Source organism: Schistocerca nitens, chromosome 11 (genome assembly GCF_023898315.1).
Source record: "Schistocerca nitens isolate TAMUIC-IGC-003100 chromosome 11, iqSchNite1.1, whole genome shotgun sequence".
NCBI classification, from domain to species: domain Eukaryota; kingdom Metazoa; phylum Arthropoda; class Insecta; order Orthoptera; family Acrididae; genus Schistocerca; species Schistocerca nitens.
Window position 1 is genome coordinate 62,728,133 of NC_064624.1, and position 72,089 is coordinate 62,800,221.

Genomic DNA, 72,089 nt, shown 5'->3' on the forward strand with positions numbered 1-72,089 from the left:
TTACTTTGGTCCAAACAGTGGTTCTTCATCCGGATCTTCACCTTACAAAATTCGAATCATCACCAGGACTGTATTATGACAACAAGGGGGTCAGTCTTTACAGTGTGACATGGAGAATTGTAAGTTATTTTAACTTGCTAGAGTTACAAAAGAAATTTGAAAACACCGAAGTATTAGCTACCAGAGCTGTGACATTCTGTCAGAATAGATTCGCTTTACTTAATATGAGTGCCTTAGCATGTGCTGTGCGAAACATGAGTTAGAATGGCACATCGGAAAAATAGAATAATCTCAAAGTCTAATTGGACAGTTAGCTCGCCATGAAGTAAGAATACGAAAACGGGAAATACTACATTTTTTTGGAGAAATAAGTAAAGTTTTATTTGGAACTCTAGATGAAGATGACGCATCATATTTCAAGTCAAAAATTGATGTGTTAGAGGAAGAACACAAACAGCTATTAACATTAAGCCGAGAACAAGTCACAATAGTAAAGGCCACTTTACCGAGTTTTAATCAAACTGTCAGCTCAATAGCCAGAAACTCAAGGAATGAAAAAGCTCAGTCAGAACATTATAAAGTTCAAAAACAGCACTGATAAGCGGCTACAGAGAGCAGTTATTTTGATAACCATTAATGAGCAGCTAATTCAGCTATTGTCTATTTCCAACAAGCTAGAACGCGAATATGATTTGTTAATCACAGCAATTGTAAACGCACAGAAAGTTATTTTAGAACTGCATTTAATGAATCCTTTGCAAGTAGTTAGATATTTGAAATTAATATAGGATGATATAAAAGACAAAAGATTCCTAATTGCACTTACAGGGAACAATGGTTATCAATTACTTAAGGTAATTGACCTTGATGTTTTTGAAGCTGGTAACATATTAAGTTATGTATTATTCCCCTGGTAGATAGCAGTGTATTTGATGTGTATAAAATGTGGCCCCTACCAATTGAAGTAGACGCTAAGAAACAGCTGTTTACATATATATCTCCAGAGAAAGAGATATTATAGATGATGCGAAAAGACAATATGTGAAGTTAAACTATGAACAATTGTTATGTAAAAAATTAGACCAAGGTCGCAGAATATGTAAGCAAACATTTGTTCTTTTGTCTACTTACGATCATGAGATGTGTGAGGCTAGAATGCTACAACCAGTTATCAAGATACCGAAAGATTGTAACCAGAGGTATATAGTATTAAATGAAAGCGTATAGACGCAAATCAGAGGTAACGAATGGTTATTTGTAGCACCTAAAGATGAAGGTCTTACAGAGTTATGTAGTGCTAATGGGCTCTGGGATGTAGTTGTTTATGGTAACAGCAAGTTAAAATTTCTTGGAAAATGTAAAGGTTATGGTGCTCAAATATTAATACAATCTGAGCAAATAATTAGAACAAATGTAACAAATGTTGATATTCTTCCAAATCTGGATATGGAGGTAATATAAAATATAACAGAGCTTACCTTAAACTTGCCAGTCGAACATGTTGTAAGATAGTTAGATGACTTAAATACAGCTGGACATAAGTAAGATGAATTGGAGAATGAAATTTTATACCAGCAAAGGACCACCTTTTGCGGATTTTCACTAAACTGTATGTCCATCTGGAGTTACATGGGCTCAAGTATTGTAACTGTAGTAATCCTTTTATGTATTTGCAGATTCTGTAAATGTTGTAGAGAATGCTACAAATTTATGTTTAAGAGTATGAGAGATGATTGTTGCAAAAAAATCTGTCTAAGAATTAAAATTATAAATCAGTATCCAAGTAGAGAAATGGTTAGGTACCAACCTGCTCGCAGGGAATTTGGAGAAAATGAGCAAATTATTTTAGAAAGAATGCCTATCAGATATGACGCCAGAGATAGCGGCCATGTGAGTTACGAAAGAAGAGTAGCACCAACAAGATATTTGGAAGAGATCGAAGGACGATTACCGGTAATATTAATGTCAAGATCAGACAAGAGATAAGAGAATAAGACTGTATTAATGTAATAATGGAGATGATATTATGTGTGTGCCTCAAGATGTACTTATTTGTGTGCCCTTGAAGGGAGAGAAATTATGATGTTCCCATGATTTGTATAGATACAAATGTATACAGAAAGTAAATTTTTCTGTTCTGATAAGAACAGATATTATGTGTGCCCTTGACAAAATATTGTTTGTTCGCCCATTGAAAACAAAGAAACTACAATGTGCCCATAATTATACAGATAGTAGAAATTTCTAGTGTATTAAGAATAGATAATGTGTATGTCCTTGTGCTGTGTTCCTTGAAAATAAAAAAAAGTTGTGCTTATGAATTGTATACAAAGAGAGTAAATAGTTACAATATGGAGGATGAATAACTATGTGTAGAGTTGAAGACGATTTTTAAATGCTATTGAAAACGAAGGGATAATTCTATTAATGAATTTGTATATTCATAATAGGATTTTGTAAAATACCATTGAAACATAAAAGTATCAAGTGCCTTATGCTAAACAAACGGTTTTAAAAGATGTTAATTAACTTTATAGAAAAAGAGTAAATGTATAAAGAAAATTTAAATTTACAATTTAATAAAAAGTCGAATGCTAGAGGCATAAGCTAACACATTGATAGCAAAATTTTGCAATCTCTGAGGACAGTACAAAATTTTCCCTCGGGGAGCGAGGTGTCGCGAATGGGTCGCGGATGTGAGTAGAAATGCATAAGATTTCATAAGGTGAACCTGTAGGAAAGCTACCTAACGTCACCCATGGCGCTGGGAAGCAGGAGAGGCAGCGCTTTTGTGGTAAGGGACGCTGGAGCTACGTGGCCAGCTACGACAGAATGTCCTAGAAGGACGACCGGACACGGGAGGCGCACGTGATCGCGGGGGATGGCATCAGACGAGCCTATATAAGCAGGGCCGCTGCTGCTGCTGGCGGACTCCTTCGACAGTTGCCTCAAACGCTGGACCTGTGTTGCTCTGCCCTCGGGACGGGACTTGGTTTCTTCTGGCACTTGGCTGCACAGGGTACATGCAGGACTGCGCAACTTACATTCAGTGTGTTTGTGCCTCTTAGGGTTCGACAGTAGTCTTATCCTACCTCGTGTTTCGTCTCAGTTATTGCATCAGGAGTATACGTTATTTATCTCACCGAGTTCCCTTATCTGCACAGAATTTCCAGCTTGTTTTGCAGCACCAGGACTTCGAGTTCGACGAGCCACCTCATTACTGGATTTAGCGTCTAGCTCCCATCCTGCTCTGCTCGCAGCAAACTACAGACGCGAGAGTAAGCACAACTTTTTCATTAAGTTTCGAAGCTAATTCTTACCAACACTGTAATCTCTCCCTTATCCGCAGCCCGGTGCACATGAATGCAGAACTTCTGTCGTCAAAATGACGTCACGTTTGTAGAAACTGTCTACTGTAGGTTACCCTTAACACTGTTGCCAAGTCAGACCACAGTGCTAACTCTACGAAAGACGAAATGTTAATATTAATAGAAACCTTAGGGTATTTTTTTCAGACGATCCAGTTATCTATGCTGTACTGTCTGAAAGATACTGCATAAATATTCAGTCACATCTTGATGCCAGCCGGAGTGGACGCTTGGTTCTAGGTGCTACAGTCTGGAAAGCGCGACCGTTACGGTCGCAGGTTCGAATCTTGCCTCGGGCATGGACGCGTGTGATGACCTTACGTTAGTTAGGTTTATGAATTTCTAAGTTCTAGGGGACTCATGACCTCAGAAGTTAAGTCCCATAGTGCTCAGAGCCATCTGAACCATATCTTGATAGGATTTCAAAGTGGTGGAAAGAAGGCAACTTCATTTAAATGCTCATAAAGCTAAAACTGTGCACTTCTACATGTACATCTGCATCTACATGATTACTCTGCAATTCACATTTAAGTGCTTGGCAGAGGGTTCATCGAACCACAATCATCTCCCTACCATTCCACTCCCAAACAGCGCGCGGGAAAAACGAACACCTAAACCTTTCTGTTCGAGCTCTGATTTCTCTTATTTTATTTTGATGATCATTCCTACCTATGTAGGTTGGGCTCAACAAAATATTTTCGCATTTGGAAGAGACAGTTGGTGACTGAAATTTCGTAAATAGATCTCGCCGCGATGAAAAACGTCTTTGCCTTAATGACTTCCATCCCAACTCGCGTATCATATCTGCCACACTCTCTCCCCTATTACGTGATAATACAAAACGAGCTGCCCTTTTTTGCACCCTTTTGATGTCCTCCGTCAATCCCACCTGGTAAGGATCCCACACCGTGCAGCAATATTCTAACAGAGGACGAACGAGTTTAGTGTAAGCTGTCTCTTCAGTGGAATTGTTGCATCTTCTAAGTTTCCTGCCAATGAAACGCAACCTCTGGCTCGCCTTCCCCACGACATTAGCTATGTGGTCTTTCCAACTGAAGTTGTTCGTAATTTTTACATCCAGGTACTTAGTTGAATTGACAGCCTTGAGAATTGTACTATTTATCGAGTAATCGAATTCCAACGGATTTCTTTTGGAACTCATATGGATCACCTCACACTTTTCGTTATTTAGCGTCAACTGCCACCTGCCACACCATACAGCAATCTTTTCTAAATTGCTTTGCAACTGATACTGGTCTTAGGATGACCTTACTAGACGGTAAATTACAGCATGATCTGCGAACAACCTAAGAGAACTGCTCAGATTGTCACCCAGGTCATTTATATAGACCAGGAACAGCAGAGGTCCCAGGACGCTTCCCTGGGGAACACCTGATATCACTTCAGTTTTACTCGATGATTTGCCGTCTATTACTACGAACTGCGACCTTCCTGACAGGAAATCACGAATCCAGTCGCACAACTGAGACGATATCCCATAGGCCCACAGCTTGATTAGAAGTCGCTTGTGAGGAACGGTGTCAAAAGCTTTCCGGAAATCTAGAAATAAGGAATCAACTTGAGATCCCCTATCGATAGCGGCCATTACTTCGTGCGAATAAAGAGCTAGCTGCGTTGCGCAAGAACGATGTTTTCTGAAACCATGCTGATTACGTATCAATAGATCGTTCCCTTCGAGGTGATTCATAATGTTTGAATACAGTATATGCTCCAAAACCCTACTGTAAACCGACGTCAATGATATAGGTCTGTAGTTCGATGGATTACTCCTACTACCCTTCTTAAACACTGGTGCGACCTGCGCAATTTTCCAATCTGCAGGTGAGCGGTTGTACATGATTGCTAAGTAGGGAGCTATTGTATCAGCGTAATCTGAAAGGAACCTAATCGGTATACAGTCTGGACCTGAAGACTTGCCCATACCAAGCGATTTGAGTTGCTTCGCAACCCCTAAGGTATCTACTTCACAAAACGAAAAAAAAAACATAGTATTCTATTACTGTTATATCCATGAGTCACTGTTGGAATCGGCCAACACAAAAAAGTAGCTGGTATGAAATGGAATGAAATACGCTTAGTTGTAGGTAAAGCAGGTGACAGACTTCAGTTTATCGGCAGAGTACTGGAGAAGGGCAGTCAGCTTACAGACGAGATTGCTTACAAACCACTAGTGCCACCGGTTCTAGAATATTGCTCAAGTGTGTGGGACCCGCACCGAATGGGAGTAACACGGGATACTGAACGTATACACAAAGGGCAGCACGAATGGTCACACATTTGTTTGACCCGTGGGAGTGTAACAGAGATACGCGAGGAACTAAACTTCCAGACTCTCAAAGACAGACGTAAACTATCCCGAGAAAGTCTGTTAACAAAGTTTAAAGAACCGGCTTTAGATGGTTATGTTAGGAATATACTACAAACCCCTACGTATCGCTCACACAGAAATGGTGAAGATAAGGTTACAATAATTATTACACGCAGAGACGCATTCAAACAGTCATTCTTCCCGCGCTCCATACGTGAATGGAACAGGAAGAAGCATTAATAACTCGTACAGTGGGACGTACTCTGTGCCACGGTCGTCTGCAGTGAATGTAGATGTAGATGCGGATGTAGAAGATGCTGTTTAGCATCGTATTGTCATAGCGTCTTTCGTAGTTTCTCGCCATTCTCGCCCTCATTTCCTTTTCTTTTTTTGGTCGCAGTGCATCTTCATTTTCCTTTCATCACATACGCAGGAATTCTGCTGTAGATTTCTTCTGCACTTTCTTGAGCTGGCTATTCATCCACAGTTGTTCCTACGTGTACTTCGGTCGATTCCAAGTTGAGCTCCCATTTTCTCTGTCACAATTATCTAATGTTGTTTCTCGTGTCAACTCGCAAGTACTTTGGATTCCTATAAAATTTTAATTATTCCAGTTTAATTGGACTGCCTCTAGGTATTTTTTATGATTCGCCTATGGCTTCTGTGCAGTTACTATATCTGGAACATGGAGCGTTTGCTTAACTGGACTTTCCAGTTCCTATACTCGTGTTTTTTCGCTCCCAAGTGTCTCGCTAATGTCCGTACTTGGCTTACATATGTTTTCAATTAACACTGGCATTTGCACTCATAGCGTCCACCGGAAGATAATGACGTATTTACAGCTACACGTGCAAACTCAAGTAGTCTGTTACCGGTAGATGAGTGAAACTCGGACACTTGACAATAGTGAAATCACATTCGTTGAAGTGGAGACATTGAATTTTGACGTCAGAACACAGCTGAATCCTCTTTTTCACAAGTATTAGGAGATTCTTAAAGTAGTTAGAATAGTTACTGGGAGTTCTTTCAGAAGCAAACGAGTGTGTTGTATCGGCGATAATCCTTCTAGACTTGATAACCTTTTTCTGAACTGCCGTTTTTTACAGAAAGAATCATCAGGAAAAGAAGGGTCAAGTACCTCCCTTAAGTTGTTCACACCCTTCGTGCGTCATGGTGTTAACTCACTCCTCTCGAATCTTACAGTTTTTATTCCACTCAAGCATTTTGTGGTGTTTGTCTGCTGAGTAAACTAGTCATCAACTGCACAGCTAATCTCGTATGTTGAACCGACGTCTGAAGGAAGAGAGTCGGGAGTTAATTTGAGGCAAATTTTCAATACAGCCAAATCTTTGGAATCATCATGTGGATAACCCAATCGATCATCATTGTAATACATCACCTCATCGCTTACAAGTGCATCAGTTTCATGACAAAAATTATGTTTCACGGATTTTGTTCAACGAATGGCGTCTGAAAAATCATTTGCCCCTGATATGATCAATGTCATTCGATCTGGAACAACTAACTTTACTACCTATTGTCGATATTCACAGAAATTTCCAGATCGCTTCATCCGACTGACTGCCCTCTGGAGTAATCACAGTAATACTTGTTCCGGCTCCCTCAAACTGGGTAGGCCGGTCAGTCAGCATCTGTGAGATGAGGTAACCAGGAAACCAGGACTTTACGTCACCACTCGCATTCATTATGACACGTTTTTAATGCAACACAGGAACAACCATTAAGAGCAGAAAAATATTCTTCAGTTTATTGATAGTAATCTCTACTGTATTTCCGTAAGTTAAGGAAACCGTTCACTCTCAGACAAGTGTTCAACCGGCTCTGAGCACTATAAGACCTAACAGCTGAGGTCATCAGTCCCCTAGATCTTAGAACTACTCAAATCCAACTTACCTTAGGACATCACACACACATCCATGCCCGGGGCAGTATTTGAACCTGCGGCCGTAGTCAGACAAGTGTTAGTTAATTGTAATTTTTCTTCGCTTCTGGACGAAAATCGGAACACCGAACCGCTTTTTATCTAGTATCCAAAAATTGTTACTGATCGCTTCCACGGCATGTGTACTAAATGGTATTGGCGTCTGAGACCCTGTACTAAATTTCGAACCTGTATTGTTTAAGGGCAGTTGCAAGAAATCGTGCTTCAATGTCCACATACTTTTGGGTTACTTACTTCGTTAAACGAACACCGTCCAGAAGAAGATAGTTATTAAAGCGCATTTCCGTATATCGCTGTTGGAATTTTACATAGTGTCCACCAATATTTTTCGTTTCTTAGCGGATTCACAATGTTCACAGAGAAGTGCTAGGGCTTTCTTGCGGTTTCCATTTGCGATGCGTTTCTGCAGTCGATTCTTCCGGCTCTGGCTCTTCTCAGTGTATTTCGTAGTCGCACAACTTCTGGTTCCTTACGCTTCAGATTTTCATGAATTTGTTGCTGCGTCTGGGAGCAATTCATTCCTCGCATTTTCGTGGGCGGAAGACACTTCATGTTTGCACATCTTCTCTGTGGCAACTTTTTTTTTTCTAAGGCAGCCAACTTTATGAAAAGTAAATAGGGGACAATCTCGTCGACGTCTGTGGGTATGGAGGATAAGCGATTGAGGGTGTCGGATGTGCTGAACGTAGGCAAGGAATATACGCTACTGAAGCAGTAATTTGTTTAAATACACATTTCCGACATAGGTGAAATTTTATTAACTCTGGGTTTTGGTTTAGAATTTCACTGCATTATTCATAGCTCCCCACATTGTTTTACTGTAAACACTGGACGTAGCGTTCCAGCTTCGAGTTGCTTATTTGCTGATCAGCGAAGATACCCGCCAGCAGGTGGGTCGCTGGCAGACAAGAGAAGGCGGTGGGTGCTGACCAGGCCGGCTGCCTCTGGCGTCTGCTGGGCGTTCAGTTTTCGGAACACTTCTCACCACTGCTGCTCCGTAGCGGTCTCCATCTCGGCCTCTCTCTTCAGAACACCGTGGTCCGCGTGATTTGTGGCGTAACTTACTTCGTCGAATAAGTTTCGTTTGACTATAGTACGGCCCACGAACGATGGCGGGTCACGCAGGTCGAGAAACTGACTGCAGCTGCTCTGCTGGCGGTCCCAGGCGGCGGCTGCAGGGCGGGCTCTGCGCTCCACGTGAGCGCCGTGAGTCTCGAAAACCGCTTCTCTCTGTTACAACTTGCCACGCTTGATGGTGGTGTTAGGCGACGCATCCTACGCAGTCAAGTGAGAGAAGCGGTTTTCGAGACTCAACAAGTTCATTAAGTAACTCGCTAGGCTCACACTGGGTACCGTATTCAGAGGAGAGCGTCCAGAACACCGCAGAACGCTCATTGGCTGTCGGTAAGTGCGTCGCGCAGGCGCGCAGAACGAGCGTGAGGTCGACTGCCGTCGTATATGACTCCAGCTGCAACACACGCAGCTGTCGCACCTCAGACTGCTGGTAAGTCTGCTCATTTGGCTGGTTATCGTATTTTCTACAGTGTAATGTACGAAAACAGCTGCAGTGTTCTCTAACCAATGTGGGTGCAACATGGCGCTGTTTTAGTTGACACAGACCTACGGCTGGAGGCTGCTGTGGATGTACACGTCTTCCCAGCGCAGTCCGAATATGCTCTGTGGGGGACAAAACAGTGGACTGCCCAGTTCTCTCATCGGATCTCGGAATTTTACTTCACAATAGCTAGGTTGCAGCGGGGCTATTGCTAATTACAGGCAGTTTATTCCTTTCTCGCAGGTTAAAGCGAGGTTGGTGTCCCTTACGTCAGACTGAATTAACACATGTTGCCCAGTAGGAAATTCATGTGGTCCTCCAGTAAACGTTGCCACGTCACGTGTCTGGCGGCAGTAGTGTGGAGTCTGGCTGCTTCCACGAGTGGAGCTGGGGGAGGGGGTGGGGGAGGGTCTGCAGAGACTGGCAGGGAGGGGCGAGGAGGGGAGGGGAGGGGAGGGGAGGGCCTCCTCGGCAGTGGGGATCGTCTCTGGTGTCAGCGTCTCTCTGCAATTAGACGTGTGGGCGAGTAAACTGCACCTGGTAGTACCCACCTCGTGACGTACCAAGATGGCGAGTCATGCTGCAGTCTCCAGTTCTGCTGTGTCCTAAGTGGCAACTCTTCCTTCCCAACATTCACTGTTAACATTATGGATGGTCGGTACGTGAGTGATTATCGCTGTAATTTGTTTCTGACAATTACATCTATATAGTACCAGGTCTTCAGTTGGGCAGCATATTAAATTCACACAGGTAGCAGTTTCATTTCTACTTGTCGCTCACTCGTTTTTTACTTAAACAAATGGCCGTTCTTTCATCGATACCACATCACAATAAACAGTACATAATATGCTGTTACACTTACGGAAAAACGTGTGTCCTTTCTGTTCAAGTTCTGGCACATGTCTTTCCTACCACAATACTATCTGCGTAAATCCTTTTTTAAATAATGTTCTTCCTAGTTTAAGACTACAACACCGGGTACACATTACTTTTTAACGTCCTGTATATCACTTTTGTGTACCTCTACATCAGCAACTCAACATCCCATCTCACAAAAGCACATTAGTCCAGTCCTATGTAAAACTCTTATTTAACTTCTTTGTGTTCACTTGAGATTACGTAGCGCACCTATAACCAATTATTACAGTCTTCTATGCAACCACATGCAAATAAGTAATTAACTGTAAATAAAGAATTATTTATAAATCTGAGGCACTGTTTTGTGAAATCAGTCGCAGTTAATTTTGTCTCATCTCTCAGGTTCTGTCTGTATGACTAATCACATGCTTCAGAACTGTCTATAGTGAAAGACAATCCTTTGAGAAGGAAGCTTACAGAGGTTACAATGAGGATTCTGCAACGGCCGCATGTTCTTTTTTCCTCCTCGCTACATTTCTCTCAGCCGCTGAGCACAGCTCTTGCTCCGGGATGGTGATGTCTGGGTTGAAACACGCCAGTATCCTCTTCTTGAGTATGGGGAGCGTCGTTTCATTACAAATGAAAAAAAAACATACAGCAGTGGTCCCTGCACCATTGTAGCTATATGTACGCAGTACACAAGCTGTGCCACGTCCTGTACCTGGTGAAACCCAATTCTAATAATAATCCCAATTCCACTTAACATTACAGTTTTAACTGACATAAAAACAAGTTCTTTCTTTGAGGCAATTTTACCCTTCCTACAAATTTTGAGTTGCTGCATTGTTCCGAGTTCGTAGGTACATGATTCCCACCAGTCCGAGACAAACCAAGTTGAAAGATATCGATAGTGAAATCGCCCCAAGGAATATTATCCGACTGTAGATCACGTAATACTTGCTCGTGCATTCCAAAGTGATACACGTTGTGCATACTATACTCCAGGGTATTAGCACACACAGCACCTGGCGACGGAATATCCGGCTTGCTTCCGTAGGTGCTAGCTCGTTAGGAAGCCTCAGATGACGAAGACATGCGTACATGTGGTAGCAGAATGAGTTTAGCCAGGTACAGCTGAGAAATGTGAGGGCGCTATCGATCAGTACCATTACAGATAAGTCGGGGACGCCTGCCATACGATAAACGACCTCAGAACACAGTACCTGGACTATACCCATGATCTGGAAGGACAAGAATATCTTTCCAGGCAGATTACGTAAATGGGGAAGGCGCATGTATAGTCCGGCAGTCAAAAAGCGGAAAAGAATATTTACCACTACAAACGATATTTCTAAAGGTTTCAACCTGTCGATTTTAAAATTCTTGTATTTCAAAGTGGCACTATGTAAACTCTCTTTGTAACTCAATGTTCTTTCTGTTGGCTTTACATAACCTCTGAGGGGATTTCTCCACGTTGCTTCGAAGTCACTTGGGTACAGTCCAGCTCCGTAATATCTGACGGCACACAGCTCAGGAGATTTATGGAAAGAGAACTCGCGACCCTTCAGCAACAGAATAGCTCTGGAGACAGAGCAGATGGCGTCTGTGGTGTTCGATTCCAGACACGACTGGTCGTCGGGACTGTCAAAGTAGCAGCGAGCATCGTGCACGGACTGCACGATACTGAATGGGACGTCGTGGCAAATGCCAAACGAGTTGACAGCCATCCAGGCCAGCAGGCAGAGGTTGATGTTCGCCCTCTCCGTGTAGGCCAGGTAGCTAGCTGGTGACGGGTATGTGGGACGACCTCTGCAGCATGTCGTCCCACAGCTGCTCGCAGCACTGTAAGTGCTGTTGGATGGTCTCTGGTGGAAGGTCATCCAGTGGACAAGTGGGGTGGTCCAGGACATCAGCCAACAGCTACAGGCAGTCAGTGTCCGCGTTGAGCTCGGCGTTGCTTTTGTCCTCCAGCTACCACTTCTCATCTGGAAAAAACGACAGCAAGAAGTTGGTGCTCAAACGCTACAGTTGGCTTTGGAAGATATGACTGGGAGTCGTTCAAATAAATCATCGATCATCAGTAGTTATGGTAGATGATAAACAACAAAAAACCAGGGGTATTTATCCAGAATGATGTAGGGCAGAAAGTGAGCATAACAATAAGTGTTCACAAGGAAAGATAACGTAGGTTCATTGAACGAATACTATGCAAGCTCATTTCATCTAAAGAGTGTCCAAGTAGACCCCCATATCCCCTCCGAATTTGTATAATTGAGATAATAAGTAGGTTTTATTAATGTCTCTGTTTCGATGTAGATACACTATGTGATCAAAAGTATCCGAACACCTCCAAAAACATACGTTTTTCATAATAGGTGCATTGTGCTGACGTCTGCTGCCAGGTAATCCGTATCAGAGACCTCAGTAGTCATCAGTCATCGTAAGAGAGCAGAATGAGGCGCTCTGCGGAAGTCACAGAACATGGTCATGCGATTGGGTGTCACTTGTGTCATATGTCTGCACGCGAGATTTACACTCCTGAAAACCCCTAGGTCCACTGTTTCCGGTGTGATAGTGAAGTGGAAACGTGAAGGGGCACGTACAACACAAAAGTGTGCAGGCCGACCTCGTCTCTTGACTGACAGAGACCTCCCACAGTTCAAGAGGATCGTAATGCGTAATAGGCAGACAGCTGTCCAGACCATCACATAGGAATTCCAAACTGCATCAGGATCCACTGCAAGTACTATGACAGGCGGGAGGTGAGAAGACTTGGATTTCATGGTCGATCGATTGCTCGGAAGTCACAAATTATGCTGGTAAACGCCAAACGATGCCTCGCTTGGTGTCAGGAGCGTGATGTTTGCACAATAGAACAGTGGAGAAACGTTGTGTGGACTGACGAATCACGATACACAGTGTGGCGATCGGATGGCAGGGTGTGGTTATGGCGAATGCCTGGTGTGTGTAGTGCCAACAGTAAAATTCGGTGCCGGCCGCGGTGGTCTCGCGGTTCTAGGCGCGCAGTCCGGAACCGTGAGACTGCTACGGTCGCAGGTTCGAATCCTGCCTCGGGCATGGATGTTTGTGATGTCCTTAGGTTAGTTAGGTTTAAGTAGTTCTAAGTTCTAGGGGACTAATGACCACAGCAGTTGAGTCCCATAGTGCTCAGAGCCACTTTTTTTTTAAATTTGGTGGCGGTGTTATTATTGTGTGGTCGTGTTTTTCATGGAGGGATCTTGCACCCCTTGTTGTTTTGCGTGGCACTATCACAGCACATGCCTACATTGAAGGCTAAGTGTGTAGTATCGCCTAATTTATGGAGGATCAGCTTATCTCAATGTGAACATTCTGTTTCCAGTCGTTTTATAATATTATCTAATACATCAAAGGATACCTACCTATATTTTGAGAACTGTGGATCATCAATGCATTCATCTGTCATTTCAGCTCTACTCATGGAATTTTCAGGCTGCGTCTTAATCGAGCTTTTCGTGAAATTTAGAAAGTCGACCAGTTTACCTTCATTTTTTGTTTTTCATTTGAGCAATACATTCTGAGGTAGCATTGTTTTTTCTGAAGAATGTTGAACACCATTTCAGTTTTTAGACGTATGCTTTGAGAAACAGAGAGAAGAAAAACAATCTCAGCCTCTCTGAGGCTTTCTTTGAAAACGCATGCTTATCTTCCATTAGTTGCACTAGAGTTTGTACTGTCAATTACTTCATTTTTCAACCTCAATTAGCCAGGAACAGTTTCGGAGGATGGTAGATATTTTTCTGGCTTTACAATTCCATCTCGTTTCATTGTTCGAACGAGCGCGTTTATCAGTAATAGTGTCGAGACTTTCTGTGCGTCTGAAAGACGGGTAGAAGGGAGCCGGTGTACCCTGAAGCTTGAAGAGGAAAGATCCCTGCTGGTTTCCCCCCAAGGACAGCTCTGCAGGGAAAGTAAATTCAAGCGATGTTCAGAACAGTGAGTGAAAACAGCTCGGGAGGCAATTTCACGGATCTTAGCCTGCAGGCCATTTAAGTCTCCTGCCAGAAGAGAACCATCATGGTAGGTTTAGGTCGCCAGTGTTGTGAGAAAGCAAGCTGGGATATTTTCACTGCCCAAATTGTTTTGCCATCTGCCCCCTTAGATTCGTGTTTTCACTTTCAACTAATTACCATTAACATACGTTAGTATAATCTGTATTTTCATAGAAGAAAAAGGTTGTCACTCAGTTTTAAAGAATATAACACCAGATCTAATTTTTTGCTTAATTTTATGTATGTAATTGATTTTCTAATTTATGTCGTCTATTCCTAGTTAATACTTTCATTATTGGGTGAAATCAGTGATTGTTTCGTAACATAAATTCTGTTGTTGACATACAAACAAATATAAATTCTGTAATAATGATAAACATTTGGAGGAACAACTAATAGTATTCTTAAAGGATCTATTTGGCTCTATTCCAAAACATGTTAGCAAAGCGAACCCTCAATTAATTCCTAAGCGGTTACCAGTTTCTTCAAATGTATTGTTTACTTAACTACATCTCTTAATTTCATCACTTAAACAAATAATTCGGCCTAACTCTTGTAGTAGAAGAAACTGTTAAAAAGACGGAATTTTTCGATGTATTCCGTTAATTTAATGAGTTAAGTTTTAATTGTAATTTTTGTAAATTAAACATCAAGCAATGTGTGTTTTCAGTGCCTATTATTGTGATGATATATAAGGGCCAGATTTTTGGTTAAAAATGGTTCAAGTGGCTCTGAGCACTATGGGACTTAACTGCTGAGATCATCAGTCCCCTAGAACTTAAAACTACTTAAACCTAACTAACCTAAGGACATCACACACATGCATGCCCGAGGCAGGATTCTAACCTGCGACCGTAGCGGTCGCTCGGCTCCAGACGGTAGCGGCTAGAACCGCACAGCCACTCCGGCCGGCAGATTTTTGGTACCGAGACAGTCAGTCCACGGCGGAGTTTCAAATGAGAAACCTGTGTTGCTTACAAGGGAACCTCCCCATCGCATCCCCCTCAGATTTAGTTATAAGTTGGCACAGTGGATAGGCCTTGAAAAACTGAACACAGATCAATCGAGAAAACAAGAAGAAGTTGTGTGCAACTATGAAAAAAATAAGCAAAATATACGAACTGAGTAGTCCATGTCTGAAATAGGCAACATCCAGGATACTGTGAGCTCAGGAGCGCCGTGGTCCCGTGGTTAGCTTGAGCAACTGCGGAACATGAGGTCCTTGGTTCAAGTCTTCCCTCGAGTGCTCAGCGTGTTCGGTCAGAGAGGGGGTTGGCCTCTGTAACAAAAAAAATTTGAGTGAAACGATCAACAAACGACCTTGACCGGATGTCTTGTGACGTCCGCAACGAACAAACACAACGATCAACAGCGAACAAAATGGAGAGTAAAAAAAAGTGAGAACTTTACTTTTTTTATTTTCGCAAAGTTATGATCCGTCCGTTCGTTCATTGACGTCTCTGTTCATTGTAATAAGTTTAGTATCTGTGTTTTGCGACCGCACCGCAAAACCGTGCGATTAGTAGACGAAAGGACGTGCCTCTCCAATGGGAACCGAAAACATTTGATCGCAAGGTCATAGGTCAACCGATTCCTCCACAGGAAAACACGTCTGATATATTCTATACGACACTGGTGACGGCGTGTGCGTCACATGACACGAATATGTTGTCGACCCACCTAACTTCTACACTTGGCGAATGGGTAAAAAGATTCTTCTACCTTGCCCAATTTAGGTTTTCTTGTGGATGTGATAATCACTCCCAAAAAAGTGATGGAAACATAAGAGTTTGTCACATAAACTGCAACAAATGAATGCAACAGTTTCACAGTCGCACAGTTTTCCCTGTGCTCTGTCAAAACATATGTTTTTAACGTTTTCAAATTTTTCCGTGTGTAGACCGTCAAATCCTGCATATGTCCAAGCAAATCTGAACATCTCCTGGAATTTCGGAGAGCGAAGTTCATTATGTGTGAGTGCCTGAAATTTGATAATTGTCTGAAAATAAAAAATTAAACTTGTCACTCAACGGAGACTTGAACCAAGGACCTCACGGTCCGCAGTTGCTCACGCTAACCACGAGACCACGGCGCTGCTCTGCTCACACTATCCTGAATGTTGTCTGTCTTGCGCATGGACTACTCAGTTCGTATATTTTGCTTACTTTTTTCATAGTTCCACACAACTTCTTCCTGTTTTCTCGATTGATCTGTGTTCAGTTTTTCAAGGCCTATCCACTGTGCCAACTTATAACTAAATCTGAGGGGGGGGTGCGATGGGGAGGTTCCCTTGTTAGAACAAAAACAGTGCATCAACCTAACCGTGAAATAAGTGTTATACCAATTGGACGTGTGTTAAAGCAAGGACAGTGTCTGTTCAATTTATTTGAAAGACTGTGAAATGCGTGGTTAGGTTTTTACTGTTCGTAGACGCAAAACGGTAAAGTATTGTAGCAGTATGTTGATTTCTGCCTGCAAACTATTAATGAGGCTTATCGAGAGTTAAACAATAGTGCACTGGCCATATAACTGTGTATTATTGCTGGGAAGGGGGGGTGGGGTTGATGAACAGTGAAAGTAAAGAACTGTGAAACTCAAATGTGCACCTGTCAGCTACATCATTTAAAGTAGCGAGTGTTGAACTTCCACCCCCCCATTTCTCAGCCAGTGTAGCAATGCAGTACGTCGACAGCGAGGAAAGTCAACGAGGAAATGAAGCAGGCCAACGTCACTGTGTGTCGCTCACATCAGAACTCTGGAGCACGACAGCCGGCACAGTGGATGGAGCAGCAGCAGTTTTAGTTTGGCTGACATCACGAAAACCAAGAAAGTGTTCTCGAATGTCGCGGTCGCGGTATACCAGTCTCACAACAACAGCTTGTTGCGACTTGTCGGAAACTGTGGCTTCGTCCTCAATGCAGTTAGAAAATGGTCCCATCCAAACTTGAATGTAAAGGGTGATTATAATTAAAGTTAAACTTTCAAAACGCTGTAGAAATAACACCTCTGGTCAGAATGACGTCAAATTGCAACGGATTATTCTCAGAGAAGGGGGAAAATGTATGGCAGAAGAAGAAAAATAGTGTGAAAATTGATCAATACATAGCGCTATATGTGTCACAATATGTAAATGAAAACACCTGTCACGCGCACGACCCATTGAAGTATGTATAAACATGCCAGGTACACCTCTTTTCCTCCTTTTGCGTCTGCTACAGTCGCCATGACTGTCTCAATGCAGGGTCGCGCTCTGCTTCTGAAGCAGTATTGCAAGAATCATGACTGTGCACGCGTCGTTCTGCAGAAGTTCCGGACACTGACGGGGTTTGAAAAAAGGCGTTGGTCCGATGACTGCTGTGGGTCAGGAGAAAATGATTCGGAAATTCGAAAAGACGGGTTCTTTTGGTCTCCAGCCTGGTAGAGGGAGGAAAAAAATTGGTCCTACTTCGCTGAATCTGTTTCCACAGCAACGCAGGAGGAGATGAGTGGCGGTGTGCAAACGTGTAGTGCAAGGAGAGTTGCCAGAGCATTGGACATACCCGTGAGCACAGTGCGTAAATTCCTACGAAATATCCTTCTTTGTTATCCATTCAAAATTACCGGTGTTCACGAGTTGCTTCCTGTTGACCTGCCAGCAAGAGAGACCTTTGCTTCAGAATTGCTCGCATGGAAGGGAACAATGATTGGCCGCGGAAGATTTTGTGGACAGACGAAGTCCACTTCCATGTGATATAATATGTCAATACGCAGAATTGTCGAATATGGGCAGCAGAAAATCCACACACAAATCAACCAGTAGCACACCATCTTGAAAAGGTCACTGTGTGGTGCGGGTTTAAGGCAGAATTTAACATAGGGCCATATTTTTTCGAAGAGGCAGGTGCTTCCGGCCCCGTCACCTCTACCGTCACTAGTAAGTGCTGGGAATGTCTTTTGGGCAGCCACGTCATTCCACCTCTCCAACAGCTTTCATATGTGGATGTGACCATTTTTATGCAGGATGGCGCACCTCCACATATTGCAAATCCAGTTAAGCAGCTGCTGAAGCGACAATTTCGGAAATGCTAGACTAAACACGGTTGGTGGAGGCGTGCTTGTTGCTGTCAGAAGTAGTTTAACTTGTCGCGAAATTGAAGTAGATACTTCCTGTGAGTTAGTATGGGTAGAGGTCATTGTTGGCAACCGGAATAAAATAATAACTGGATCCTTTTACCGACCTCCCAGTTCAGATGATACAGTTGCTATGAGGTTCGAAGAAAATTGGATTTTGATTTCAAACACGTACCCGACTCATACATTAATAGTTGCTGGTGACTTCAATTTACCCTCGATAATTTGGCGAAAATACACGTTTAATTCCGGAGGTACGCATAAAATGTCACACGAAGTTGTACTAAATGCATTCCCTGAAAATTATCTCGAGCAATTTGTTCATGAGACACGCGAATAGTAAATGGCTGTGAAAACACACTTGACCTCTTAGCAACAAATAATCCTGAGTTAATAACGAGCATCAAAACCGATTCAGGGATTAGTGAACACAGGGCTGTCGTAGCAAGACTGAATACTGTAATCCCCAAATCCTCGAAAAATAAGCAAAAAATACCTATTCAATAAAGCAGATAAAAATTCACTTGACGCCTTCCTAAGAGACAATCTCCACTCGTTCCAAATTAATAATATAAGTGTAGACCACATGTCGCTTGAATTCAAAGATATAGTATCGGCAGCAATTGAGAGATTTTTAGCAAATAATTTAACAAACGACGGAGCTGATCCACCTTGGCACACAAAACGGGTTAGAACACTGTTGCAGAGACAACGAAGCAAACATGCCAAGTTTAAATAGACGAAAAATCCCCAAGATTGGCGATCTTTTACAGAAGCTCGAAATTTAGCGCGGATTTCAATGCGAAATTCTTGTAACAGTTTCCACAACGAAACTTTGTCTCCAAACCTGGCAGAAAATACAAAGCGATTCTGGTCGCGTGTGAAGTACGTTAGAGGCAAGAAACAATCAATGCCTTCTCCACGTGATAGTAATGGAGATACTATCGAAGACAGTGCTGCCAAAGCATAGTTACTAAACACAGCCTTCCGAAATGCCTTCACAAAAGAAGACAAAGTAAATATTCCAGAATTCGAATCGAGAACAGCTGCCAACATGTGTAACGTAGAAGTAAATATCCTTGGAGTAGTGAAGCAACTTAAATCATTTAATAATAGCAAGTCTTCTGGTCCAGGCTATATACCAAATAGCTTCCTTTCGGAGTATACTCATGCATTAGCTCCATACTTAACAATCATATACAACCATTCGCTCAACGAAAGATCCGTACCCAAAGACTGGAAAGTTGCACAGGTCACACCAATATTCAAGAAAGGTAGTAGGAGTAATCCACTAAATTACAGACCCATATCGTTAACGTCGATATGCAGCAAGATTTTAGAACATATATTGTGTTCGAACATAATGAATTACCTCAAAGAAAACGGTCAATTGACACACAGTCAACATGAGTTTAGAAAACATCGTTCCAGTGAAACACAACTAGCTCTTTATACACATGAAGTGCTGAGTGATATTGACAAGGAGTTTCAGATCGATTCCATATTTCTGGATTTCCAGAAGGCTTTTGACACTATACCACACAAGTGGCTCGTAGTGAAATTGCATGCAAACGGAATATCGTCTCAGTTATGTGACTGGATCTGTGATTTCCCGTCAGAGAGGTCATAGTTCGTTGTAATTGACAGAAAGTCATCGAATAAAACAGAAGTGATTTCTGGCGTTCCCCAAGGTAGTGGTATAGGCCATTTGCTGTTCCTTATCTATATAAACGATTTGGGAGACAATCTGAGCTGCCGTCTTCGGTTGTTTGCAGATGACGCTGTCGTTTATCGACTAATGAAGTCATCAGAAGATCAAAACAAACTGCAAAACGATTTAGAAGAAATATCGGAATGGTGCGAAAAGTGGCAGTTGACCTTAAATAACGAAAAGTGTGAGGTCATCCACATGAGCGCTAAAAGGAACTCATTAAACTTCGGTTACACGATAAATCAGTGTAATCTAAAAGCCGTAAATTCAACTAAATACCTAGGTATTACAATTATGAACAATTTAAATTGGAAGAAACACACAGAAAATGTTGTGGGGAAGGCTAGCCAAAGACTGCGTTTTATTGGCAGGACACTTAGAAAAGGAGAACAAGTTTTATATATGGACCACGGCAATTCAGCCCGGAAGTTTTAATTAATGAGACCTAAGGAGACTGCCTACACTAGCTCTTATCCGTCCAATTTTAGAATACTGTCGCGTGGTGTGGGATCCTTACCAGATAGGACTGACTGAGTACATGGAAAAAGTTCAAAAAAAAAAAAAAAAAGAAAAAGGGCAGCACGTTTTGTATTACCGCGAAATATGGGAGAGAGTGTCACAGAAATGATACAGGATTTGGGATGGACATCATTAAAAGAAAGGCGTTTTTCGTTGCGACAGAATCTTCTCACGAAATTCTCCTCCGAATGAGAAAATATTTTGTTGACACCGACTTACATAGGGAGGAACGATCACCAAGATAAAATAAGGGAAATCAGAGCTCGTACGGAGAGATATAGGTGTTCATTCTTCCCGGGTGCTATACGAGACTGGAATAATAGAGAATTGTGAAGGTGGTTCGATGAACCCTCTGCCAGGCACTTAAATGTGTTTTGCAGAGTATCCATGTAGATGTAGATGTATATGTAGATGCTAGAATTATCAGCTGTCATTTCCCTACAGCCTAGCCATCCCTATCACCTGCTCTGATCCATGTGGCTTCTGGCTGTGGGGCTGTCTGAAAGACTTTGTGTTCAGTGTTCCAATCGCAAAATTACCTGCATTAAAGGCACATTGCATAACACATTCTGAACTTGACCCTGGAAACACTTCGACCAGATGTGGAACATGCTGTTTCTCGACTTCAACTTGTTGCAGAAAATTGTGGATAGCATATTGAGCATATTTTGCACCAGTAACACGGAAATTAATAATCCGATCTGACTTTGATTGATGCTTTTAATGAGGTTTTTGCCCACAGGACAATTAAAAATCGATGTGATTGATGCATTTTATGCGGTGTTTGGCCTCAGGACCATTAAAAACCCATTTTTCGCATCCGGTGTGATATGACCTTGCTGTTGTCGATGGGCTTACATAACTAGCAGTATCACACCTGTACACCCAAGCAAACTGAGTAGTACAGTTTGTTTAACATCAAACGTACACCTCAGGCATTGTCGTATGATTCATTTGTCATTTGTAGTCGACCACTATTAAATTATGATGCTTACAGCGCCACCTATGGCTACAGTTGATAGCTATTTATTTTTCTTCTGCCATACGCTTTCCCCCTTCTCTGATAATATTCCGTTGTTTTTTGACGTCATTCTGACCAGTGGTGTTATTTCTACAGCGGTTTGAGAGTTTAATTATAATCACGCTGTATATATTTACAAATATCCTCGTATATACAATCAACCAGTTCGTTCACTCTGTAAGTAGAGTATTTGACAATCTCCGGAAATAGCCCATCTTCTTCGAGTCTGCTTTCAAATCCTTGTTTACGTTTAGCGCAAGTACAAAAAAGACTTTAACACTTCATGGATTCAGGGAATCTTCAGTTTCATGATGACCGCTGAAAGTTTGCTCCCGCTTACAGAAAAGACTTGTAACATGAGCTGCAATTTTCGTGATCTTTCTGGTCGCTTTTACTTCGTTCTTGTGTCTGATTTTCAGGAGTTCATGAACGACCTCGGAAATACGAAAAACTTGTTTCGATAGTTCTGAAATAAAACTAATTAGACTATCTTTTGAAGAAGCGTGTTGTGCTAAACCTCTAGACAGATTTTTCAGAACGTCGAAACCCTCACGGAACCGTACGAGTCTTCTTGTTTCCAGAATGAAATTTTCACTCTGCAGCGGAGTGTGCATTGATATGCAACTTCCTGGCAGATTAAAACTGCTTGCCGGAACGAGACTGGAAGTTTCGCAGGAGAGCTTCTGTGAAGTTTGGAAGGTAGGAGACGAGGTTGTGGCGGAAGTAGAGCTGTGAGGATGGGTCGTGAGTTTGGTACACAATTTAAATCTGCCAGGAAGTTTCAATTTTTCTTTTGCTTAAGACCAAACATGGCCAGCACAATCATTAACCTTTTGTAGGTCCCACACATAACAGCTTGTACTGAAAACACCATGAACTTTGGAATGCACGTGTTCTGAACAAGCCGTTGCTGGATTTGCTTTCTTCAAAATTTCCAGTGTTCCTGTCTTTCTGTGAACAGTTTTAACTTCCATATTTCGTTGGTGAACTTAAGTATTTCTTTTGTTACCTGTGGCTTCTTCGCAGTTAACTTCGTAGTGTCTATGCTTGTCTGTCCAACATCTATGATTGGCCTTTTTAGGGATAGCTGTTGCTCTACAACCTGACTACCGAGTCTGGACTTCTGTCTCATAGTATTAACAGCCTTATTGAATTTCATGTGCGTCTCATCATCCCTTAGTTCTTCAGTAACCCATTTCCTTCCAGAATGATCCTTGTGGATGACTCTTTTAATATCTGCTCCTATGTACATCTTACAATCCAATATCTGATTTCGGAATCTGTGTCCGACCATAAAGTAATCCACCAACAATCTTCCCGTGCCTCTGGGAAAGCATACTTTCTTCTCTTGTGATTTCTGAACACAGTATTCGCTATTACCATCTGAAATGTATTGCACAACTCAGTTACTCTTTCTCCTCTCTCATTCCTACCGCCATGCCCATCTTCTCCATTAACCCTTCCTTCTACTCCTTCCCCTACTACTGCTTTAAAAAAACCAAGATTTCCAGATTTTCGTGTCCCTTTACGTACTGAATTATATGTTCAACATCGTTATATATTTAATCCATATCTGTATCATCTGCTTGCGACGTTTGCATGTACAGTTGAATTACCGTTGTCGGTGTTCGTTTTGTGTCTGATTGATCAACCCTATCACTGAACTCTTCACAGTAGCTCAAATCCTTGCCTTGATTTTCTGTTCTTAATTGAAGTTACTCCTCTTACAGCGTTTTCCAGTGTTTTCGATACTAGCCTATACTTCCCTGACCATAAATTCTTATTTTCCTTCCGTTTCGCTTCACTAACACACGGTACAACTAGATTCAGCCTTTTGTGCACTTTTCTACCTTCCCTGCTACGTTGAAACTTCTGACATTCCAAGCTCCGAGTTGTAGAACGTTGCCCCTTCGTTGATTATTCCATGCCTTCCTCGCAGTCACCACCTTTTGGCGGACCACTCTCAGTGATCGGAATGGGGGACAGATCTGGAATCTTTCCCCAAAGGAGAAATCATCATCAAACTCTTAAATTAAGGGCCACATGTCCTGTGAACGCACACTACGTAGCTTTAATGTAGTGGTCTCGAGTAACATCTACGTCCTCAGCCTGTCGATCAGTGCTGACCCATCCGCCTTTTAAGGGCAGTTATGGCAGAAGTCTTTGGCCACCATGGCTGATTATTTTTATTCAAAATTTTAGCAGTGGCAGACTTCGAACCTGGGACCCAGAACGTTTAGATTATTAGCCAAAGACGCTATCCCTATACTACTGCTTGATTACTGTATTTAGAGGAGATTAAAATAAATACTTTTTTGTGAACTGTTCATGTCATACGCGCATTGTTCCTACTATGGCTCCATGACAGTTTGAACGCTGGCGATGTTCAAACAGCCGATGATAAGTATACCTCCAGACACGTTTCTGGCCGCCTATGGGTTTCTTTTCGTGCAGAGAGCTGAAGCACTTGGTGTCTGAGACGCTGGTACGCAGTCTAGAAGATCTGGTTGGGCCTTATGCTCAGGTTGCAGCCATTATTCGTGAAACAGTTTTCTAAGAGAGTTAGGCAGTCATTAGCCCGTAGATGAAAGCTGTGCGTTATTGTCAACGCAAATTTTCAGCACAATTTCTAAAACAGTATTCATCACGCGGCAGTTTGAATGCCGTCTCCGTGCAACACTAACGTCAAAACCTTCCTAACACGGAAGCGATGCATCTCCGACATTATTGTCAGATAAAAAGTTTTTTTTCACCTCTTCTAAGCACTCAGTAATTCTGCATACGTAGTAGTTCTACACCACTTAAAGTGCAGAAGTCAGTAATATATCGAAATCAAGTAGTTGGCTTGTAATGGTTCCAGACAGAGAGCCGCCAAGAAATCGGAAAGCTTTCGTTCGAAAGTAGACCTTGCATGACACTCACGTAAGGTCTAAGAGTGGATATTCAGAGGGGGTTCTGAACCTCATTAGTCGAATTACAACACAGTCGGAAGTCGTCACTGCACAGACCTGCAGTGGATTAACCCCAGTATTAAACTCACCTATGATGTCTCTGACAGATGGCCTATATTTAGTTCTCAGCCAGTTGATTCGATAGAATGAGTGCACCGCGTCGGCGAGACCGAACATCTCTGACGCCCTTGGCTGCTGCTCCTCGCACTGTGCGCTGAAGTCGTCGTGAAAGGAGAGGTACCACTCCTGGTAGTCCAGCAGGCGTTCACTCAGCACCGGCCGACTGTAACACAAAATATGCGAGGTTAAAATCAGCGTTTCAAATCATGTACTGCAGCGCGTGGGAGAATGTAAAAATATTCATGATGAATTTTGACTCAGCGGTGGAGTGGGCGCTGACTTCAATCTCCTCGAAGAATAAAATCTTGTGTAGACCCGGGACTCGAACACGGGACCTTCGCGTTTTTTTAAATAAAAGTTTTTTACTGGCGCGGAAATATACATCAAAAAAAGTTTGGCATCACCTCGGTTCCGGAACCTGTACAGAAAATTGGAATAGAGATCAACATAAACATTACTTCCGCACTTTTTATTGCTCATGAAAACCACTAATTGAATGTTGTACCACCATACAACGAGACCTTCAGAGGTGGTGGTACAGATTGCTGTACACACCGGTACCTCTAATACCCAGAAGCGCGTCCTCTTGCATTGATATGTGCCTGTATTCGTCGTGGCATACTATCCACAAGTTCATTATAGTGCTGTTGGTCCAGATTGTCGCACTCCTCAATGGCGATTCGGCGTAGGTGCCTCAGGGTGATTGGTGGGTCACGTCGTCCATAAACAGCCTTTTTCAATGTGTCCAACACATGTTCGCTAAGGTACATGTCTGGAGAACATGCTGGCCACTCTAGTCGAGCTATGTGGTTATGATGAAGGATGCCATTCACAAGATGGGCACGAGGGGGCGCGAATTGTCGTCCATGATGACGAATGCCTCGGCAATATGCTGCTGATATGGTTGCACTATCGGTCGGAGGATGGCATTCACGTATCGTACAGCCGTTACAGCGGCTTCTATTACATCGGCCCCATATAATGCCGTCCAAAAACAGCAGGGAACCTCCACCTTGTTGCACTCGCTAGACAGTGTGTGTAAGGCGTGACTGGGTTGCCACCAAACACGTCTCATATGATTGTCTGGCTGAAGGCGTATGCAACACTCATCGGAATGAAAACTTGATGACAATCCTGAGCGGTCCATTCGGCATGTTGTTCGGCACATCTGTACTGCGCTGCATGGTGTTGTGGTTGCAAAGATGGACCTCGCCATGGACGTCGGGAGGGAAGTTGCGCATCATGCAGCCTATTGCTCACGGTTTGAGTCGTAACACGATGTCCTGTGGCTGCACGAAAAGCATTATTGAACATGGTCGCGTTGCTGTCAGGGTTCCTCCGAGCCATAATCCGCAGGTAGCGGTCATCCACTGCAGTAGTAGCTCTTGGGCAGCCTGAGCGAGGCATGTCAACGACAGTTCCTGTTTCTCTGTGTCTCCTCCACGTCCGAACAACATTGCTTTGGTTCCCTCCGAGACGGCTGGACACTTCCCTTGTTGAGAGCCCTTCCTGGCACAAAGTAACAATGAGGACGCGATCGAACCGCAGTATTGACCTAGGTTTGGTTGAACTACAGACAACACGAGCCGTTTACCTCCTTCCTGGTGAAATGTATGGAACTGATCGGCTGTCACACCCCCTCCGCTTCTCATGTAGAGATTTTTACATCTTTGGGTGGGTTTAGTGGCATCTCTGAAAAGTCAAAAGGACTGTGTCTGTAATACAATATCCACAGTCAACGTCTATCTTCAAGAGTTCTGGGAGCCAGGGTGATGGGAAACTTTTTTTGAGAAGTATATATATATATATATATATATATATATATATATATATACTGATTTCTGGAAGAAAACAAAAATATATATATATATATAGCTTTTTCTTCCAGAATTATCTCCGTTCTCTGCTGATTTTGAACTGATATTAGATGAAAATTAGAGGATTTCAATAGCAAAATTACTATAGAATACATGTTACTTATACCTATAATAATAATAAAACCGTAAAACTGTCGTGACTGCCTGATTCTCTGTTTGAACGCTAAGCTCCAAAACTACCACTCGAATTTTAATGCGTTCTTCACAGGTAACTTGAGCGCAACTTGGGCAACGTGTAGACGTTATTTCACCAAAATTGTATGACGGAAAAAAGGTAACGTGATTTGAAGATTTATTTAATACCATCTCGTCTAAAGATTTATTGAAAACCGTACCGTCCGTCTGTTTCAATCCATTCGTCTTCAAAATTAGTAGACCAATTTTCATGGACCTTCCACAAGTAACCTGTGAGTAGCTTGAGGAAGCATATAGTGTTTATTTCATAGAAATTGGAACTAGGAAAAAGATACCTTAATTCAGATTTTTATCTGAAATCGCCTGCTAGCTTACTAGTTCAGATGTTTAATCATCACGGTTTGTACACCAAAGATGCAATAGATGGCGCTGATAGATTTGTATTACACCGAAGAACCAATAGATGGCATCCTCAGTTTTTCAACTCAGTGGCGGCTGCACTTTCGGAAAATTGAGTCAGTGACAGAATTAAGTGGCGAAATCTTATTTTAACAAATAGAAGCTAACAGAGAATTTACTAGGCTACGATGTAGGGATTTACTGATTTCGCTTTGTGTATGAAGAACTCAACGGAATTGCCCATTGCTTTGCTTCTTTCGATACGTTGTATTCACTTTTGTCCTGGAAGGGTTTTTTAGTTCAGTGACTGAAGTTCTTCGGAAGTTTGCGTCAATGACAGAGTTACCGCCACAATCTTTACAGATAGAATCTGACATTGAATTTACTTAGGATATTTTTGATATTGCAGTGCCCGTGTTGTTCCGAATTACGATGCAAAGTTCGTACAAATGTCCAAAGGAACAGGAAAAGCGGTGACTACAGCCGCTATGAACTACAAGAAACCTATTCGCAGTTGCGAATACGGACTACCATCAGATGTGTAGTGGAATGGCGACAGTGAAAATTTGTGTCTGACCGGGACTCGAACCCGTATTGCCCGCTTATGGCAAGCGGTCGCAATATTGTATTTATTCGCCGATATCAAGCAAACCACTTTCAAGTGAAGTGCCTCACCTGTGTGGGAATACACGTGATGTATGTGCGAGTACAGGGTGTGGGCGCGTGGTTGGTCTGGCCGCGCGCCGTTCTCGGGTGGCCAGGTGGTCGAGGCGGCCGCTCAGGATGTCCAGGAAACCAGGGTTCGAGTCCCGGTCCGGCACAAACTTTCGTTGTCGTCATTCCATTCTACAGCTGATGTTTGTCAGCATTCGCAGCTGAGAATACACTGCATGTATTTCATATCGGCTGTGGTCGCCACAGCACCTGTTCCATTGGACATGCATGCATCTCCAGAGGATCCTCGCATTGTAATTCGGAATAACACGAGCACTGGAATATCGTATAACGTGTGCGTTTCCATGGAGCTTACACCAGCTGTCTCAATATGGTTATTGGAACCTGAATAAGCGTTACTGATCCGTACAAATGTAAAAACACCAGCTACGGCAGTTTTATATGCGTTAACTGGTGGATTTGAACATTAACATTTAAATTGTTTTTACAGTATTGGGAAACGTCAAATTATTCTGGAATGGAAATTTTGTGAAGATCATTTTAAGAGCTATATACTGTTTGTGGGCAATGGTTTGAGATGGACGGTATTGCGTAGAAGTTGTCGCCACAAATCATAATTTTTGATTGCAACTGTGACAAACAGAAGATAAAAATATATTTCGTAATGCAAGCTGATCGTCCTCACTCCCGCATTATGCTGGAACTTCTTCCTATGCAGTGTTGTGAATATTTACTAACTTTAGAGTTTTTTTAGGCCTGTATGATGTTTTTTCCATCTTTCCTTGCTCCCTGTTATCTCGGATAAACGGCGCACTTGTGGTGGTAAATAATTTGTCTAAGCAGTTTCCGGCCGAGGATGCGATACACTGTCTGTTGGTTTAGGTAGTACAGTTACAGGCAGAAATAGAACAATTTTGGATAGAAAGGGGGGGGGAGTAATTACATCCTAGTGCACCTGACCTGGATACTATCAAAATGTTACTGGTCACCATTGTAAATAGTCTGTTTAGGTTTTTATTTTGGTAACGCCACGTAGCGCTCTGTATGAAAATCACTGGCTGTGCTGTGTGCAGTCTGTGGCTGGTTTGCATTGTTGTTTGTTATTGTAGTGTTGGGCAGTTGGCTGTTAACAGCGCGTAGTGTTGTGCAGTTGGAGGTGAGCCTCCAGCAGTGGTGGATGTGGGGAGAGAAATGGCGGAGTTTTGAGAGCGGATGATCTGGACGTGTGTCCATCAGAGACAGTAAATTTGTAACACTGGATGTCATGAACTGATATATATATTATGACTTTTGAACACTATTAACCTCAATACATAGTTTGTTCTCTATCAAAATCTTTCATTTGCTATCTATGCCTATCAGCAGATAGTGCCTTCAGTAATTTGATTTAGCTAGCCGTAGTGGCGCTCGCTGTATTGCAGTAGTTCGAGTAACGAAGATTTTTGTGAGGTAAGTGATTTGTGAAAGGTATAGGTTAATGTCAGTCAGGGCCATTCTTTTGTAGGGATTTGTGAAAGTCAGATTGCGTTGCGCTAAAAATATTGTGTTTCAGTTTAGTGTTGATCAGAATAGGCAAAGAGCGAAATGTCTGAGTACGTTCAGTTCTCCTCAGCTGTTTGAAAATCAAATAATGTAAGAGGTTTATCAGCACAGTAATTCATTAATTTTTCTAAGGGGACGTTTCACCATATTTTATAGTACACTTGGTGAAGATGTGTTGGCGATTTTTGGCAATTTGGATAACCCTGGCAGGTCAAAAAATTTGGTAGTGAGTTATTAAATGTAGGCAGGCAGAAATGAGCAGGGCGTGCTAGGGTTTATATAATATCTCACTACAAATTAGCGGTTGCACAGTAGTTTGCCGACCATTGGAGAAGGGTTATTGGAAGGATATAGCAGAAAAATACATCGAACTACTGCCATGACAAGCTTAACGGGATATTTCAGAAACACGGAGATCAATATGGAGTTTTGTAGACCGAATTCGGAAGATTAACATCAGCACATACGAGCTCACGGAAGATGCTATTACTAATCAGGCTATTTTGCAGAAAGTCGAACAGACAGCACTTGATGTGTTTACATGAGCATCAATATCATATGTGCCACTTAGGTTTTTCATGGAATGCATCAAGACGTCTGGTATGCACTGGCTGAAATTAATGCGGCTACCAAACCGCAAGAAAAGAAAGTGATGTTTAACACACACAAGTGCTTTAAATGCCGTCGTCCAGCTTATACAAAGCGTACCTGTAGAGAGGAGCAATATCAGGAATGGAAAAGATGGAAGCATGCTATACGGAACTGTACATGCAAGGGTTTCCAGGGACAAGTGTCGTGACTGCTATGCACAGGTGGTGCTGGGTCCACAAAAGGAAATTTCTGTAAATCCATGATGTACAATACATTGACAGCCATTCACAACAATAGCTATGCGGTAACTTGTGGGGAGAACAGCATCCCAAGGAACCTTGGAAGCTCAAAGATAGCACTAACCAGTCAGAATCTTCTGGAAATTTTTCGTCATGAGGAAGACCTTCAGAAGAGTCAGGGGAAAGTAATGTGAAGAGAGAAACTCGTAAAAGAGCCCTGAAAATTCAGTTCACAGACGACCACTACTAGAGGCCAAGTGTGTCTGTGCCGTAAATTAGGAGTGAGCACCAGGAAGCAGTCGAAGAGGCAGCAGGGAGCAGCTGCCAGGAGCTGCACTGCTGCCAGGTCTCGAAGCCAGTACGGAGCGGCGCGTGGACGCTGCTGCTGCAGGGAGATACCGGGAAGACTGTACGCAGCTGAGGGAGGGCAGCTGAGTTCCAGATCGGTATCCAGCAACAGCTCGTACCCAGACTTTACTTCCAGTCAGAGAGGTGGAAACGATATACGCTTTCTGTCTAGCAATATTTCTGCCTGTCAGAGTATAGGAAAGAACAAGCAATGTGTCTCACTTATCACCATTTATGAACGAATTAGTTGACTGCATATGTTCGGAATATAAAGAAGAAAAAGTGCTGTCCCACACATGCCCTCGAATTGTGAAGAAAGGGTGTGGCCAAGTGGTTCTAGGCGCTTCAGCCTGGAACCGCGCGACCGCTATGGTCGCAGGTTCGAATCCTGCCTCGGGCATGGATGTGTGTGATGTCCTTAGGTTAGTTAGTTACAGAGGACAGATGACCACAGATGTTAACTCCCATAGTGCTCATAGCCATTTGAACCATTTTTGTGAAGAAGGTATGTGACTGAGTACAATCACAAGGAGGAGTAGTTCAGATTTTCGGTCGGTCGGAATATACGGAGGACAGGTGGTGTCTCACACTGGCCGCCAGTAGTGGTTAAAATACTTGACTGTACTGTCGGAAAGGGTTACGAGCAAAGCGCTCATCTCTGGTAATGAAAGGCACAACTCAGGAATCATGAGTGGCTGAAAATACCTAACATGTAGAGTGACAGGGTCTACTCATGGATTTGTGAAGATACACAGCCACTGTAAGACGTCTCTCCAAATTAGGTTAAACTATTGGGAAATTAAATTGTTCTTGAATTCATCCTGTAAGGGTGTGCACACTTATTTAATTTCTACGAACCGCAGCTTCTCTCTGCTCGAGAATCACCTTCCACTCTAGGAGGCTTTGTCCCTCTCACCCCGCCAAAGGTAACCCAGGAGAACTCAGCCCACTCTGTTGTCAACGCCCTGGTTGGGCTACGCATGTCGTACACTTGCCCATGCCGGTGACAGGACTTGCACCGAGAGGACAGTACAATAAACAAGAAATTGCTGTCCGATGTTGAGTGCCTAATGTGCAGAGGCCCTCTCAAGTAGGAAATTGTGCGAAATAAGTTGGGAGGAGAGGTAGGAAGACTCTCGGAATCAGTCTCTCTAATCGTGTACAGCGAGAAAAATCGATTACCAGGACTGTGAAACAGATGAAGAGAAGCAGTAGCCACCCACAGAGTACAGCAGAAAGTAGGTGTACTCATCAAAGGTTGACAAGTTGGAGGAGAGTTCTGCAGAGGAAGAAATGTCTGTAGTGGGAATTAAAAGAGGGCCACCGGAACTACAGCATTAACTACACACAGAGTTCAGGAGAGTGACAACAGAAATAGTTCTATGACACTGTGTATGTTATAGCCGCGAGAGACCGGCGAGAGGTGCACGGCAGAGAATGGAGACGTGAAGCCGCCAGGTGGGGGAGCTGCTGGAGGTATCCCTAACAAGGAACAGGCGGGACAGACAAACTAGTAGGGCACGGCAGACACTGCAGCCGACCAGGACACAACACGAGGCAACCGGGCGAGAACTGCGGTGATGAAAACACAGCAACACTCCAAACACCGGCAGTATGAACTCGTATCTCAACACACGGAACTGGAACGCATTATGGCGGGGATACACGCGCGAACTCTGGCGAGTACCAGACTGCCGGGGCGTGTTTGCACCACTGGCTTTGAGCCCATAATTACTGAAGGTTCGGTGGACTTATTCTAGTGCCTTCTGTGTAAGGTTGGGAGTGCGAAGAGAGAGGTTTACCTACTTTGTATATGTGTTTGTGAGTGTATAATGTTGCTGTGTTTAGTATGGTAGATGGTGTGGTGTGTTATGCTCTGAAATACCGAGTGGTTGTGTCCTTCGGGTGTTTGTAGTTTACATGAAGGGGATCGGTACCTAGTGATGAAATGAGGTAGAATGGTGACTTTTCTGTTTTGCCGTAAAATGACTGCGCCCTGTTCTGAATGATGGTGGTGATTTTTGGCATGTTTCTGTCGTTGTCTGTGTGTGTGTTGGGGACGAACCAAGGTGCGTCAGTGATGATTCTTAGAGCTACGTTTTGTAGTACTTGCAATTTTGTGAAGGTAAGTGTCTGCGGCCATGCCACAGATCTCATAGCCATAAAGTACAGCCGGAAGTACCAGCATATTCGAGATTAGAAGCTTTGGTTTAGTGGTTAGGCCATTGCCCTTGAACAGAGGATACAACTGGTAAATTCTAACTGAACTCCGATTACATAGGTCTTATAGTAGCTTATGATCGAATTTCAATCCTAAATATGTTACCGTGTCACACCATGGGAAGTCCTGCCCGTCTACAGAGAGTTGGCGGTTGGGAGCTCTCCTTCTGGTAGTGAACATAATTGCATTGCATTTGTCAGAGTTAATTTTTATCTTCCAAATGTTGCACCATTGATTGATTTCCTCAAGGTGCCGTAGGAGTCGCATGACGATGTAATTGGGATTGCCGGCCGCGGTGGTCTCGCGGTTAAGGCGCTCAGTCCGGAACCGCGCGACTGCTACGGTCGCATGTTCGAATCCTGCCTCGGGCATGGATGTATGTGATGTCCTTAGGTTAGTTAGGTTTAAGTAGTTCTAAGTTCTAGGGGACTGATGACCACAGAAGTTAAGTCCCATAGTGCTCAGAGCCATTTGAACCATTTTTGTAATTGGGATTAGAGTGGCTAGCGTACACAGCAGTGCATTTGCGAAGAGAGAAGTGACTATTACACCTGATGGATGTTTCAGGAAGACGCCCAGTGGAAGCAATGGAATCTTTGGGAAATTAAAGTAGATGCGTTACCAAAATCGTGCAGTGAGGTAGTTGCCAGAGTGGCAAGAGAGAAAAGGTGCATTAGAACTGGTATGTGCACTAGGACTGACTTATTCCATACATGGCCTGGCAAGCGACAGGATTCAGACAATTGTACAATGTTCAGCTGGGATAATTACCTGAAGTGCCACAGAGGAAGTAGCCTTGCAATTTCAAAGCATGCTACTGTCCATGGATGAAAAGGGTTAGTTCCTGTGAGCGGTTGGTAAGTAATTTTAGCACTGGATGACTTTCCTATTGTGTACAGAGGGGTCAAATGGCCAGAGGCTGTGGAAAACCAAGGAGGAACGATGGATAGTGACACTCATGAAGACAATAAGGTAAGACCCTCCAGAAATTCTATTATTACTGAGATAAAGCAGGTCACGTGAACGCCGAGTATAAAAGAACAACCATACATAAAAGTGCAACAGACTCAGGCATCAAGCATAATAATGTAAAACACTCAAATGCAGGAATTAAATGAGAAATTAGGGACCATAACCTCAAGTAGAAAGAGAAACTAAGATTGTGGAACGTGAAGTAGTAACGTATTGCTACGACGATTGTGCTAAAGATTGGGGTCATAGACTGCAAAATAAGATACGAAATTATGACAATATATTTTTAAGAATTAGTAAGAAAATTAAGATTATTAACATATAACAGTGCTCATATAAGTCTTATAAAAGACGGCGGGCTCAAGAAAGAAGCGGTAGACTGAAGTGTGTGTAACACAGTTGCGGTTGTCGCATTAGGAAGAACGGATCTGCTGCTACTAATGGTAGAAGAGCACAAGTGGAGCAAGAGTTCCATGTCATAGGATGAGGGTCAGGTGTTCCTTATGACAGTCTAGTAGGAAGTTACTTGCTGAGAGAGCCAAGGTTTGAATAACTTTGGTGAGATCGTGATTAGAATACTCTGTCAAAATATTCCGCTGCTGACAGTACTACAGACAGAAGTAATACTGTAAGTTTCTAGGAAACCTTTGAGCCAGTTAGCTGCCACTCGTAATGCAAAACCCTAACTAAAGCAAATAGAGCACTCACTGCAAATTATCAGCATTATGAGTACAAAATGGGGCTAATGAATGCTCCAAGTACATTAAGGAGACTAATGGAAGTTGCTTTGATGGGATTGCAAGGGACACAATGTCCGGTGTTTTTAGATGACATTATTTGCTAGGAAGTTCATTAAAGGCACATATTGTGAAGCTGTAGGACACTTTTGATCGATTAGGGGCTCATAGGTTAAAGTTACAACAGTATGTTCAGACAATTCCTGAGAAAAGAGGTAATATAGTTAGGACACGAAGTAACAGATGTAGGTGTAGAGCCAGACAAGTGTACTGTGGTAAAAGTGAAGAACTTTTCAGTTCCGAAATCGATGAACGACTTAAAAGGATATTTGTGGCTTATCAGTTCATTCCCAAGATCAGTAAAATTGCAGATCCGTTACACAGATTTCTGAAGACCAAAGGGTCACACGAATTGGGAGATAAGCAACAAGTAGCATTTGAAGAATATCTTCCCATACCGAGCTACCCAGATTTCCAGAAGCCGTATATAATATCGACAGAAAGCAATGCCGTTGGCGGCCATTCTATCACACGGGAAGATTAGCACTGGTTTACCAATCGTCTATTTTCCACAGTCACTGAATAAGTCTAGAATGAAATATTATGCAGATGAGTTAGAGAAACTAGCAAGTATATGGGCCACAAAGTGATTCATACCATATGTCTGTGGGAGTCACCCAACACAGTAAGAGATCACGACGCACTGACGTCAATTTTCAGTGTCAAGCATCTATCATTAAGGACGAAACTAGAGGGTGTTCTCACGAAATTATGTAAAACGTAAAAGTCTCATTGCCAATGAAGAAGTGTTACGTCATTTGGGGTATGATGATGTAGAGGATATAAATGAAAGCACGGGACCCACAGGAGTGGTTTCGGAAAATTAAGAGCAGGAGGCAGAAAACGAAGAAGTCAGCACAGAGGAAAATGCCGAACTTACAAAGTATATGTACAACAATCCATTACGCAGACATGTATTTAATAGAGTTACCAGTATGCTACTGGTTATAATTATAATATTTGTGTGTATCAGTTACGAACTAGAATGCGATAAACACACTGAGCACCACGAGAAAGGATAAAAGAAGCAAAAGATATCAGTAAAGCTCACTATGACATGACGGAGAAAGCAAGGGTACTTCTGTGGGGAATTGTAGGGTAACCCTTAATGGGCCAGGTGTGCACTACACGCAGGAAGTCGTTACTAGGGTAGTGGAGTACCTGTTATGTGAGGATGTGGGTTTTTTAGGGTAGAAAAATGTCTCTACAGCTCTTGAGTCAAGACAGAGTAGTATTCATCAGAGTAGATCAGAGAAATAAAATGGCAGTATATTACTAGTTAACAGCAGGAGCCTGCATGGGAAGACCCTGGCACTAATCTCGCGCATAAACGGCATCAGTGGCCACACAGGACTGGGGACAGAAACCAGATTTCAAAAGCAAAGAAATTCTAAATTACGATTGGAATGTACACTGAAGCGTCAAAGTAACTGTAATAGCCATGCGTATTCAAATATAAAGATATGTAATTTTGCTGCTACAATGGCAGGTTATGAAGAGTTAAGTGAGGCTGAACATGGTGTTATAGTCGGAGCACGAGCGATGGGACACAGTATCTTCGAGGTAGCGATGAAGTGGGGGTTTTCCCGTAGGAACATTTCCCGAGTGTACCGTGTATATCAGAATCCGGTAAAACTTCAAATCTCCGACATCGCTGCGGTCGGAAAAACATCGTGATAGCAAGGGACCAACGACGACTGAAGAGAATCGTTCAACTTGACAGAAGTGCATCCCTTCCGCAAATTGCTGCAGATTTCCATCCTGGGCCACCAAAAAGTGTCAGCGTGCGAAGCATTCAACGAAACATCATCGATATGGGCTTTTGGAGCCGAAGACCCACTCATGTACTCTTGACGACTGCAATATACAAAGATTAAGGCCTCGCCCGGGCCCGGCAATACCGACATTGGACTGTTGACGACTGGAAGCATGTCGCCTGCTTGGACGAGTTTAGTTTCAAATTGTATCGAGCGGATGGAGAGGGTTGGTTCAAATGGCTCTGAGCACTATGTAACTTAACAGCTGAGGTCATCAGTCCCCTAGAACTTAGAACTACTTAATCCTAACTAACCTAAGGACAACACACACATCCATGCCCGAAGCAGGATTCGAACCTGCTACCGTAGCGGTCGCGTGGCTCCAGACTGTAGCGCCTAGAACCGCTCGACCACTCCGGCGATGGAGGGGGGATAGAGGGCGGAGAGAGGGGGGAGGGACAATCTCATGAATCCATGGGCGCTGCATGTCAGCAGGGGACTATTCAAGCTGGTGTCGGCTCTGTAATGGTGTGGGGCATGTGCAGTTCGAGTGATACGGGACCCCTGATACGTGTAAATACGACTCTGACAGGAGACACGTACGTAAGCGTCCTGTCTGATCACCTGCATCCATTCACATCGATTGTGAATTCCGACGGACTTTGGCAATTGCAGCAGGACACTGCGACACCCTAAATGTCCAGAATTGATACAGAGTGGCTCCAGAAACACTCTTCTGAGTGTAAACAATTCCGGCAGTCATGAAACTCCCCAGAGATGGACATTATTGAGCATATCTGGGGTGCCTTGCAACGTGGAAGAGATCTTCATTCTCTCGTGCTATTACGGATTTATGGACAGCCCTGCAGGATTAATGGTGTCATTCCGTCCAGCACTACTTCAGACATTACTCGAGTCCGTACCACGTCGTGTTGCGGCTCTCCTGCGTGCTCGCGGGGGCCCTACACGATATTAGGCAGGTGTACCAGTTTCTTTGGCTCCTCCGTGTATATCGCAAAGATAGTTTGAACACTGGTAGTGGAAGTGCGGCTATACCCATAAAAATGCAATAATATATTGCTGGATTGGTACAGATATCAAATTCTAAATAATCTGGGTGAAGACAAGTGTGAAAGATGGATCAAAAATGATCACCAGATGCGTTTATACACCCCTTGACACAGCAACAGTAGAGGCACAACAGTTGAGGGGAAACTTGGAGAATATTTGGCTTAAATTTCCTGGTCATTTTATAGTTTCACATGTAAACTTACCTGTTTTATCCGAAAGTTGGTTTGAACAGTTAAACAAAGAACCGTCTCGTGAAAATGACATCTTAGTCCTGTTGGTGACAAACAGACCGGAACTTTTCGACTTGTGCCGGCCGGAGTGGCCGAGTGGTTCTGAGCGCTACGGTCTGGAACCGCGCGACCGCTACGGTCGCGGGTTCGAATCCTGCCTCGGGCATGGATGTGTGTGATGTCTTTAGGTTGGTTAGGTTTAAGTAGTTCTAAGTTCTAGGGGACTTGTGACCTCAGCAGTTGAGTCCCATAGTGCTCAGAGCCATTTGAACCATTTTTTTTTTTCGACTTGTGTAGCGTAGAAGAGGGAACCAGGGATCACAAGACGGTTACAGCATCACGGAATCCGGTTGTAAACAAGGACACAAGAAGAGGCATGAATGTCATTCTGATCAGCGAGAGAGACAAGAAACAAATTTAAGAATACTTGAGCAGTCAGCACGAAAACTTTATCTCCGGCCCTAACAATGCTGAATATCAACGGATAAAAGTTCAAGAGTATTCTACAATATTCTTTAGAGAGGTACGTGCCAAGAAAAGTTCGGAGGAAAGGAAAAGACTCGCCGTAGCTTGACAGCGGTTTTAGAAAACTGCTACAAAAGAAAAGAGAGCTCCACTGTAAATATAAAGGTAGCCAAGGCCTCACAAACCAAAAAGAAAAGAGAAAACATAGAATGAAGCCAAAATTAGCGTTTGGAGAGCCATGCGTGGAGCGCCCAACGTGACTTCACAAAGTATGCTAACAAGTCTTGGCCTTATGTTAATCGGTAAACGAATCCGAGTCACCTCTCGAGGCACTCTGCGACCATAATGGAAGTAAAAGGTCGACGACAGAGAAAAAGGCGAAGTACCAATTTCCTTTTTCCGAACCTGGAGGAGCCAAGCGTTGCTGATGACTGCCAACCAGAACAGCTCACTCCTGTGCTGAAGTAGGGTCGTCAAACAGACGCACAAAGCTACAGGTGACATCTGACATCGGTGAATTGTAGAAATTGGAACGTGTCTTATCCACACTTATTATAATATTTGCGGAGGCCGAAAATCTCCTCTAGTAGGAACCAATATTGCGTTATGGAAACAACAATCTTCAGAAACCCAGCTGGCTGTGTTGGTCCACGAGATTCAGAAAGCAGTAAATAGAGGCGCATCGGTAGGCTCCGTGTTTCTTTACCTCTGGAAGGCGTTCGATATACACCGAAGAGCCAAAGAAACTGGTACACCTGCCTAATATCGTGGATGGGCGCCACGACCTCGCAAAAGTGCGGCGACATGACGTGGCTTTCATTCGTCGAACGTGTGAAGTAGTGCTGGAGCCATGAATCCTGCAGAGCTTTCCATAAATTGGTAAGATATCTCTTCTGAACAGCACGTTGCGTGACATCCAAGATGTGGTCATTAATGTTCATTTTTTGAGAGTTTGGTGGCCAGCGGAAGTGTTTAAACTTAGAAGAGTGACTTGGAACAACTCTGTAGCAATTCTGTCGTGTAGGTGTCGCATTGTCCTGCTGTAATTGCCCAAGTCCGTCGGAATGCACAATGGACACGAATGGATACAGGTGATCAGACAGGATGCTTACGTATGTGTCACCTGTCACAGTCGTATCTAGACGTATCAGAGGTCCCATATCACTCGAAGTGCATACCGCCCCGAACCATTACAGTGCCACCACCAGCTTGAACAATCACCTACTGACATGCCAGTTCCATGGATTTTCGAGGTTGTCTCCATACCCGTACTCGTCCATCTGCTCGATACTATTTGAAACGAGACTCGTCCGACCAGCAACATGTTTCCAGTGATCAACAGCACACTGTCAGTGTTGACGGGCCCAGGCGGGGCGCAAACCTTTGTGTGGCACAAGCTTCGAGAGCACACGAGTGGGAGTTTTTATAAAAGTAAAGAATGTGAGCTGTGGAGAAAAGTAGAATAAATATACCTGAATCATAAAGAGTTGGTAATAGTTCGATTGTACAGGGCCTTTACAGTACCTAAGTAATTAGCTTCCAGGCGCCACCTTGTCTTCTTCCAGCGTGTAGTTGGCTATCTGATTTCTGATGTACTGAACATCGCGTTCCCAACCCCTTAATTTCGTGTGCGGCATGTCTCTCACATGTCTCATGTCCTTAATCCATCCGTTGAGCAGCTCATCACTGACGTTTTTGCTCTGAAACATACAGAAAGTGTAATATTGACAGCAGCAGCCAATCTTAACTTACAGGCACAGGTATTACATAACATTTAAAGTATTGCACTTGGGTGACCACACATTCGGTTTTGTACAACCAGCACAACATTAAAGTAAGTATCTAACGATGTGTTAAAAGGGGTAATCAAAACGTTTCTGTTCAAAGGCTGTATGGTCCAGAAACGATATGCCAGTCAGGCAGAGTCGATCTGAGTATGGAGGCAATCATTTCCCTGACACACGAGGCTGAAGTTATTTGGTAGATCACCACATTCTGCTGCATGAAGAAGTCTGCAACTGCCTGCTGTACATCCTCAACTTACAGGAACCGCCGACCATTCGAGGCCTTTTTTAGTGGACCAAAGGCGAGGTAGTCAGACGGGGAAACATCAGAACTGTAGAGTGGGTGCTTGCGTGTCTCCCACGTGAGTCATCCACAACGGATGAGGCTGGCCTCCTAGACCGACCAGCGGCTCGTGCCGAATCGCGGGCAGCGTGGAACTTGGCGCACCATTCCACAATGCTGGATTTGGTTCAAATGGCTCTGAGCACCATGGTACTTAACATCTATGGTCATCAGTCCCCTAGAACTTAGAACTACTTAAACCTAACTAACCTAAGGACATCACACAACACCCAGCTATCACGAGGCAGAGAAAATCCCTGACCCCGCCGGGAATCGAACCCGGGAACCCGGGTGTGGGAGGCGAGAACGCTACCTCACGACCACGAGATGCGGGCAATGCTAGATTTCAGCAGGTGTGCTGCCCCATCGTTCTCTCATGGATGTGTACCAGTGTTTGTCAGCCAAGAAAAGAATAACAGCAAGTTGGTCCTGTCTGGATGCATTTGGTAATAATGTTGTCACAATTCATTTGTCACACTCACATCACAAAGACACGAATGCCACACTAATCCCTTGTCTACATGTCAGTGCTTATGTACCAGCACTGCAGTCCCACTATGTTGCACAAACGATGTAGCGACGCTCCCAGAGGGAAACATTTGATCGCCCCTTATACAATTCACAAACATTTCTCAGCCTATAACACCAAGAGCGCTGTAGATATTTTGAGGTAGTTACAGCACAAATGTTGGAGTGTGTGAATGCGTGCTCTCATGGCAGTGCGTCTGAATTAGATCCTCTAGGGCTGTGAGCAGGGTCAATCTCGAACATTTGTAGCCGCCTAACGTGGCTGAGAGACCAAGAAAATGTTATGCAAACTTTTCAACGGTTTTCGAAATGACAATCCGGAGATCGTTGACTACTGCATCAAATTCTTGCTTGTTACCAATACTGTGAAAAGGTGGGTACAAGTAGGGACCATTTCCATATGTAATGATAGGTAACAAGCACTCTGTATCAGAAATATTACCTTAACTGGTTGTGCACATATTAAATGTCATCATTTGCCTGTTGCCTCACTGCACGCTTTCCCTGAAAATATTCGTTTGTTGTTCTTCGCTTGACGTGATCGTCTTTTTCTGAACATGTCTCGAATCTAGCAAATTTGAAAGCACGTAGCAAAGTTTACGGATCTTACGAGTTTCAGACGTGGAAAAAAAGAGTCCGTCAGAGAAGGTGTATCTGATGTTCACAGAAGCAAAGTCCGGGAATATGTGCCAAAATATCTCCGTTGCTTATAAAGAGAATACTGTGGAATGACGGTTTATACACACATGGAGCAGAGAATGTTGCTCACAGACAAAGCTATGGTCAGGCGTGCCCAGAGAGGTTTGCTAGGAGCTTTCTTGTTCTCTCTGTGCGCACGTCGTGGTTCAAAAGTGACTGTACACACTTCGTAGGTGTAATGAATGCATCAAAATAAGAGTAAACTATTGAATAAAGTTTTGACTCAAATTGTTTTATTTCCAAGTTAGGCAGCAGAGTAGGGATCACGAGTGTACGACAGGCAACACAAAATAAATTCTTCTCAGAATGCAACGACACGAGGGTTCCTGAAATAGCAACACAAGGAAGTACCGAATATTCACCCCAGAACGTGTGAAAACGCGCTCAATGTCTCACCACTCTCAGAATTTTTCAGGCTACTTTCACCTCTTCCTGCATAGCTTGCAACACCATACACTAGATCCTTGAAATGGCCCAAAACTTACAGGTACAGTACGTTAACATCTAGAGATCTGATGGGCCAAGTACCTGACTCTACATTACCTATCCATCTGTTGGTACAACCAACACTGAGGTTCTCTCTGAAATGTGCAGCGTCAGTGTCGTGCATAAACAGTAAGTTGGTTCTCGTAGCGAGTAGGCGGCCATGTAGCAGACCGCCCTATTCATGTTCCAAAAACTGTTGATACACTCTGCCAGTCAGGCGCTGTGGAATAACATGCAGTACGAGCAACTGATCATCCACTATACCACACTGAATTTCAATGCAAAACCATGATGATACCCTTGCACTGCAGTTACACAAGTATTGTTATACACCCGCATGTGCTCGTTATGAGGATTCACAATATCCACACAGGTACAGAGGCTCTCATCCATAAACAGTACCCTACGACCAAGCAGTGTATCAACAGCATGGGGCTCGCGCAACCACTGAGAGAAATCCTGACGTCTAGGTTTGTCTACTGGTGTCAGCTCCTGTACCTACTGTAGGTGATATGGGTGGCATTGTCATCTCTGAAGCAGGTGTCATACAGTTGATTGAGGGATCCCTACAGTGTTACTTATATGGCGAGTATTTATGATCGAATCTTCATCTACCATTTCCAGGATCTCCACAACACCCACTCCACTGTGTTGAGGCCAGCGTGTCTGCAGTGCACCACGAATGCCATATTCCGTTAAACAGCTATCCACAGCTGTAAAAGTCTGATGGTTTGGTACTCTTCCATTTGGAAACATTCCACATGCCATTATCCTGCTCCTCATACATTGTCTTCTGCTATGCCATAGAGGAACTTCATATGTGCGCATTCACCATTTGAGTATGCCGTTGTACTGTACACAAAGATTGCGGTCTATGAACTACCAACAGACTGAATGCACATAGTACATCTGGTTACCAGAAGCCACAAAACCTTTTGAAATGATTAAGATGGATCTTATCGGTCAATTTAATGAGATTACAAATGGAAACGATTTCGTTTTAATGATTACTGCCACCTCTCATGATATGTGAAAATGATTAACATCTTCCATCAGAGAGCAACTATGGCGCCCAAGCTGTGGTTAGCCAGTTCCTCGAGTTTGGAGTACCTGAGACATTATTCAGAAATCAAAGGAAACCTTCCTGTCGGACTCAGTGAAACAAATCTATCGTTTGCTATGCGTTAAGAAACTGCAAACTAGTCCACTGCATCCAATAGCAAATGGTAGAATGGAGCGAGTTCATCATATTGTTGGTGGAGTGCTGAGCTGCTGTGTTCACTTCGCCACGACGACTGCGATGCATGTTTGTCATTCTTTGTGTGTGCGTACAAGTCAAAGGTTCAAGTGGCACTGGGATATACGATTATCAGGTAGACTATGGAAGGAAGATGCCATCGCCAGTTGATATGGTTAGACTGATAAGCTTGAAGACAGAGAGGCAGTCCGCAATTTTGCAAAAATGCTGAAGAGATACAGAGGCATGTGCAGAAAACTAACACCAAAGCTCTGGCATGGCATGAAATGGTAAGGAGACACACAGGGACTTCACTGTAGTAAAGGGTATGGGGGAGGTAATGCTGTCCAGCACTTGTACACTTAAGAGTAAAACAAGGAAGTTTGTAATGAGGTACAAAGAAATGTAGCAAGCAGTAGAGACATCGCCAATCAACATCAAAGTTCATTTGCCAGTGAGAACAGCAATAGTTCATTTGAGATACCTTGACCATTTCAAGATGCATTACCAGAAGAATCAATCACGGAGAAAGAGAAAAGGATGAAAAGTAAGAAGAAAGCTGAATGCAAAGATTTTGCATGATTGGTACAAGAAATACATCATGGATTGAGACCAAGAGAATAGGTAATAGTTGTGTTTTCTGCATTATGTTGTGTTCGGATAATGGCGTAAGGTAGCATTAAGGTAAGGAAGGCGTGTTTGTCAGTGACCAATTTGGTTGTATGCAATATGAACAAAATTAGTTCGTTTGTCACTGTTTAAGAAGTTTATCAGGTGACTGCATTTTCTCGAATGGAGGTCGGTGAGTAACAATGGCTCCCTGTTCCCAGGTTTCTGTGTGCCAATGATGAGAATGGAGGAGACCCTAGTCGTAGCCATGCTGCACCTGTTTAAAGGAAGACAGAAGGGGGGAGGGCTGTGGGATCAGTACTTCCAGAGTGGAGTGCTCTTCACCAAACAGGAAGATGTGGTTCTCAGCAGTAGTCAATGGAATCTGATGCTGGGTTTCAGTTCATGGGAAATGGGAAATCAAGTAAGGAGACTGTATGACGTGTTCGCAGGGTTGCAATAAGAAATAGAGAGAAAGATCATAGTGAATGAAGAATGGGAAGAGTATGATGGACTGCAAAAATTGTACAAACATTTATGGGGTAGAAGCAAGAAGCAGAAGATGTGGTACCATTCACCTCGCACTGATGCAAGAGGAGTTGGTTGGATGCTGGAGGACAGATATTAAAACTGTGTTCCGAGTTGCATATGAGTATGACATCAGAGAACTAAACAGTATCATGGAAGGAGTGAGGAAGATGGCAAAAGACAAGAAATCAATGGTAGATGGTGGTGGTAGAGCGACATACAATGCAGATGGTGGACCTGCAGAAAGAAGTGTAGAATAATACTTGCTTCCTAAAGGAACTGACAAAAGGGGTGATGCGGTATGTGTAATCATCAGCTGATATCTTGAACCAAGATCTGAGAATGCTGCAGTCTTATGTCAGTGCATTAGACGAAAGAGTTACAGTTGCAAGGTTGCTGCAGACATCAGCTGATAGCATTTGGGTTGCAATAATGGACATAGCAAGTTTGAAAATAGCTTTCTCAACGCAGGACAAGGAAAACTAAGTCCAGCATCAGTAACTCGAGAGCAGCGTCTCAGTCACTTACAGAAAGGACAGAAAGAGCTGTCACCAGAGTTATAATCTTCACAGAAACGATTGAACGGAATTTTCCAGAAGTACTACTACAGAGAAACCATGGAATTCGGTACAGACTGGAGTAAATGCACTAATTATGATCCCAGTTTCAAGTGGACACACATGGTTTAAATGTTTCACCATCAATGCTTTCCCATATTAGAGCCACAACCTTGCTTTAGCAAGCAGGGCTACACTGGATTTACTCAATGTATAACACCATAACGCTGGTCCCTAATTTTACGAGCAGGGTGGTCCCACCAAGGCAAAGAGATTGTAACTATATGACTGTGGGTTGCAATTAATGGCATATATTGAAACATACGTGGACAGACATTTCTTCTGTCAAGAACTGTTTCAGGGGTTACCAAGTTGAACATGACATGACTAGAACCCCACTGGCCAAATAAATCTGTAGGAGTGCTTCCAGAGAACGATATGAACTATTTCAACAACACGTAGAAGCCAGACCTAATCCTCTCCCTCAGCCAACTCATAGCTAAACAAGAAGGACATATTCAGAGGAACAGATGTGTCACCACATTTAGCAGTAACAGTAAAGCGACCTTGAGTGTGACCATAGCAGGAACCACACCAGCTCTGACCCTGTTCTGTGCAGCCTTCATCTACCTGAGGCAGAGAGTCGTCCACCCAAGTGAGCACCCATAGTCTAGTTCACTAATCATGCACAAATCACAGAGGTTGGAGGTGTGAAAAGAGGAAGTTATGTACAAATACATACATGTAGTGTTAGAACTGTGGAACCTAGTACTTAAGATGTTGTAAAAGTTATTGCGCTCGACTACTGATTCTTCATAGACTCTTAAGAAATTTGAGTGATACAAGGAGTGATGCAGAGGTGGAATGACTAACTTAATGATGGTTGTCAGGCAGTGGCATCACAGTTGTGGTTCATGTGTGTTAGTAAAATTTAGTATTTAGTTATATTCAGCAACTGTAGGTATATTTGTTAAAAAAATCAACAACCATTTGGAAAAAAGAGATTTTACTTCTATACTGGCTTCAGGCATCAAGCCGCCTTGTTCAGAAGATTACAATTATCTCATAATTAGCGAGCGTGAAAAATAAACAGGGTTATGCAACATGGTATGGTAGTCATGTATAAACATTGTATAAGGGCACGAAACAGTAAGAACTCTTTCGTGATGTCTGCACGTGCTGTTTGATCCCATTATATCTCATTTGTACATGATTACAGTACTATTTTGCATAACCTGCTTATTTTTGACACATGGTAATTGTGAGATAATTCTACTGAAGAAGAGCACTAGTCGCCTGAAATCTGTAAAGTAACAAAATTTCTTTTGTGCTGCTAGTTCTTAATTATTTCATCAAAAAAGTTAATGAAACGCATTACCCTTCACATTCGTTTACTTGACCCACCAGTAACTCACCGCTCAAAACAATCAGCCGCCACTATCAAGCTATGCATAGCGGTGGACCATCCACCGCTGGTGCACTTCAGTGTTAATCTGTCTCTGGAGGCATCTCTGACTAGAATAGAAAAACAAAGAAAATCTACTTAAGGGGTCTGCACCAGACATTCGTCACCAGTTAGGAGAATGTGGAAGATTATCGCTTGCTACAGAAAGCAGCGAGTGATGCATTGCAGATTCAAACAAAATGGAATCGCTGTTTAGATGCACAGTCTGAACGCTGTTAAACCATGTATAAAGAAAAATATGTTGGACCCGTTATGTGAATTTCAAAGCAAGATCGTATCTACGGAATTGTCTGTCACCGCCACAATGTTTTGGTCATACAAGAAATTGCTGTACGTAGCGAAGTTACCTATACATTTGTTAAAGATGACACTTACATGGAAGATGCTGCGACAAAGGAACAAGTACTCAAGTCCGTCTTCGGAAATTGCTTCAGCAACAAAGTACGCATTTTCTATCGCGGCAAACAAGTTAAGACGACAGACAACCAAATCAACAAGTATCGAACTGAAAATCAGCTCAAATTGCCTATTACAGCAAAGACCACTGGACATAATGGCGAGTGTGTTAAATTCTTTATCGAGTTCCTGAAACAAAAGGACCAACTTCTAGCAACAGATTATACTATCCAGAAAAAAATCAAGATTACCTCTGCCCACTAACTTATCAATTCATTGCGCCAAGACCCCCAAATTTTGTTTACAAACGACCCAAGCCGACCCACTCGCAACACTTTAGGGACTGACACACTTTCACAGACAACACAAAAAGTTGCAGCAATAGACGGATAATACTGCGTTATTTTGCTTTTCATGTACAGTAGTGTCAGAAGTCAGAGGGGCATAAAGCCCAGAGGAGCTTCTACCACTTACAGACTGCATGGCCTTCAGTCAGCCTTACGAGAAAAATGGCGAGGGAACGAACATGAGTCAGAAGGGAACACTCCCAAGTGCAAATTAGCAATCTTGATGAAACTTGGCAGGTATGTACAGGGGTCAAAATAATGCTACGCATATTTTTTGAAGAGGATAAAACACTTCTTGAAAGGTATTTTAGTATATTAAGTTTAGAGTGAATATCTTCGAAACCATGACATATAAAAACTGTGTCCCATGTAAAAGTTGAAATGTAATTACCGTTCTTCAAAACTGTATCACCAACTTTTGTGGTCATTTGAAATTTTCCAAAATACTCAAGTATTTTCAATCAATTTTGAAAAATGGAGACTTGTTATGAGATCAATTAAATAAGCCTTCAGCCCACATCCATCCATTTGCAATAACACTGGTTTCAGAAATATCATGTTAGGAAAATAAGTTTTACACACTGTGCTGTCAGAATATTTTCCACATTCCTAATTAATACATCTAAATGTTCATTACTATTCTAGCTACACGTTTTACTTATTTATGTTTTATATTTTAAATTGTTGTTTTACGTTTTTTGCTTGCTTTTTAGGTTACCGTATCATATAAGTGAATTTCATTAAACGAAGATAATAAGTATCTCATTCTTATGATTAAAATGGTTACAATAATGGTTATCTGTAAATTAATGCTTAAAACAATTTTTTATACACCATGCACATAAAATGGTAGAAATTTCTTCACATAATAAACACGATGGGCCACATAACACAAAATAAAATTTAGCACAATTCGTAATTTGTGCCAGGCGATCCCTTAAATATTTTTATGGTATGTGTTTGGCCCCTTAGTGTAGCGTAGCGTACTGCTGTGTATTGTAGTGTTGTGTACTAGTGTAATCCGGAATAGTGTAACAGACCAGTAGCGTGTGCCTTCTGGATTCCGGATAAACAGATATCTGTGTGCCACATGGCCAAATGTTAGGATGTAGATTCTATTTTGTTATTATTTTCATCTACATAGATAGTCTGTGTAGAGTTTTTCCCTCTTAAACAACATAATGCTTAGTCACTAATAATAAAATTTTAATTTTTGTTAAAATATTACGTGCTGCTTTCATGCCAAATCGTGCGCCACATTTGGTATGTTCTTTTATGCGGATAACAGACTAGAAGAAAATAGCTAATAAAATAAAAAGTAAAATAGTGGAATCTAGAATTGTCTTCAGTAAATACGTAGCCAAGTGGACTGGGCTTGTACGTAGCTCGAAAGAGGACAAACCAAGCCACTTACCATGTAGCTGAACGCGAGGGGAATGAGCAGTCGCGAGACGTGTGGCACTCCAGATGAGAGCAGCTGTGCGTTGTCTCTCCAGTAGTGGGAGAGCTCTTGCAGGACGACCGCCTGGAATTCTGGGCAAGAAAACAGAACACATACTAGTGAAAAATCCCAGGGTCAGACTTCTGTAAAAGCACAACATTCACGCTCGACGTTCACCAGCTCACACACCGTATGAAAGTAGAATCAACATTTTGAAACTACACTGAAACGCCAAAGAAATGGTACAGGTATGCATATTCCAATACAGAGATATGTAAACAGTCAGAATACGGCGCTGCGGTAGGCAACGCCTGCAAAAGACAAGAATTTCTCACGCAATTGTTAGATCAGTTACCACTGCTACAATGGTAGGTTATCAAGATTTAAGTGACTTTGGACGTGGCGTTATGGTCGACACACGAACGATGTGACACAGCGTCTACGAGGTAGACATCAAATGTCGCTGAGGCCCGAAAATAATTCCGCAAGAACGGGACCAATGATGACTGAAGACAGTCGTTGAACGTGACAGAAGTGCAATCCTTCCGCAAATTACTTCACATTTGAATGCTGGACCATCAACAAGTGTCAGAGAGCGAACCATTCAACGAAACATCATCGATATGGTCTTTCCGAGCCAAAGGCCCACTCGTGTACACTCGATGACTGCACGACGCAGAGCTTTACGCCTCGCCTGGGGCCCTCACCACCGACACTGGATGGTTGGTGACTGAAAACATGCTGCCTGGTCGGACGAGACTCGTTTCAAATTGCATCGAGCGGAAGGACATGTATGGGTATGGAGGCAACCTCATGTTTCCATGGACCCTGCATGTCAGCAGGGCACTGTTCGAGCTGGTGGAGGGTCTGTAGTGGTGTGGGGTGTGTGCAGTTGGAGTGATATGGGACTCCAGATATGTCTAGATACGATTGTGACTGGTGGCACGTGTGTAAGCATCCTGTCTGATCGTTGCATCCATTCATATCTATTGAGCATTCCGATGGACTTGGGCAGATCCAGCAGGACAATGCGACACCCCACATGTACAGAATTGCTAAACAGTGGCTCCAGGAACACTCTACTGAGTTTAAACACTTCCACTGGCCACCAAACTTCCCAGACATGAACACTACTGAGCATCTCTGGGATGTGTTGCAGCGTGCTGATCAGAAGAGATCTCCATCCCCTCGCACTCTTAATGATTTATGGCCAGCTCTGCAGGATTCATGGTGAAAATTCCCTCCATCACTACTTCAGACATTAGTCGAGCCCATGCCACGTCATGTTGTGGCGCTTCTACGTGTTTGCGGGGCCCTAAACGATACTACGCAGGTGTACAAGTTTCTTTGGCTCTTCAGCGTAGGTCAATATACAACGTTACAAGTGGCTACAGCTACAGGATGGACACCTTTACCCAACGTTACCAAATTAACACTTCATTATTTGTATGCCTGCACGATATGCTGCCGAAATTTCGCCCTTATGTGAACATATTTCTGAACAGTGAAAAAAGACATTATTTCAGATGGTGTCAGTGCATAAAGGCTACTGTGCGTGTCTAACGCTGGAAATATTCAGGGGCATATCGCAAAAGAGCATGTGCAGTTTATCATCCTGTTTCTGACTTTGAGGAAGGCCAAATCATTGACATGAGGGACCAGAGAATATCACAGCGACGGACCGCACAAGCAGCCGTCTGCGGCGGAATGACTGAAGAACGTGTGGAGGCGAGATGGACTCTGGCCAAGAGTGGGGCTAGGAGACCACTGACCGTCGGCAACAGGTAGGTGGAAGCTGGGCCGAGATCTGGAATGTGTCGCTCACCACTGGTACCACGCCATAGATAATGGAGACCTGCATGGTGCAGAGCCAGACTGAACTGGCACACTGAGAGGCGTTAAATGACGATTTGAAACGCTTCTGCTTCTGGTTGAGTGGTCGGTGCCGTCTTGTCTGTAGACGACATGCTGACCAGTCTCAGAGAGTAGTGATCCTCCATAGGCCTACCTCTCCCACTCAGAGAGTCATGGTTTGGCGAGCTGTCAGATATGCCAGCAGGACTGATTTCGGGAATGTTGAAGGGAGGCTGAATGCTCTCCAGGATATGACAAAAATCTTAATCCCTATTGTAATGCACTGAGATGACAAAAGTCACAGGATAGCGATACACACATATACACATGGTGCTAGCACTGCGTACACAGGGTATAAAAGGGCAGTCCATTGGCGGAGCTGTCATTTGCACTCAGGTGATTCATGTGGAAAGATGTTCGGCGAGAGTATGGGGCATTCATTTTCCGAAATCGTTAGGGAATTCAGTGTTCCGAGATGCTCATCGTCTTGAGCGTGCCGAGAATACGAAATTTCGGGCGTTACCTCTCAACAAGGAGCATGCAGTGGCCGACTGCCTTCTCTTAATAACTGAAAGCAGCAGCGTTTGCGTAGGGTTGTCAGTGCTAACAGACAAGCAACAATGCATTAAATAACCACAGAAATCCATGTGCGACGTACGACGGATGTATCTTTTAGGACTCTGCGACGAAATTAATGAGCTATGGCAACAAACGACTGAGTGCCTTTCCAAATAGCACGACATCGCCTGCAGTGCCTCTCCTTGGCTTGTTACCATATTGGTTGGACCCTAGGCGACTGGAAAACCGTGGTCTGGTCAGATGAGCTCCGATTTCAGTTGACAGAAGCTGATGATAGGGTTCGAGTACGCCGCAGACCCCGCGAAGCCATGCACACAAGTTGTCAACGAGGCACTCTGCAAGCAAGCTCGTGGTGGCTCCATAATGGTGTGGACTGGGTTTAAATGGAATGATCCTCTAGACATTAGGCTACTTACAGACCATTTGTAGCCATTCACGAACGTAACGTTCGCAAACAATGATGGAATTTTCATGGATGATAACGCCCCATGTCACAAGACAACAACTGTTTTGCGAACATTAATTGGACGTAATCGAGAGGTTAGTGCGTGCACAAAATCCTGCACTGGCAACGCTTTCGAAATTATGGACGGCGATAGAGAAAGCAACACTCACAATTTTTGCAGGGAACTTCCAACGATTTGATGAGCCCACGCTACGTGGAGATGCTGCACTATCCCGGGCAAAAAGAGGTCCAGCACGATATTGCGAGGCACCCCATGACTTTTGTCATCTTTTTGAAAGAGTTAAGCTGTTGTTCGTTGTTTTTGGAAACAGGACTGGACGTTGAATATTTCATCTAATAACAGAAACTTGTTTGCTTTCCATGTGTCCAAGAAGTAGCTTACTGTATTGTTTGATGTTCTTGCATCTGATACGTTACTGTGTTGATTAACACAGTCTTCCCTTAATTACTCCTATTTCTCTAGGGGAATGTTATTGTAATTTTTATCCAGTTAATTTTCTTAAAGGGTGCCATTTTTTATTCAGCTAGTTGTGCATAATGGGTCGTTTCCCCATGTTAAATGATTTGCTATTTGTAAAACAAAAAAATTACTTTACAGTTTTATTCTGAATACTAGCCAAACTGTGAACCTTGATTTTGATGCCATACAATATGTACCTCATGACCTCGTGATTGAAAGAACACCTGGAGAATCATATGTAGAGCACTACAAATGTACCCCAACAGGAACTTTTTATAATCTTCGATCATGAGAGTCTTTGAGACTGTATGATGGACACACATAGCCCAGCCATGGCTGACACCAGCATCCATACTGTGTGCATACATTTTAAACCTGCGCCCTACACACTCCACAATTTCTAATCTATTCACCTTGTCTTTCATCATGCTGATGACCTCCTTGTCCTTAGGTGTTATGCCATAAGGATTATCAGTCATATATCTAGACATTTGAATGTGTTTGTACAAAATTACTTCATACAAATCAGACTTTTACCCAGTAGATGAAATTGTCCCTAGCCTTCTTAAGTATTTTCGGATCAGCGACGTTTGGCTTCACCAATCCATACTGGAATTAGTACCCTATGATTTTGGCGAGGTGCAGAATATATATACCGATACAGACAGGCTTCATGAACTGCACTGAAATATTGTCCGTCTCCACAGCAATGCCCTTCAAACAGGATTGTTGGCAGTTTAAAATTTGGCATAGCGATGTAATCAGTTGCACCATGACGCCCACTGCAAGGGCTAACTAAATTAATTTCAGGGTGTGTAATATTCCCATGGTCTTGTTGGAAACAGAATTGTTCATTTATTTATTTAAAAAAGGTTATCAAAGTCACACTTCCTGAGAGCTTTCTTTCTGGTATTTACATCAGTGTAATACTTCAGCCAGGGTCACTGCTGGAAGGAAATTCTGATAAGTTCCATCCCCTAGCTGAAACGCTGCTGGAGCTATCTGTAGAGGAGAATATATGACATCAGAAAAGCGACCGAACCACTGTGTGGGACTATGCATTGTGGACACAGCAGCAAGTCACTGTATGTAAGTGGGAAGAATATTACAAGTCTTCTTCCAAGAAGTACCCACCTTCAAAATCCACTGCCACATGCTGATGGTTTCCTATTCAGACATCCAGAAAAGCCCTCCAAATAGCAGAACTTGTGGCCTTGCATGCCCATACAGGTTATTTACATCTAAGTGAAGGGTGGAACTCAAATCATGAGATGGCATGTACTAGTCCACGTTCATTTGTGCATTATTTTCCTTAGTGTATCTGTGCATATACCAGCAAGCACCTCCTCCTGTTGCCCACAAATCAGTTAGATATTTTCACAAGTCCTTTTTAACACTGCATACCACATAAGCTGTGACACTGTGTAATGGAAGACAGGATCAAGAGTGTATATATCCATGCATGGACTTTGGAATTTGTCAGAAATATCTGTGAGCAGGTGTATGTCAGATTCCATGTAAAATCAAACAGAGTCCACTAAATCAGAGATGTTGAACTCTTTCTAAACATTCGCATGGCCATACTCTGTATCCATTATATCAGTACCTGTGAGTTTACTAGTTAATACAGTTATTATCAGGCAGTTTGGTTACATTGAGTCTCCCCTCTGAATCCAGGAATGACCCCCTTCTTTGTCACAAGCTGATACTTTGTATCGTCGGTGTATACATTGTTGGGGGTATGCATATCCACGTGATGCACTGTCTCACCAAGTTTCTGACGAGGCGCTTGCATGAAACCTAATGAATCAGGAAGTAGAGCGTTATTTTCGGCATGTATCTCTTAGAAAGCGAGATGTAGTTTTCAACATGGTTGGGTAGGACAGTGAAATTATCATTTTTCAAGCCGAAATCATCGACGTGCTCAACAAGAATGGGAGCATCGCAACCACTCAAATTATGGAAGAAGATGGGTATGTGTCATGGCAGTTGATATTTCACGATGCACGTATTGTAATTTGCACTGAAGAACTTCCGTGTTTGATGATAGTGGTCTGTAAGTGGAATTTCCGCTTTCCTTTCAATGACATCCCACAAATATGATATTGAACTCCTGCTCATATAAGGCATCATCATGCTGCGATTTGGTCATTGGAATGTTTCTCCTGCAGTTAGCATCAACGTACCATACAAATTTTTGAAGCTCACACAGCAACCATCTCGCAGGGCTACCCCTGATGTATGATTTGATTTGATGGAGATTAGAGTTATATGAGTATACAGCTTAATACACCACTGCATATGGTATGTGCTGTTCAGTGAAGGTGGAATGAGAGGCAGTGCTATCACCTTCACAACTCGCCAAAGGAGGTAGTAAAGACTTAAAGTCAGCATGTACGACAAAGAGGCAGCGCCCCCGGTGATGGGCACTCTTAAACATGAAGAACTTTTTATCCTCAGCATGCTCTCTCACACATACTGGTCCTGACTGGAGTAATCGATGAGATACTTGCTCTCAGTAGAAGAGTAGACATCTATGGGAACACTACTGTGAACCATGACGTTTCGACAGTTGGGAAGAAAGTTGGTGGGACATGATCATGATCCAGACTTAGTGTTGTTTCTCACCCTTGGAGAATAGCAAGAAATCTGTGTGTCTGCAACAGTAATTGGCTGTGTTGGAGGTGTCCATTTACTTTATGCTTGACTACTTTTCACACAGTGTTTTTTTTTTGTCATCTAGCTTGATTTTATCTACACCCAAGCTGTAAACATGAACTCAATAATCTGGATTCAGCCTCTCAAATTTTCTTACTTTCCGCATTTTGACAGGGAGTGAAGTTATAACATTTACTTTCTAGGAGATATTTGTTATATATCTGTGCAATGAGTGTCAGCGAGAAGCGACCTCTCGCATTAAAATTCAAGCCCCTTGCTTATGTTCTGGCCATTAAAACATGCCTCTTTTTTAGCTATATACTGTGGGACACAGATGAAACTAGACAATCTTTAATGGGATAGAACATGCGAGGACACACTGAGGTGGATTACATGGCTGAATGCCTTACCATACTCTCTTCCCTGAAGTTCGGCATTGGTCCAGTAGGACACTCTGGTTGAAAGTACTGAAACACACTGCAGTTGAGGCCCCCTGACATATTACGCTGTCTTTTCCCCAAATTTTCGCAACACTTTTCTCCTCAGCCTCACTGGTTACTCTGATGGAGTGTATGAGCTCACAGCACAGAACCGCCTTGCACCTAACTGCAGGACACTGCAGGTCGTTGCCGATTTCACGGAGCTCCCTTTCCAAAGTGAATTGACTGGTATTGAGGAAAGCGGCAGGATGTTTGTCGTCTGCACTTGTGTTGTCAAAGCAAACTTGTAAAATTATGTCCCCAAAAGCGCCAGCAATCACAGAGCACTCCAATATGGCTTTATGATTTACCAGGTGATAAGTAACAGAGAACACTATGAGGCTTCTGTTAGATATCGGCCATTGTTGATATCTTTATGGTATAGGGCGGAGGATAAGAAACTAATCACAAATGATAGAATTAATGTAAACTTTTACTTTTAATTTGGATAAATAATGTATCAATGTCAGGTTTGATCGACGTGGCTGCAATTTTTAGGGTGTCGTCAAGGTGTTCGTCACAGGTTTTGGTTCTATTTTTACTCTTCGTATTCTTTAATCTTGAAAATAACTGTTCAGAAACGTACGTGTTTTTAAACAGGGGTGACTTAGATATCGCATGACTCTGCAGCAAAACGTATCTGTCTCTGGGCAGGTGTGATTTGCAAGCAAAGATAAATGATCAAACTTATCTTTAGCTGGATGCGAGACAAAAATTTAAATCCTAAAATCGATTTTCAAATTCTTCCATCAAACCGAGAAGTATGTCTCTGAATATGATGCGATTTTAAGTATTATGTTCGGCCACCGTGTTAAACTGAAAAAAGAGTTGCCTGCATTGGTTACGCTTGCCATGATATCAGTTTCATTTGGAGTGCGTTTATTTTTTGAAGCATTGTACTGATATGTAGGTTTCTGGTTAGGAGACGGCTGTTTAGGTCACTTAAATGAGCATTGAAATCTACCAGAAGTGCTAAATATGCAACCCAGTGTGCATGATAAAGTTCTGGAACATATTTTTCTTTCGATATCATGAACGATTTGATGTAATTAATTACGGTATAAAATATTTTTACCTCTGTCTTTCACTGTGCACCTTTCTTCCGTAACATACTGGATATCCCCATACTGTGCATCCGAACTTCTGAGAAATTCCTGAAATGTCTGATGATTCAATCCTCTGGCTCCAGTGAAAGTCACAGTTCTAATGACAATCTACACTGCATAAAGTGATCCATTGTAAGGTGTCAGGCTAATCCAACACCTTCCATGAAAACCCTGACATGATAAGCAAATCCGGCAGTATGTCACATAGCTCCGAATAAATCCTGACATTAAATTAACCGAAGTAATACGATCAACGAGTGAGCAAATGGAATACCACAGACTAACACAAGAACGCTAGAATGCCTAAATGCATGTCATACCTTCCCATCGTGAAACAGACGCAGTTCCGAGGGAAGAAATGAGAACAGAAGCCGAGAGCAGAACCATGTTAAGCTAAAAGGCCCTACGATAAGGGACGGACACCCACGTCTACAGCAAACCATCAGGACCACCCCCCAGCCCATGTTAAAAGATAAAGCCCTCCAGAAGAACAGTATAGATCTTACGATAACACTAAAAGGGCCACACCAGCTGCAACTTTTAGCATGAGACTTTTTCGCGTTCTGTTACGTTGCAAACGTTAAAAACATTGCCCCAACACGAAAAGTATAACATTTGTCATTGGATAGACAGAATTTTTGTAGGCGGAGCTTAAGGTTAACATTGAGACCCTGATTGGTAAGATGAAAACACAGCCACATAGGTTTTTTTAAACCAACTTCGGTAAATTGTAGTAAGGAGAAGTTAGGAGAGAGTTTCTTCCGAGACGGCGAGGTGCGTGGAGCTGTGCCACCCGCCGCCCCCTGACAAACACCGACAAGGTAATGAACGCATGCGATGCCGCATTTTTGAGCGCATAAGGCTTCACTCAGAACTGCAGAAGTCTCATCTGTTACATCCCCTTTTTACATAATACTAGTGTCGATCGTCAATTGAAGCTCATGGTATTCACATTTGCTACGTAGGTTAAAATCTGAAATGCGATGATTTTTCTGTTATATAATTATTGAGAAGCCACATCAGCCACTGTAATTTACGACAAGTTATATAAGTAATTAAGGAAAATTTAGGGTCACTGTAGACCATTTTGATAGTTTTCTCTTTTGTGAAACTTAGTTTAATCCTAGATTATAGATGTGATATGGCATAGGTCATCCTTCAATCCATTGTAGAACTTGGAAACCCACTCAGGGAATATTCGTTCACATTTTTGTTGAACGCAGTTGGTTTTTATCATCCTGTATTAAAATACTTCCTTTTATCAATAGTGCAATTTATAAACAATGTTTTGTGAGTAGAATAAAATTTCCAATGGTAAACTTAACTGCTTTTTTGACGTTATTTTACCAGATAACTAAAAATAGGAAAGCCTTGAACACCTTCCACTAAATTTAGTTAGTATTAAGATTCTTTTACAGGGAGTGTGGTGGAGCTGACGCTGAAATCATTAAGTATTTGATTATATCATCGCTAGTCTCACTGAACTCTTCTGAATTCTACATGTCATGTGTGGTCTGGCATCTCCTTACCAGCAACAGGTCCCAGGTTGAAACTAGTCAATTCCCTAAAAAACACCCTGAGAGCATCGTTGCGCGAAAGTGGTAGGGAGACACAGAACAAACAGACACCACGCAGAATGTTAGAGAATGGCGACCCTGCCAGGATGGTAAAATACCATGATTGAAGGTCGACCACATGCCTAACTGGGTCAGAGAAATATATTGTTGAAAAATTTTTCTAACAAAATTTTTTTCCTAAAGTTGTAAATAGTCGAAAACAGTAGCTGCAGCGATAGATAGTAAGAAAGTTTTCAATAGAACGTGAGACATTCTAGCAGAGACAATAGCAAAGTTAAGTTATGAATTTTAATATTGGTAGAATTAAGTTTTCTCTCCAATGCAATCGCACAGGTGGCGGATACACCGTTTACAAGTTAGTTCTGACCCAACAAGTAAGTGAATGGATTGTCAAGTCGTGTGTGCAAAATGTTTATGAAACGCGTGAGATCGTATGAGCGCATGTTGACCCGAAGTAGGGCGCGTGAATTTCTTTTGAAACAGAAAATAAGGGATTCGGAAAGATTAGCAATGGCAGATCGAGACATTGACCGAATTGAGGTAGAGACCCAGCATGAAGACGGACAGAGAATAGAGGACAGTACAACAGACGATGCAGTATCGCACGAAATAGGACAGATAACGCACCATAACGAGGATAATGTACGTCAAGGCATAGAAAACATAAGTCAGCATACGACAGAGGAGCAGAAAAGTAGAGAGACAGCCGATGAGGATTCTAACTTGCGTCTTGAATACGTATAACCCATAGTACAAGTAATCAGAGCTCCCTCACCACAGAGTACAAGGAATTCGAGCAGAAACGTGTCACAGCACAGTTCAATGCAATCGGTTGCGAACCAACACTTGGACGAAAACACAGAGCGTAGGACGTCGGAAGAAAACGCAATAGGACCCACCAATCTGGCAGAATTATTACAACAAATTACGAAAACCATGACAAGGCAAAATAAAGACATAGTGAACCAAATTCAAATTCAGAATGCAGCAATGACGAAACAAATTGCATAAACCACGAGACAAATGCGTGAGATTAAAGAACAAAAGAAATAAATTCAGTTACACCTAAGTCATATCGAAGACGAGGCAAAAGAATCTCGAGAAGTGATAGGAAAGTTGATAACAGGTCACAATCAATTGAGAACAGATATTGACAAGGTACAAGCTGACGTACAAACATTGCGTAATGACATTCAGGACGAGATCAAAACATTACGTAACAACACCCAGGGAGAAGTCAAGAAACTAGAGAAACAGATAAACGTAATTACTAGACAAGCAGCAGGTACAGCGCGTGAAATTGTTGAAAACAGTGTGTTACACAAACGTATCACAAAAGCAGCGCTGAAAAGATATGATAACTGCATAGTCAAAATAGAAGAGCAAACGAAGCAACAATTTCAGAAATTGCGAACAGAGTTGTTGCAAACCACTGAAGAGCGTAGTGAACAAGATCGAACAAGCACTGAGTCTGCAACCATATCCGTATCTGTAACAGCACCGGAAAAACAAGCAATTAACGAAGATATCATGCATTTTGGATTCCAATCACAGGCGGAAAATGACATACGTGAAATCAGACAGCCTGCACCACAACAAAAACGTTTCGAAATTCTTGATGAATAACGGCAACACAAACACATGCGGAACCACAAATGTATGTTTCAAGACAGTTTGGATCGTGCAATGAAGCGGCAAGGTTAGCCAGACAAGATACCCAACCAATAGGTGACAATGGAAAGCCAGGTCGCGAAGGGTAGAGTGAAATGCATTCAGCTACACGTTCACAACCTATGGAAGAAAATTATTGCGTACCACTTCAACGATATTACGCAAGGGTAGGCGAAAGTTACAGTGGACAATATCCAATGGATCTACCACAACCGGAAAGAACGACGGGAGAAATGATCAGAAAGAAAAGTGGCGAAGAATCGCGAATTTCATATCGAACTATGACGAAGTACGACAACGATCATTTCCTCACAGTCAGAAAATTTCAACACTTTCGAGAAGGAAACTCATTACATCCACGAACTTTTATTGATCAGTTCCGAGTAGGATTACCAGAACACTGGACGCTAGCACACAAATTAGACTTTATATGTGCACACATGTCAGGAACAGTCGCAGAAACCATGCAGAATGTTGCAGCGACATGCCGATCGTACGAAGATTTCAGAGAGAATTTTCTCTCACGATATTGGTCCAGCGAAGCACAGAACAGACTGAAGTACGAATTATTACAGAACCCATATTTTGAAAATTCAGGAGACAAGGGTCCCGTGAAATTTTTCTAAGTGATGGCAAAGAAAAATCAATGCTTAGATGTACCATTAAATTATGCGCGATGAAGTTACCATTGAAATACGAGCAATCATTAGTAGGTCGCGGAGGCAATGACATTGAAGCATTTAAAGGTATTCTAAGGGAACTAGAGTTCATATTTTCGGAAGATGACGCAAGAAAAAGACGAAGAGCACGTGAAAACGAAAGCAAATGGCAGTGGAATCCACAAGACACAGTACGAAGAAACAATAATTACGAACCAAGTGATAACTTCGCACCAAGAAACGACAGTAGATTTCAACAAAGAACCGGTTATGGATTTAGAAGCGAATATGGCAATAACTATAATTCACCCAGGAACGGCAACAAGCTGGAAGGTGACGAAGAGCGTAGCGACGAAAGAAGTTCTAAGAAGTCCACCGCGAGGGCGAGTATAAGTCAGCGGACCGCGGACTCGTTCCCGGACTAGGACGACGCAACACCGAGAAGCTATTCACGAACTGCCGCAGAAGAAGCGGGGTGGCACCGTGGTGTAGTGGTTATAATACTGAACTTTTGCATGGAGGGTCGTGACTTCAATACTCACCTGTACAAAAAAAAAGCCTGCACTGTACAATTTTGTTTTCTGTATTCCGTTCCAGTACATTCTAGAAGTATCCATAAATATGAAGAATGATTGTACAGCAGTGTTCTATAACTGTATATATACTGTATGTGTTCTGGCCGGAGGCAGTTAGCTTGGCGCCCTTGTATGTCCAAGTGCTGAATATACCTTCGTTACGTGAAGTTAGTGGTCGTCATTTATTTAATTACACCTTCTTCTACGTGACAATATATATTATATGCGTGTGTTTATGTGTATATATAGTGAAAGTGATAAGCGGTGTAGCATTAACAGCCACGTTTAAAGAGACACACTATTCTTGCCCGTTAATGGAATACGTCTTTTTTTTCTAGTTTTTCTCATATGACGGTCGATGGTTTTTGTTGCTACCACACCTTGATTCCACGGTACCGCCCTAAACTGTGCTTTGTGATAAGAAATGTATCATATTTCGCAGTACTTGTGACGATTAAACGAGTAAATAAGATATACACTACTGGCCATTAAAATTGCTACGCCAGAGGAAATGCTGATGATATACGGGTATTCATGGAACAAATATATTATACTAGAACTGACATGTGATTACATATTCACGCAGTTTGGGTGCATAGATCCTGAGAAATCAGTACCCAGAACAACCACCTCGGGCCGTAATAACGGCCTTGATACGCCTGGGCATTGAGTCAAACAGAGCTTGGATGGGGCGTGTACAGATACAGCTGCCCATGCAACTTCAACACGATACCACAGTTCATCAAGAGTAGTGACTGGCGTATTGTGACGAGCCAGTTGCTCGGCCACCATTGACCAGACGTTTTCAATTGGTGAGAGATCTGGAGACTGAGCTGGTCAGGGCAGCAGTCGAACATTTTCTGTATGTAGAAAGGCCTGTACAGGACCTGCAACATGTGGTCGTGCATTATCCTGCTGAAATGTAGGGTTTCGCAGGGATCGAATGAAGGGTAGAGCCACGGGTCATAACACATCTGAAATGTTACGTCCACTGTTCAAAGTGCCGTCACTGCAAACAAGAGGTGACCCAGACGTGTAACCAATGGCACCCCATACCATCACGGTGGGTGATACGCCAGCATGGCGATGACGAATACACGCTTTCAATGTGCGTTCACCGCGACGTCACGGATGCGACCATCACGATGCTGTAAACAGACCCTGGATTCATCCGAAAAAATGACGTTTTGCCATTCGTGCACCGAGGTTCGTCATTCAGTACACCATCGCAGGTGCTCCTGTCTGTGATGCAGCGTCAATGGTAACCGCAGCCACGGTCTCCGAGCTGATAGTCCATGCTGCTGCAAACGTCGAACTGTTCGTGCAGATGGTTGTTGTCTTACAAACGTCCCCATCTGTTGACTCAGGGATCGAGACGTGGCTGCACGGTCCGTTACAGCCGTGCGGATAAGATGCCAGTCATCTCGACTGCTAGTGATACGAGGCCGTTGGGATCCAGCACGGCGTTCCGTATTACCCTCCTGAACCCACCGATTCCATATTCTGCTAACAGTCATTCGATCGCGACAAACGCGAGCAGCAATGTCGCGATGCGATAAACCGCAATCGCGAGAGGCTACAATCCAACCTTTATCAAAGTCGGAAACGTAATGGTACGCATTTCTCCTCCTTACACGAGGCATCACAACAACGTTTCACCAGGCAACGCCCGTCAACTGCTGTTTGTGTATGAGAACTCGGCTGGAAACTTTCCTCGTGTCAGCACGCTGTGGGTGTCTCCACCGGCGCCAACCTTGTGCGAATGCTCTGAAAAGCTAATCATTTGCATATCACCGCATCTTCTTCCTGTCCGTTACATTTCGCGTCTGTAGGACGTCATCTTCGTGGGGTAGCAATTTTAATTACCAGTAGGGTACATATGATCTATATGGTGATTGAAAGAGATTAAGTTCCCAGTCCTGATATCATTTCGTGCTCGAGATACACGGTTAGGTCGCAACCCAGTGGGTTTATCAGAGACACGTATCGTGGATTACGCAGGTGCGCTAGGGTAACGAGCTTACTGCTTACATAGCCACGTCACAATAATAGCTTCAGTTTATTTATTCTCAATGTCTGTAAGCGGTCCATCGACAACGGGGCGCCATGGACCCTTTGTAAACACGATGCCCTGGACGCTTGCGTGGCCACACACACAATTAAGGGAAAACCCAGAACCTATACAGGTGTATTTTATTTATCGCACTGGATCACGTAACCTGTCCTGCCCTGCAACACAAACCATTGAGTGAGTGCGATCTCTCATGTCTCATTTCTGTCCAAGAAACGTGGCCACCAACATTATACTACTAACATCATAAAATCCAAATCATGGCCGCATAATCGCCTTTATCTCGTTTTAAAGTTGATATATTCACACGCAAAATCACAAAAAAATCGAAAATTAATTTATTGCTGGAAAACATTGAAAATGCTGCAGCCAATGGCTTGTCGCTGGGCGGAGTACTACAGTCTCTGCAGGTGTCTGAAGATGGAATTAGCGGCAAATGTGAAGGACTTGTGACGAAGGAGACAGTCGATCCTTGTCACAGACCAGCAATCTGATGTCAACAGTAGTTGTTGTGATTGTTACACTGTCAACAGCGTTTTTACGGTGTTGCTATAGAAGGGATTTAAGTGGACGGAATGTCTACAAAAACGATCCCCGTCAAACAAGTAAGGCGACTCTCTTCACAGCAATGTAGCACATGCTCTTCAAAACAGCTTCATTTTCTGAGTCAAATGGTTCAAATGGCTCCGAGCACTGTGGGACTTAACATCTGAGGTCATCAGTCCCCTAGAATTTAGAACTAATTAAACCTAACTAACCTAAGGACATCACACACATCCATGCCCGAGGCAGGATTCCAACCTGCGACCGTAGGAGTCACGCGGTTCCGGACTGAAGTGCCTAGGACCTCTCGGCCACTGCGGCCGGCTTTCTGAGTCACCTACAAAAGTCGCTACAAGTGCCGCGACGGAAAAATATTCAATGGACGTAAGCTGTGTAGTGAGTTTCGGAAACGAAAGTCGAAAAATTAATATATTTTTATCCTCAGGCTATAAAGCTCTCAAGAAAAAGGCCAACATTTTCGCCTTAGCTTTACTTTAAAATCGCCATAAATCCGTATGTTTCCATTCATATCCTATGACAGTGCTGACCGCAGATTTGTTCAGATACAACAGGAGTTAGTAGAATGGTAGGATTTAATGCTGTTTCTTCCTTTGTTCAGACTTTAAGAAGAATATAATAATTCCAGTCCCCCCAAAAAAAAAAACAAGTGTTGACAGGTGTAAAAATTACCGAGCTACCAGCTTAATAAGATCAAAAATGGTTCAAATGGCTCTGAGCACTATGGGACTTAACATCTGAGGTCATCAGTCCCCTAGAACTTAGAACTACTTAAACCTAACTAACCTAAGGACATGACACACATCCATGCCCGAGGCAGGATTCGAACCTGCGACCGTAGCGGTCGCGCGGTTCCAGACTGAAGCGCCTTTAACCGCGTGGCCAAACTGACCGGCGCTTAATAAGTCACGGCTTCAAATACTAACACGAATTCTTTACAGATGAATGGAAAAACAGGTAGAAGCTGACGACCTCGGGGACTATCAGTTTGGATTCCGTAGAAATGTTGGAACACGTGAGGCAGTACTGACCCTACGACTTACCTTAGAAGATAGATTACCTACGTTCCTAGCATTTGTAGATTTGGTGAAAGCTTTTGACAATGTTGACTGGAATACTCTCTTTCAAATTCTGAATGTGGCAGGGGTCACATACAGGGATCAAAAGAGTATTTACAATTCGTACAGAAACAAGATAACAGTCATAAGAGTCGAGGCGCACGAAAGGGAAGCAGTGGTTGGGAAGGGAGCGCGGCAGGGTTTTAGCCTATCCCTGATGTTATTCTATCTGTATACTGAGCAAGCAGTAAAGGACGCAAAAGGAAAATTGGGAGTAGGAATTAAAATCCATGGAGAAGAAATAAAAACCTTGGGGTTTGCCGACGACATTGTAATTCTGTCAGAGACAGCAAAGGACCTGGAAGAGCAGTTGAACTGAATGGACAGTGTCTTGAAGGGAGGATATAAGATGAATATCAACAAAAGCAAGACGAAGATAATGGAATGCAGTCGAATTAAACTAGGTGATGTTGACAGAATTAGGTTAGGATATGAGACAAAGTAGTAGATGCGTTTTTCTATTTGGGGAGCAAAATAACTGGTGATGGTCGAAGTAGAGAGGATACAAAATGTACATTGCTTATGGCAAATTCTGAAAATGAGAAATTTGTTAACATCGACTATAGATTTAAGGGTCAGGAAGCTTTTTCTGATAGTTTTTGCATGGAGTGTAGCCATGCAAGGAAGTGAAAAATGGACAATAAATAGTTAAGACAAGGATAGAAGCTTTCGAATTGCGGCGCTACAGAAGAATGCTGAAGATTAGATGGGTAGATCACGTAAATAATGAGGAGGTACTGAACAGAATTGAGGAGAAGAGGAATTTGTTGCACAACTTGACTAGAAGAAGCGATCGGTTGGTAGGACTCCTGAGGCATCAAAATGGTTGAAAAGGCTCTGAGCACTATGGGACTTAACTTCTGAGGTCATCGGTCCTCTAGACCTTAGAACTATTTAAACGTAACTAACCTAGGGATATCACACACATCCATGCCCGAAGCAGTATTCGAACCTGCGACCGTAGCGGTCGCGCGGTTCCAGACTGTAGCGCCTAGAACCGCTCGGCCATCCCGGCCGGCTGAGGCATCAAGAGGTCATCAGTTTAGTATTGGAGGGAAGTGTGGAGGGTAAAAATGGTAGCGGGAAACCGAGGCACGAATACACTAAACAGATTGAGAAAGAACGAGGTTGTAGTAGTTACTCGGAGATGAACAACCTTGCACAGGATAGAGTACCATGGGGAGCTGCTCTCTGGACTGAAGACTACAACAACAACAACAACAAAAACCTCCTGTGTTTCATGTAATTGCGAAATATTCAACGAGTTGAAACGTCTTTGTCGCTATATAACGTACATCGTTGGTAGCTTCTCTGCGGCGCGTCAAAAGATTTCTGGCCCGTTAGAACCAGTCCGTACAATCCAGTCTCCAGCTCTCTCTCAAAAGACGCCACTCACCTCCCACCAAACAACACCAATCCACCGTACGTCGATACAGCAGTGATGGACTCTGTCGCCAAAGATCTGCATTTCTCTGCTCAGAATGTTCAGCTTCCACCATTTTCCTCGATTCAGAAAACCTGCTTCCATTCCTTTCAGCGTTTTATGCACTCGATTAGATGATTAAGTTTCGTTTTTGACAATTTTTCATTCTGCATAATTTTTTTTTAAATGTTGCCTTAGACATTTCCACGTGGTACTTTTTAGCAACATCAATGAACGTCTTCTAAAAGCCTGTAATACCACTTACATCCAAACAGTCTGTTATCGATTGGTATTCTCCTGTAAACTATACAGCGTCATTAAATAAGAATAGCAAATAGTTCAGGCGGTGCTGATATAAACAAAGGTGAAGAGAACAGCCGGCTGGAGTGGCCGTGCGGTTCTAGGCGCTACAGTCTGGAGCCGAGCGACCACTACGGTCGCAGGTTCGAATCCTATTATATTCTTCTTAAAGTCTGAACAAAGGAAGAAACAGCATTAAATCCTACCATTCTACTAACTCCTGTTGTATCTGAACAAATCTGCGGTCAGCACTGTCATAGGATATGAATGGAAACATACGGATTTATGGCGATTTTAAAGTAAAGCTAAGGCGAAAATGTTGGCCTTTTTCTTGAGAGCTTTATAGCCTGAGGATAAAAATATATTAATTTTTCGACTTTCGTTTCCGAAACTCACTACACAGCTTACGTCCATTGAATATTTTTCCGTCGCGGCACTTGTAGCGACTTTTGTAGGTGACTCAGAAAGCCGGCCGCAGTGGCCGAGAGGTTCTAGGCACTTCAGTCCGGAACCGCGTGACTCCTACGGTCGCAGGTTGGAATCCTGCCACGGGCATGGATGTGTGTGATGTCCTTAGGTTAGTTAGGTTTAATTAGTTCTAAGTTCTAGGCGACTGATGACCTCAGAAGTTAAGTCTCATAGCGCTCAGAGCCATTGGAACCATCTGAAGAGAACATTTCATACGGGTGTCCAGTTTTTATAGGTTACAGAAATACATGTGACTATACAGAGAAGTCTCCATTTCACGTATTCGTACTCCATTTGATATGTTTGTTTTTGTCATTTTTGTTTTGCAGTTTAAGTTGTGAAGTTGTGCTCGAGTTTACATCGCATTGCTTAAGTATGCAGCGCAGACATTGATGAACCAAAACATGACCACCGCCTCAATAGCCTCTTTGTCCACCTTTTCGAACGAAATAAATTACTGATTCAGCGTATCAGGGATCCGACAGTTTGTTGGTAGGTTTAAGGATATATGTGGCATTAGATGTCTACGCACAGGAAACTTAGGGTGTTCCCCAAGGAAGTGTGTTCGGACTCTTGTTGTTCATATCGTATATCAATCACCTTGCGGACAATATTAATGGTAACCTCAGAATTTTTACAGATAATGCAGTTATCTGTAATGAGTACTGTCAGAAAGAAGGTGCAAAAATCTGGATAAGATTTCAAAGTTGAGCAAAGATTGTCAATTCGCTCTAAATGTTCAGAAATGTAAAATTTTGCATTTCACAGAACGAAAAATAAAAAATTATCCTGCGACTATAATATCAATGAGTCACTCTTGGAATCGGCCAACTCATTCAAATACCTGGGGGTAACACTTTCCAGGAATATTAAATAGAATGATGACATAGGTTCAGTCGTGGGTAAAGCAGGTGGTAGACTTCGGTTTATTGGTGATGCTTACCAGTCACTCGTTCGACCGGTTCTAGAGTGTTGCTCAAGTGTGTGGCATCCAAAGCATATAGGACTAACTGGGGATATTGCACGTACACGGAAAAGAGCAGCACCAATGGCCATATGTTTGTTTAATCTGTAGGGTGGTGTCACAGAAATACTGAATGAACTAGACCGGCAGTTTCTTGAAGACACACGTAGACTATCTTGCGAAAGTCTCTTAACAAAGTTTCAAGAACCTGCTTCAAATAATTACTCTACGAATATACTACACCCCCTATGTATGGTTCACGTAGGGACAGTGAGGATAAGGTAAGAATAATTACTGCACGCACTCAGGAATTCAGTCATTCTTCCAGCGCTCCATACCCGAATGAAACAGGATGAAACCCAAATGAGTGGTACAGTGTGACGTGTCCACTGCCACGCATTTCACGAGGGTTTTGCGGAGTACAGAAGTAGATGTGGGTCATGCAATTTGCGTAAATAACGAGCCACCGACTTGCACACGTGGTGATGGCACACGATAGCGACCCAGACGGGTTCCATAGGACTTACATCAGGCTTACATGGTCGCCGGGATACCAACGTAGTTCCCTTATAACGATTCTCAAACAGCTGTAGCACGGCTCTGGCTCCGAGCCACGGACAGTTCTACCACTGAAAGACGACGCAGCCGTCAGGGAAGACATCGAGCACGAAGGGATGCAGGTCGTTCGCATCTGTCAGTGTGTCTTCGATTCCTACCTCAGGTCCCACGCATGCGCAGCAGAATGTCTCCCACAGCACAATGCTGCTCCCACCAGCCTGCGTTCGTGGCGCGCTGCACGTTTCGAGCCACCGTCCACTTCGATGTCGGCGTCTGTGGAGACGACCATAGACCTAGTCTAGCAAAAATCGTGCAGACTGCAATCGTAATTGTCGATGTAGTTGACTCAGCATGTGGACATGTAGGGGTGGTCTGCCACAGAGCTCCACTTTCTACAACGTATGACGAACAGTGTGATCCAAACCACTTGTGCACGCACAAGCTTAGAGTTCTTTCGGCAGAGATGCCACAGTACTTTACGTCTGTGGTCAAAAGTTTTTTTGTCATGAGACTACCAGTTTCAGTCTATAATGATCATCTTCAGATCTGTTTTATAAAAAGACATGTACTGCAGCCATACTGGCATCGTCAAACGTTAAACACAAAATTAGAACCAGCATCGTCAAATATGCATAAGTAACAGCATATGCAAGGGCCATCTTGTCAGCACCACTATTGTTCAAAACTACTGTTTGTTTTGAACAGTAGTGCTGCTGACAGGATTGCTGATTTAGATACCCACCTTTTACTGGGTGCATGTGCATCGACAAATATAATCTCACAAGGTTTATTTAACGAGTTATGTAAGCGAACACACATACCAACCTTCCCCGTGCAGAGCTGTCGAATCCTGAGGGCATTAAGGAGAAAATCTAAAGAGGTAGAACATCAAGCATTAATAGCCATTGTTGTTGTTGTTGTTGTTGTTGTTGTTGTGGTCTTGAGTCCAGAGACTGGTTTCATGCAGCTCTGCATGCTGCTACCCTATCCTGTGCAAGCTTCTTCATTTCCAATTACCTACTGCAACCTACATCCTTCTGAATCTGTTTAGTGTATTCATGCCTAGGTCGCCCTCACCGATTTTTATCCTCCACGCTGCCCTCCAATACTAAACTGGTGATCCCTTGATGCCTCAGAACGTGTCCTACCAACCGATCCCTTCTTCTAGTCAAGTTGTGCCACAAATTCCTCTTCAATTGTATTCAGTACCTCGCCATTAGTTACATCTACCCATCTAACCTTCAGCATTCTTCTGTCGCACTACATTTCGAAAGTGTCTATTCTCTTCTTGCTAAACTGTTTATTGTCCATGTTTCACTTCCGTACATGGCTACACTCCATACAAATACTTTCAGGAAAGACTTCCTGACACTTGAATCTATAATCGATGTTAAAAAATTTCTCTTCTTCAGAAACGCTTTTCTTGCCGTAACCAGTCTACATTTTATATCCTCTCTACTTCGACCAATACCAGTTATTTTGCTCACTAAATACCAAAACGCATCTACTACTTCAAGTGTCTCATTTCCTAATCTGATGTTCACAATATCCATTAATATCTAAAATTTTTCTTTAAAATGCATTTTTTTAGTGGTTGAGAAACTTGTTCTCAATTGTCTTATTTGATATCTTCTGACTGTACAAGGTAGAGCCCCACACATGACAGTGAAACTGCTTCTTTGCAATTAATGAACAAAGGTTATCAGTAAATGTAATCAGAATCAATACAGTAGAAAACAAACCTCTGCCAAATAGAGCCATTAGAGTACAATTCTCCTATTCAGATATATTGTGCGGTGATGCGCAAACGACAAACAGGTACATCAAAGAATTATGGATCTAGCAATAGCACAAGCAAAGGTAAATGAATCAGTCTGTGTGTCCGAAGATAAAAAAGAGAAGCTACAGGTATTAATACATAGGTATGTGCCTGTATTCTTCGAGCAATAACAGAAGATTACACATATGAAATGGGCGCTTATCCACATGAAACATTCCGTTTTTCATCATACCCCATACCAGGTCCTAGAAGGAGGCAACAATTAAGGAAACTGAGAGGATGATAGATTGGGTTGCCATACAACACTCATATTCGCCTCACTGTAGTCCTATTTCAGCTGACGCCAAGCACTATTGTCGCTTCAGGCTTTTACTTGACGCCCATAATATAAACAAGGTCATTCTTCCTGTTAGAACATGTCGTGACAATTTAGAACAGTTACCAAAGTTCCACAAAATGAAATACCTTAAGACAATCGATTTAAAGGCATCAAATGGGCTTAGAGATCTCCATGAGAACAGTGGGAAGTACAGAGGCTTTGGATTTGGTGGCAGAAGCTATGAACTTTGTGTCTTACTTTCCGCTTAAGTGTGAGCCCTGGTGTCTTCATTTCCACATTAGACATACACTATGTGATCAAAAGAACCTGGGCACCCCAAAAAATACACGTTTTTCATATTAGGTGCATTGACCTGCCATCTCCTGCCAGGTACTCCATACCAGCCACCTCAGAAATCGTTACGCATCCTGAGAGACCAGAATAGGGCGCTCCGCGGAACTCGCGGACTTCTAACGTGGTCAGCTGATTGTGTGTCACTTGTGTCATACGTCTGTACGCGAGATTTCCACACTCCTAAAAATCCCTAGGTCCACTGTTTCCGATGTGATAGTGAAGTGGAAACGTGAAGGGGCACGTATAGCACAAAAGCTTACAGGCCGACCTTGTCTGTTGACTGACAGAGACCGCCGACAGTTGAAGAGGGTCATAATGTGTAATAATCAGACATGTATCCAATGCATCAGGATCCATTGCAACTACTATAACAGTTAGGCGGGATATGAGAAAACTTGTATTTCATGGTCAAGCGGCTGCTCATGAGCCACACATCACGCCGAAAAATGCCAAACGACTCCTCGCCTGGTGTAGTGACAAAGCACGGTACAAAACGTGGTGATACGATGGCAGGGTGTGGGTATGGCGAATGCCCGGTGATCTGCCAGTGTGTGTAGTGCCAACAGTACAATTTGGAGGCAGTGGTGTTATGGTGTAGTGGTGTTTTTCATGGAGGTGGCTTGCACTCCTTGTTGTTTTGCATGGCACTATCACGGCAAAGGCCTACATTGATGTTTTAAGCACCTATTTGGTTCCCACTGTTGAAGAGCGATTCGGGGATGGCGACTGCATCTTTCAACACGATCGAGCACCTGTTCATAGTGCACGGCCTGTGGCGGAGTGATTGCACGACAATAATAACCCTGTAATTGACTGGCCTGCACAGAGTCCTGACCTGAATCCTATACAACACCTCTGGGACGTTTTGGAACGCCGTCTTCGTGCCAGGCCTCACCGACTGACATCGATACATCTCCTCAGTGCAACACTCCATCAAGAATGGGCTGCCATCCTTCCTGCACCTGATTGAACGTATGCTTGCGAGAGTGGAAGCTGTCATGAAGGCTAATGGTGGGCCAACATCATATTGAATTCTAGCATTACCGATGGAGGGCGCCACGAACTTATAAATCATTTTCAGCCAGGTATCCGGATACTTTTAATCACATAGTGTAGTTTTAGGTCAAGAACTACTTAATAAACGACTTTCTAACTGCAACGCCTACCTGAGGAGACCATTTACGACTTTTGGTACAAGAAGTATATTGATTCTCAGAACATGGCGTTACAGCAAATTTAAAGAAGTCTGAATTAGGTAAGGAAAAGGTCAAATTCCTGGCACGAATCGTTTCACCACACAGTACTTTTGCCAGATCCGCGGACACTAGATGCAATCAATTCCCCCGTCCCCCCTCAGAACAAAAAAACGTCAGAGCTTACTTGGACTTAATGTCTTTCTTTAGAAAATTTATTCCTGACCAGTGGCTGAACAGCGATTTCCATGGATAACCCATGGATATGGACCAATCAATGTCAAACCGACGTTGTAAATGTAAAAGGAGCTTTGCTCAACGCAAATATATTGAATCAGCGAGACATGTGACAAGAGTTTTGTTTAAGCACTGATGTGTCCGGAGTCTTGTGTCATGCCTATTCCAAATCACCGGGACAACTGACACCCAAGATAATTAGTTTTGCAAACAGAACTCTTACTGAATGTGAGCGATCATAATCAGTAACGGAGCTCGAAGCTCTCTCTATAGTGTGAGCTTTTAAGTAATTCGGATATCATTTGTGGGGAAAACACAACAAAGTACTGCGACCAACAAGGACTTTCTTTTCTGTTGACTTGTAAACTGTTGCACAGATGTATA